At 38.8% G+C, this 56,797-nt stretch overlaps 1 protein-coding gene across 1 annotated transcript; it reads right to left on the reverse strand.

The window, feature by feature from the left end:
* Nucleotides 1-14,654: 14,654 nt before the first annotated feature.
* On the reverse strand, nt 14,655-48,384 carry TRUB1 (TruB pseudouridine (psi) synthase family member 1). The gene is made up of 8 exons (XM_004680416.2): nt 48,085-48,384; nt 46,153-46,251; nt 37,610-37,665; nt 29,564-29,645; nt 21,352-21,424; nt 19,982-20,121; nt 18,235-18,291; nt 14,655-17,187 (listed from the first exon to the last, which is right to left on the reverse strand). The coding sequence occupies exons 1-8, from the start codon at nt 48,365-48,367 to the stop codon at nt 16,928-16,930; spliced, it is 1,050 nt and encodes a 349-aa protein (XP_004680473.1). The 5' UTR covers nt 48,368-48,384; the 3' UTR covers nt 14,655-16,927.
* Between the last annotated feature and the right edge of the window lie 8,413 nt (nt 48,385-56,797).

A 56,797-nucleotide genomic window follows, 5' to 3' on the forward strand; every position in this document is an offset into this window, starting at 1 on the left:
TACCCCAGTTCTGTAGGCATAGGTGAATAAATCTTTAAAAAAAAAAAAAAAAAAGAAAGAAAAAGAAAGAATATCAGAATGAGTTTAATTCAGTCTTGATGGACTTTGCAAAGTATGGTCATTTTCCTCCATTATACTTATTTTTTTTAATATGACAGGCTCCAACAAGTGGGAAGACTGAGCTCACGATTTCATAAGCTAAGTCCCATATTACCGCTCCTTCAGGAAGTCAAGGTAAAATTGGTTAAAAACAAAATCATTCTTAAAATAAAATGCTTTGAAAAAAAAAACAGAATTGTCCTAGCATTTTGCATCTTTATTTAATTAGGAGCATGGTTGTTTCCAGCAGATAATCTTTGAAAATTTTTTCAGTATTTTCAGTATTTGTGTATTTAGCCCACAAAGAGACTTTTATTTATCTCCAAGTTATTTAATGTAAGACATGTGGTAGGGAATAAGCTTATTTCTCTCAGTGAGCAGCCAATTTTCTCAATATCAATTATCGCATGATCAATTTTCCCCTGGTGGTTCATGAGGTAACCTTTATTATATATTAAATTACTTCATGTATTTGAGTCTATTCCTCGACTTGATGTCTGCTTCATTGATCTGTTGGTTCATTCTTGCACCAGTTCTGATTTAGTTAGTGTTGCTTCATAATGCATTTTAATATTTTGCAGTTCCCATTACAGAAATCCAATTTAACATTTCCTGGGATTGGGATCCTTTGCTGTACAACACTGGGGAAGATTTAGAATGGAGAAGGGTCGGAGGTGCATTTGAAATCTTCTGCAGCCCCAAGTTTCTTTCAACAGGTACCGCCTTTTCTTTCTCACCCACAGCTATGAGTCTTGACAGTCTCTGCGTAGAGAGGGTGACAGCCCAGCATATGGACCCACACGACGTGACTGTCCTGCAGAGGACACAGCAGAGTTGTGGCTCCATGAAGGTGGTCAAACTGCAAGCAAATAAGCGGATGGGAAAGAGCACCTCCAGGGGCCAGAGGAGCTGACCTGGATTTCCCTCATGCTGGAAGCCCAGAGTCCAGTCCTCTCTGCACTGGGCAGCTTTAACTTCCCACAGTCAGGTGCCTCCCACTTCAGTGCAGACCCAGTTCATCATGCATGTCCTTCTCATTGCTCATAGTCAAGGATTATGTCTGATCCACCTCAACACATTTTGGAGCCAAGGTTGAGCGATCCTGCCCTTCACGTGCTTAGACACAAAGGGGCCTCTTTTCCCTTTTTTGCCAGGTACATGTCTGGTTGGTAATTGTCTGGCTGCAACCCACCTGGGCATTGTTTCAGTATGTTTTGTGAAATATTGGGAAGGATAAAGGCAGTTAACAATTTGTCTCTGGCATGTAGTCAAAAGATAAGACAGATTGGAAAAAAGAACCTGTTAGAAGCTCTTTATTACAAGAGCCAATTAGACCTACAAGTTAATAAAGAGCCTGAAGCTTGATGACAAGAAGTGAGGATTAGTCAATAAAAATTACACATATGCTTTAAACTCTAAGGCAGAGAAAGGAATAAGTTGAAAGAAAAGCAATACTAGCTAGACTGGGTGTATTTGTTGCAGGTAGAAGAAAGGAACCGAAAGTGTTTTAAAGATGCTCAGTTGTTGAAAATTTTACTTAAATTCACTCCTTCCAAAATGAATAATGAGATAGAAATGAAGGGTTCAGAAACAAGATACATATAATTGGAGAGAAAACATAATTAAATACTTCTCTAAAGAATTGCTGTCACACAGGAGGAAAAATAAATCTCCCCACATTGGCTTTTCAAGCCTTTCTAAAGCCTATGATTTCGGAGTTGTGCTGGAAGTAGTGTGATATGTGCAAGTGATGGCAAATTATTTTTCAAAAGAGAATAACCTTTTACCCTACCAGATTCATGTAGCAAGCCATACACAACAGCCAACCCATCAGCTACATCTGTACAAGAGTTCCTATCTGCGTAGTCTACTCACTCTAACACCCAGAAGGTCCACAGACACAGCTTCCAGACTCGTATCAGAATTGAAGAGTGAACACTCGGTGACACGTGCCAGCCTCTAGCCGTCCCATCTGAGAAACTGTGGTAATTGAGGTCACTGGCAATTTTCTCTACCCAGCTGATTGTCCGCTGAAGATGGGGCTCCCACGTGGAGACTCAGCCATCCTCTGATTTCCTGTTGAAGCAGGAAGCTTGGTGCTGAGCAAGCCAGGTCCAGAAGCAGCAAGACCACTCCTGACTTCTGCACAATTGTCCTTCCACAGAGAAGGGACGTGGATGTCCAAGGCGTGCAGCTCCTGGCTCTTTGGGTTCTGGGCGATTGCAAAGAAATATGACTGCTGGAGGAAGAAAGACAGTTGAGCTGGAGTCAGCAGTATTTATAGAGTAAGGCAAGAAGTGAAGCAGGAAATAGCTACTGGAGCAGGCGCCTGAGTATGTGAGCAAATACTGCCTCGGTATTGGCACCCTATAAATCACTGTTTTGAATGTCACATTGTAATTCGGACTTGTTTCATTCATTATGGGATTGCTGCCAACATTCCAGAACCCTGTTTCTGGCATATGGGTAAGATCAGATGACATAATGCCCCTCTGATGCTTAGGACTGAACTCGGGGGAGGGTATTGTGAGCACCCAAAGAAGAGAGAACAAATCATGGACATGGACTGTTTTGCAGACATTAAAATCAATAACTAGGGATACATGGAGCAGCGAGGATACATGTGAAAGTCCTAGTCAAGCGGAAAAAGGAAGAGAAGATATAGAACACAGCGCCATCATGTAGACTGGGGACCCAGGGTCACACAAGTTGGAAGCAGGCCTACAAATATCTCACACATTCAACTTATTAGAACAATTACCTAAGGGGACAGTGATAAGGAGCAGAGCAGTCAGGGAGAGAACAGAAATGGGGAATGAGAACTTGAAACAAGAGCAGGGACTAGAAGACACGACCGTGAAAATGTGCCACGAATCGAGCAGTATAATTAACTCAACTCCCCACATCTGAGTTTAAAAATAAAAAGCTAATGATAGTTATTATTAATCCTCCTAGACCTCTGCGTCCTTTCTACTGCAGAATGACAGAATATCCTTCCTAGGGCATGCTGCTTCCGCCTGCTCAGGCAAGGAAGCCTTTTCCTCCAGCTTTCTGGGTGATTTAACACATCAGGGAATAAGTATATAAAAAGACACTGTGCCTTCCTGGGTAGCCATTCCGGACTTCAGAGCTAAATTGCAAAGTTGGTTCTACACATGTGATTCCTCTGTAAAATTAGGGCAAGGTGGGAAACTGACACAGAAAAATAACCCATGATTTATTCTATCGTGATGTTCCCTTCCAAGCAGAGGGACAGCTGCCTCTTCCTCCTCTCCATTCCTTTAAGGCAAGATCAACATGGCTATTAATTACCACGTCCCTTCAAAAGCCCCCGCTGGCCCCAGGCTGCAGCGGCCGATGCCTCCTCCTCCTCACGGGCAGACAGGAGGGACAGGACCATCGTGATAGCACCAATTCTCGCACTTAGCTGGGTCAGTGCTGGCACAGCAGAAAAGAATTGACAGGAAAATGTTTGTATTTTAAAGGCAACAGAAAGGAGTCAGAAAACAGCAACCTGCCAAGCCCGAGATCTGATGGAGACCGGGAAGAATGGTACTTTTCTGCTGACAGCTGAAAATAAGCTTGGCCCAGCGGAACTGTTTTCCTTCCTTCCTCAAGGTTACCTGCAATTCTAATGATCATTTCTCTTGGGAAAGCCAGAAAATGGATTTGGATGCCCCCAAGTAGGTTTGTTGTTCTGTTATACATTTTAGGACTTAAAATATGTTCCTCCACCAAGTTTTCTGCACTCTTGCCAGACTGCTTATGCACTGGGATTATACTGAGGCAAACCATGGCCCTGGACCCGCCCCCACCCCCACCCCCAGGAAGGAGCTGTCCTGCCATCTCCCCCCAGGGCTGGCAGCCTGTACTTGGAGCGGGCATCAGAGCCCTGCCCCCTCCTCTCTCTCTTTCCCACCTTTTTCTCTCTCTCTCTCCCCTCCCTTCTCACTTTGCCTCTCTTCAGTGGTTCATTTTGTTCCACTTTCTCTGCTATGGACCAGGCTATAGAGAGTCCTAGCCTGTGGACTCTGGTCTGTGGACAGACATGTCAGCACTTGAGAGTGAGTATCCAGTCTGAAAACAAAGCAGCACTGGGTCTAGTGGCTTGGACTTTGGTTGCAATTTAATGACTTAGATTCTAAATAACACGAAGGGAAAAAACCACGGTGGGTGTGTTCCCACGCATATAAACATCTGACTCCATCACAGGTATTTCTAAGGACTTAATCAGTGTAAACAACTGCAAATTTTCTAGTCCCATAACCCTCCCTCCTTCCTCTCCCTCCCTGCCACCCTCTTTCCTTCTGTCCTTACAACCAATACAGGCAACCCCAATGTGAAATGGGTGACCTGATTCTGGGTCCTCACCTGTGTACTGAAAAGGGACTTATAATAAGACTCAAGGGCAGGTACACTCAAAAAGGTTAATAAAGGGTTTATTTACCAAAAGGGTAAGTGAAGAAAGGAGTCACTCAGGGAGAGAGAGAGCGAAACTGGTGAATGTGTCCAACCAGTTCCACTGAGCTGGAACCCCAACAGCACACTAGGGTGGCAAAAGACCAAGCTCCCCAAAGCCCCCATGTCCTCTTATACACCAAGCTGGCTACTTAACTCCACTGTCAGTTCCCAGCATCCTCCCTCAAGTGGTGTTGTTATGGGGTTTGCAGTCCTCGATGAGTTTAGTCTGGGATGGGGGTGGGACCCATAAAACCTATCTGTGGGATTCATTCAGGACATCCTTTCCCCTAACATGCCCTCCCTCCCTCCCACTTCCCTTCCCTCCCTCCCTCCCTCCTTCCCTCTCTTAATTGGCAAAAATTCAGAAGCATCCATGAGAGGATGCACGAAAGATTCAAGGGCCAGACCTTGATGCCCAACATCCGTCACAGGAGCAACAAGAAAACGAAGCATGAGCTGCCCAGTGGCTTCCGGAAGCTCTTGGTGCTTGTAGTCCTGATATGCAACAAGTCTCACTGAGATGGCTTACAGCACCTGCTCCCAGAGCAGCGCTTGCGGCCATCGGAGACACTGACCCTCATGCCAGACTGAGCAGCAAAGAGAAAGAACAGCCAGTTGGGGTATAGGTGCATTTTGTTAATAAATTCATAAAACTGCCTCTGGAAGTTCCCCCTTTAAAAAAAAAAAGGACTTGCAAGACCTGAAACCACAAAATATATAGACAAAAACAGGTGATAAGCTCCCACTAGTGTGAAAGAAAATCAAGTTTTGGGCTAAGGAAAACAGTAGTATTTGGCAGAGGCAGAAGTCAGCAAAACAAAGTTCAGCCATGAAGGAAGGCAGATGTGCCTTACTGAAGCAGATCAGCAAGAATCACCTGGAAGCCTGGAGTCTCCCCAATGCAGTGACCTGACTCCCTCCAAACTAGCATTTCCTATGGTAAGTTTTTGATGTCCTGAGTCCTAACTTTCTCACACACAAATTGTATGAACCAGAGGTAATGCTCTCCTGAATTTAAGGTACACATACCATTGTCTGGAAGTTAACAAATGGCCTCAAAATGATGAATTCTTTGTTTCTGCAATGGGTTTGCCTTTTACACTGCCTGTCTCACTGCTCTGCGAGACAAACCCCGTTGGGGGTTTGTGGGGTCGGCAAAGAAGCAGATGGCTGAGACTCCTTTCCCACCGGTCTGTTCCTTCCTGTTAAATTCTCAGTTTTTTACTTCTGAGAACAAATCTCCTTTTTCACTCATCGGGGTGACTATGATTTATTAATCATCATCAGCTTTAGAGATGTGCTTTGGAACTGGACTCCAATGGCAAGGACACAGGAGCAAAAATAAACGCATCAGACTGTATCAAACTAAGAAGCTTCTGCATAGTGAAAGAAACTCTTATCAAACCAAAAAGACATCTTACTGGATGGGAGAAGATATTTGCAATTCAGCAGGAGGTTAATAGCCAAAGTATATAAAGAAATGATGAAACTCAACAATAAAAAATAATCTAATCAAAAAATGGATCAGAGGATCTGAATGACACTTCTCCAAAGAAGATGTACAGGTGGTAAACACGCTTATGAAAAGATGTTCATCATTACCTTATTATCATAGAAATGCAAATTAAAACATGAGATACCATCTCACACCTGTGAGAATGATGTACCAAAATGACAGGAACTATGAGTGTTAAAGAGGATGTGAAGAGTTGGGGGTCCTTGTATACTTGGTGGGAATGTAAATTGGTGCAACCACTACAGAAAATAGCTATTAGAGATTCTTTTAAAAAATATAAACAGAGGCCCTCCCTGGTGGCACAACAGGTTAGGATGCAGCACTGCAAGCTGGCCGCAACCACTTCAGTGCAAGTTCAATCCCTGGCCTCGGAGGTGACCACATGGTGCAGCAGACCTCTCTTGATCCGCCCGCTGCTCCCCTCAGCAGTGTACTTTGTCAGTTGGCCTGTGCTGCTCCCCACTCTGTCTCTGGTGAATCCTCTCACCACACTTGCATCTCTGACTTATACCCCAGTTCTGTAGAAATAAATAAATATTTTAAAATCTATCTATCTATATAAATTCCATATGATCCAGTTATCCCTTCTCTGAGTATTTACCCAAAGAACATGAAAATATTAATTCAAGGGGGTTTCTGCACCCCCATGTTCAGTGCTGTATACCCAGTCCTAAATGTTGGGAACAAACTAAGTGTGCAATGACAGGGGATGGATAAAGAGGATGTGGTATATATACATCACAGAACACTCTTCAGTTATGAAACAAAGATGAAATCCTGCCACTTGGAACAATGTGGACAAGCCTGGCATCTATTGTGATAAATGAAATAAATCAGAAGGAAATAAATCATGTATGGAAGATAATAAAATAAACCTAGTGAACAAATAAAACACAAATTCTTTGAGTACATGAATAAAATAGTGGGTGTCCAAAAAGAAAGGAGTAAAGAGTAGGGGGTAAAAGGGGTCAAATTATGATAAAGGATAAGAACTAGACTTGTCCTTGTGAATATAATGTTACACACAGCTGTTGATAAATAACTGAGATCTATGTAAGTCTACAAACTGGTAAAAAGGTGTTTGTGACTTGGATAGGAGTTAAGTGATAGAATAGGTGAGCAGCAGATATACACCTGATTCTCCTTTCAGAAGCTGGGGATGGGGCATGTCCAGGAAGGTAGCCTCGGAGCCAGGGGCCAAAACTGAATGCACGTGGTGTGGGCAAGGAAAGACAGAGCGTCAAAGGTTATTAAGGACATAACCAGGGAATGTTCTGGGGCCCAAGTAGTATTTTGCTGCCTACCAGTGAATAGGTATGGGAGAAAGACTTCTCTTGAGAGTTTTCAGGGGAGCCTCATTACACAGGGAATGGAATGTTGTAGATCAGCCATCAGAGACCCATAGAGCTGAATACAACGTCCCAGTCCTCTAAATTTCCATGGTACTACACAAATATAAACCTCTTAAAATATTTAAAAGTTGGGGGCTATCCCTGGTGGCACAACAGGTTCAAGCACAGCACTTTGAAGTTCTCCAAAGCCACTACAGCATGAGTTCGATCCCTGGCCAGGGAGCTGACCCACACGGCGTGGCAGACAACCACTGACCCGCCCGCTGCTCCCCTCAGCAGTGTATTTCAGATGATCTGCCTGTTGTGTTCCCCAATCTGTCTATGGTGAATCCTCTTACTCACCACACCTCGGACCTATAGCCCACTTCTGTAAGCATAAATAAATAAATCTTTTAAGAATATATTTTAAAATGGTATCTCAAACATGGAAAATTATACAGTAATATTACAAAGATCTTTGCAGCTATCACCTAGCTTTCCTGTAAGTGCCTTTAAATGGCACCTGCCTGAAGAATGCATTATTGTTATTGTCATCATCATTTATTATTATGATTCATTCTGTGTTCTGTAGTGTAAGAAGTGTCTTACCGCAGGGTCTTGCACTCCTCTCTGTATCTCCGCTGCACCTTGCACCCTGCCTTACACACTTCGGTCCCCTAACGTTTGCTGGATTGAACTGTGTTCTTGAAAGACCTCAAAGAGACCTTCAGGAAAAGGGAAAGTATGGGAAGCAGCATATATTATTCACCAATTTGAGAAACTGCAGCTATTTTTAAGGTATGTTAATTCAAAAGGAGTTGCTGTAAGTGAAACTGGGGCAGTCGCTGCATCTGGTGGATATTACAATGAAAACTTAATTCATGTGGCTGACATCCTTGGCTAATATTTCTGATTTTGGTATCAAATCCACAGGCTACCCAAATCCCAGCTTTCCCTGCAGGTGATCCATATCTGTGTCTTTTTACAAATGCTAACTTAATTTGATGGATTAAGATAGATGGTTAGCTAATAACAAAAATGCACCATTGGCTGTAGCAGGTCTATGATTAGATAATATTCACCCCCTGTCAAGCCCCAGTGACTTTGTCTTCTGCCCTAATGTGCCTTCTCCCTGCCACAAGTGCAGGAGTGTTGTACTGCCTGATTTATTAGAATTTCTACAGTAGTGCTTCTTAACAGAGAATGACAGCAACAACTTACCAGAATTCCAAGCAGGGTTTGCTGGCTTCCTAGTTAGGCTGACAGTGGCATCTGGCTTGTCCCAGATGGTCCCAGTTTATACCTGTTGTATATCAATTAATGTCTCTTCATTACTCCCAATTCATTCTCAGAAACACCTGGGTTCACATGGTAAATCCTATGGTGACCCTACTAGTCTCCCTCACCTAAGCTTTTCACAGCACAGAATTGCCATTTGTGGGTGGGACTTCCCTCCTTTTGTTTGTTCAATGTCCTGTCAAATGGATCAAACAAGACTCTGCTTTGTTATAGGAAGCACAACTGAACGTCACAAATCTCCATTTTTGGCAGGCTTTCTGCACATAACACAAACCAAAATAAATCCACTCACCAGATGTTACCAAAACAAATTGTGCTGACATGATACAACCGCCTCTCCACAGGGAAAGAGTCAACCATCAAAGAACAATAGAAACTAAAATTTATGTGACACAGAAAAAATGTTCAACATGTAAAGTCCAGGACTGTGCTGCCTGAATTTAAGTCAAAACTGGCTTACATTTCAAAGAAAACACCAGAAATGCAGGATTGCTTTCTGTTATAGAGAGGATCTCATCCTGTCTCATTACTTCATCTGTACCAGCTCAAAGAAAAAAATCAATGTTAGAATAATGTATAGTTATAACTATATTTTCACTCCAGCAATTTTGGCTCAATTTTCAGCAGTAACATTTCATTAGACTCAAACATTTCCTAGATGGTTTAAAAACACAATGAAAATCTGGCACTTAGGGAGCTTATGTGAATAGTTTTTACTTCTTATTTTCATAGAAAAATGAGATTTAACATAAAACAAGAAAGCAACGTCCCCACAGGTTCTTCAAAAAAAATAAAAAGGAAACTCAACCTGCTGTACACATTAAATAATTCAAATCAATGATCCTTTTAAGCCCTTAGCAATGCAAGAACCAATGTGGGAAAGCAATCTAATACTTCATGCATTTAGGGGATTGCATTAGAAAGACTTTTAGCCTGCTTCTGCTTTTATAGATGCAAATGTATGCAGAGCAGACAGATTGAGATCTGTACAATTTAGCAATGATCAAAACTTGCAATTTTTGAAAATGGGACAGATGTCCAGACCACTTGTATTAAGATGCTTTTTACTGAAGAAGAAACCAAACAATCCAATTTTCCCCCCTCCTTAAAAAGGAAACAAAACATTATCACAAATTAGAATAAGTTATATATCATCTTATTTCTTTCTTAGATTCATTTTTTTAAAATTTATTCATTCATGCATACAAGAGCTGGTGTGCAGGTTAGAGATGAAAGGGGTGAGGCCTCACCAGAGACAGAAAGGGGAACAGAATAGACTGAAATACACTGCTGAGTGGAGCAGAGAGTGAGATAGAAGTCTGCTTTGCCATGTGGGTCACCTCCCTGGCTAGGGATCGAACCCATGCTGCAGTGGCTGCAGATAGCTTCTTAGTGCTATGTCTTAGCCCCTTGCACCAAACAGGGAGGGCCTCTCTTTCCTAGGTTCTTAAAGTTGAGAGGCAGGTTAGGGTCATAGAATAAATATATCCAGCATATACATCTCTGTATTACTCATCTTCCTGTTTCTAAAACACAGAAATGGGAGGGGTAGGGGGGGTGGGAGGGGGGTGGATGTTTCTCTACTCAAGGACCAACAGTGGGCTAATGGCTACTCTGGAAATCCTCTAGATCTCCTGCTGTGGCTACGCTCCCCTTCAATCACAGACAGGAGAGGAGAGAAGATCAAAGTCAACTAAATAAATACCATCTTTCTTTATGCATTCACTTCAACTTGTCAAGTACCCAGTACCTTCCCGTGCTTAGAAAAATTTGGCTCCCAACATTTTATCTGATGATGTGGAATGCCAGGAATGTGTCAGACACTGGGAAATAAAGATAAAAACACAGTATTTGCTCTCCAAGAGCCTCCTGGAGCAGACAAGTAAATGAATGGTGTGGGTAAGTAGAGGAAGGAACATGTATGAGATGCTATGACAAGTGAGATGAAGATAAACTAATTCTGGGCAGGCCATCAAAAACAAATATTCATTACTGCAACCTTTAAAGAGAATCTTGAAAAATCACTGGGGAGGAAGCCACCTTCCATGCAGAGGTTAAATGCATACAAAGGCACAGGCAGAGGAGAGGCATGAGGTTATATGCACTCAATCAAATCTTCACTGAAGATTTGATAATGACGTGAAGCACCAGGATTACTCAGAGATATGGTCCTTGTCCTAGTTCATTCTTTAGGTGCTAAGAGTTTTTAATATTGTATTTATTTTTGCATAGAAGAAGTAGGATATAGGCCAGAGGGGTGAGGGTGGGGGGTGCAAGAGGATTCAACAGAGAGAGAGTGGGGAGCAGAGCAGGCAGATCTACTGAAGTAAACTGCTGAGAGGAGCAATGGGTGTGCCATGTGGGTCCGCCACCGGGCCAGGGCCCGAACTCATGCTGCAATGGCTGCAGAGAGCTTCGTAGCAATGCGCTTTAACCCACTGTACCACTATGGAGCGTCCAGGTGCTAAGAATTGAAACAGAGGAATGACACAATTAACTGTGCTTCACAACATTCTCTGGAAGTCACTTAGGGAAGAGAGGGAAGGAAAGGAAGCCAATTAGGGCTATTGTAAGAGCCCAGGTAAGAGTTGATACGGTGTGATGTAAGTCACTGAACCCAGGCATGGAGAAAGGCATGTTTGTTTATGAGAAAGATTCCACCAATTTTTTCCACCATTCACCCTCAACATCATTTCCAGAAGGTTCCAAAGGTGATCACGCTCCACTGCACTGAGCTCTTATGAGCTTCATGCCAGAGGCTATTTGCTGGCCTACTCGTTCAATCTGGAGAAATTCAGACATGACAGATCTTCAGATACTAGGTCTGTATCCCCTTTCGATAACCATCAGTGAAATTCAAATAAAGTGTTTCTATTTCTCTAAGAAACTGAAGAGTAAACATAGGAATACGTTCCAAATGCTCCCTAAATTTCCTGTCATAAAAGTTCATTTGCAAAAAGGTGAGGTGAGATCTGCAGGTTGAAGTGGGGGTGAAGAAGGCTTTAACATGATTCTTTACAATTTCAGTTTTGTGATATTTGCAGGGCTTTGAAATCCTCCACTGTGACCATCTTCAGCTGAGAGTGGGGCTGGTCGCTCAGTGGCGGCCATTTTCCCAGAAGGCAAGAGAGCCAGAGAGGAGAGGCTGGTCATTACCCTGCTCTCTACTCTTTCACCTTAGAATTCCAACCTTCTGAAGCTACCAAAAGGCTCCTATGGTCCTAAGAATTTTCTTGGGTTGTTCTCTATGAGCCCTCCAGCCCAGCTACAAGACCAGAACAAGGACACAGACCTGTGCCTTGGTCAACCCGAACCTTCCTGGGTGGCCGGAAGATTCTTCTGTTCAGGGAGTCTAGGGGTTTCAGATATCCATGAGTTTTGTACAGGAAAATGATATCTAACTTATTTTTATGATGAAAGTATCAAACATAACAAAAGCAAAAAGCTAATGAACTCCTATGTACTTCCCTTCAGTTTCAATGTTTGAGCTGCCCTTTTACTTCATCTCTCCTGTTCTCCCTCCCTCCCTTGCTGTGATGTTTTTAAGCAATTCTCTTAGTTGTTCTACTATATTTCACAGTGACTCTACAAATGACATTTTCTTATTCTCACACCTGATCAAATTAATCATCTCTGACACCCAGACCCCAAGAAAATGTTGAAAGTAATAAAGCTTGCGATTCTGTTGTTTCTCTAAGGAAAGGTTCTGCCATCCATTGCCTTAATCGATTATCAGGAAAGTTTTTTGTTTTTTTTTTTATAATCGGCTTCACTTTTCTGCCTATATCTGCATATATACCCCATGTATCATGCTAAATAATGCATCTCCCTTTTGAATGTTTACACATTTCAGAAATGTGTTTACATTCAACTTTCCTTAGTCTTTGTTTAGCTGAGCTATACATTTTTAATCTCCCCTTATTAATCAATACCACCAGCTCCATCATCATTTTGGAGTTTTTCTTTGAACTTCATCCAGTTGGAGTCTCTACGCCCATAATGAGTAACCCAGAACCAGATGCAGGGCTCCCAGAGTAGTTTCAGACCAGCCCACTCCCCATTTCCTCTCTGAAAGCTCAGTCCCAAACCACAAGAGCCTTATTTTCTGTCATATTATAACAGAAACAAATGTCTTGTTTTCTGCTTTTATTCCCAGTTATTTTTTGGCATGACAGCGTGTGTTGCATTCCTCCTACTAAACATCTGTGCTTCAGATCACTTTCTCCAGATGTAACGTAAACAGCATTCTGGAGTCAGAGTACAGAGACTCAGCGCTGCCACTCTAGCTGTGTGACTCTTGGCAAGTCACCGCATGCTCAGCACCACTTCAAGTTCTTCATCTAAATAGCAGACACACAGATTCTTCCCATTTCACAGGAGCTTTTGGATGGTGAAAGGAAATGCTGTAAATGAAAGGGGTGTACTAACTTTAGCTGTGTGTGTGTACAAGTATGTATATATGTACATATATACTTTATACATTTGACCTGCTAAACATGTATATTTTCCAAACTTTTCTTTGGGTCTCCCTGCTGGTACAACGGGTTAAAACATAGCTCTATGATGCTATCTGCAGCCACTGCAGCACGAATTGAATACCGGGCCAGGGAGCTGACCCACATGGCATGGCACACCTCTCCTGATCCACCTGCTGCTCCCCTCAGCAGTGTTTCTCACTAGATCCAGTTACGCTGTCCACTCTGTTTCTGGTGAATTATCTCACCACTCCACATCTCTGGCCTGTACCACAGTTCTTGGGTACATAAGTAACTAAATCTTTTCAAAAATAAAAATTAAAACACTATTCTTTCCATCAGTGGCCTGTTGTATTATTTAATCATCTATGCTACCAGGAAATTCTTTATTTCACATCAATTTTTCCTACCAAAACAATATCTGATAGAGTATCCTTGAATTGTATGATCTGAATCTATAAACCATGAGCTTTTCAGACTTATCTTTTTACTGCAGATAAATCAGGTATAGGCATCTGCCTTGGTTTACTATTTACTAAGTTCTAAGAATCATGCTAAACATTTTACCTAATTGACCTAATTTAGGTTTCATAATTTTATGAAGTATGCACTATTAATATTGCCCTTTTACAATGGAGGAAACTGGGGCTCAGAAAAGTTAATTAACCTGCCTAAGGTTAATAGCTGATAAGTAGTGGTGGTTGGAAAACCGACAACTCCAGAGCTTGTGCTTTCACACACAGGCACAGGTAATAATTGGGAACTATAAATCTAATATACACCAGACACTCTGGAGAGGAGAGAAAAGACACGGTTCGTTCCAGGAGGTGCACTGTTTGGCCACAGAGAAGAACAAGCACAAGAACTTTACTACTGTACTCTACCCAGGACCTAAAGAGAAACGACTCACATAAAATTCACATTCAATTCCTTTAAGAAAAATTATTTGATGACTAATGCTAATCACTCTATTCCTGATTCTCTGGCCCTCAATGATTCAACAGAGCACTAACTGCCATCAATTTTACCTTAAATTGTCCATTCAATTACGCGTTTGTCAGGGTCTCCATTTTGGAGGAAGTACCCTGCCAGACTCAGTTCTAACTGAGCACCCACCAGGTTCTTCCTCTTGTTGCCACACATCAATGCCAGATTAATATTTTGGTTAAAATGAAGACAAAACAGTTGGTAACCAAATACCAGACTCTCAGGAGAAGACATTTTATGATTGATTCTTTAGCTTTTCAAAAACCTTGATCGGTTTCAGCAGCTATGAGAATTAATATTTCAGTTTCAATAAATTTGAACTACTCGTGCTTATAAATCTGTCAATTATAAAAGGGAAAGAATTATTATAATTAGTTGGTAAATTCAGTTGACAAAAATGAAAAATAAAACTAGACAACAGACCATGAAAATATTTCTACCAGTGTTTTACTGAATAAATAACGCATACAAATACATTAGGAAACCATTAAGACATTTATTTATATAAATGAAAAAAGTATACAGAAAAATCCACAAAAGACTATAAAGCAAACAGAGCCATGTTGAACTGTTACACCTACTAAATTAGCAACAACACATAAAACCCCACCAAAAGCTGTAAACTTTTACTGAACTGATATACTCCAATTTGACACATAAATTGTTACAACTCTTTGGGAAAGCATAAGGCAAACATATTAAGAACCATAAAGTGGTTCATATTATTTCACATAATAATTGCACTCTGAGGAATTTATCCTAACATATTTGAAAATAACTTAAACATTTAGCAACAGGGAAATGATTTTAAAAACTGAATGTGATTAAAATTAGCATTAGCAAAACTAAACAGAAAGGGAGTCAGATAATTAAAAATGGGGGAAAACAATTAAAAAGTATAATTGTCTTATGACTATAAGTATGTGACAAATAACAATAAAAGGTAAAATATCAACCCAGGATTAAAGTTCTGATATCACTGTGTCAGGATGATGAGGGTAGTATTCCCATTTAGCAGAATTCTCTTCAGTGTTGTCACGATGAAAGTTGGTTAGTATTTTAATAAGTTATTTGTCTTTCCAAATCATCTCATCTCTGCTCTTCCCCACCAGTAAATCACGTTAGTTTTAAGTTGAGGCAAATGGCCTGGTTGTTTTCGAAGACTTTAAATATTCCTCAATTTGTACCTCGAGTGGCAGTGAACGAAGAAATGGTATCACCGGCCTCCCAGCCCTGCCCCTGTGCTTGATGCAAGCCACAGGGAACTAGATATGAATAACTACCATTGCAGCCTGCTGTTACAACTTGGTGTGTTTGGTATTTTAGTTAACACGTCAAGATATCCAAGACCTTCCTTATAATTTTGTGTCATGACAAAAATTAGTTGTAATATTTTCATTTAAAATGTCCCCAATATACCAAAAGTGCTCTACTGAGGCATATAACTTTTTATACTGAATTTATATTAGGCGAACCACAAATAAAACCACTTAATTATTTCAAATATTTAAAAACATTTTTTAAATCAACCACCTCTTAAAGAAAGGTCATTCATAAAAATTTAAGAACTTTTATTTTATGAAATTTTTCATCATTCTTCCTTCTGAAACTATTTTATTTTTTTAAATAAAGGAAGTGGAATTTGAGCATTTCTATAAACTGGCTGCATAATATACTGTTTTTCCATAACAAAAATATGTCAGCACTCATTGCATATAAAGTCTACTATTTCGTAAGGTGACTGTATTTTTGATGATAGTAAAGAAGCAAAGGGTATATTCAGTAACCTATATGAGTGAAAGTATTTGAGAAAAACTGTTTTTAAATATTTAGAGCAGAAGAGATTAACTGGAACTGCAGGCCAGCATCTATAAATATCACTTGAAAGAGCAAACTAAAAGAAATGTCATGGGGATGATGCCCTATAAAAAAGGTATAAATATTAAAGACTAGAGAGTAAAAATTTTTAATTGAAGATACAGTCTTTAGTTTGATTTTTAAAAATTATACTGTTTAGTAACTTGGTATAGGGTAGGCCAACTGTACTGATGAAACTACTAGGAAAAAGATCTCACAGCTGCCAAAATATAAGTCACAGGAGTCCTAGCGATAGTACAGAGGTAAATTGAATTCAACATTAAGTCTTCTACTTTTATCACATTAAAAGCAGCAGCAATAACTTGGTTCATTTATAAATATTTATTATAAAAGTTTATTAGTTTCCAAACACAGCTATCACCAGATAAATGCAGCTTTAGCAAAGAAATGCTATTGATAATCATAAATCCTGCCAAATATAGGACAGCATTAAATCGTGGCCTTTTCAAACACAGTGAAAGGGTTTCACTCCCAGAGCGCCAGCAGGAAGCGAAATGAAGTCAGAGTATCACCGATGTACATTCACATGAGGCACCAAAGAAACATGTAGTTCACATTTCTTCTTTGATTGGGAAAATAGGTTCAACTTTTTCACAGGAAAAGACTTTGAAGAGAGCTAAAAACAGAAAGTTGATTTTCCTGAATCCACTCTAACAGCGTAATAACATCATAAGAAAGTATTTCACAGTACAGCAAAGAACCAACACCTGCAAGGCTATTCAATAGCGAGCAGACAATTGCATAATATAGAACTGTAAACAATGGGCACTTTTTCTTCATGCAAAAAAAAAAAAAGTTGCTTGTCTTTTGCATGTAGCTTGTCATTCTGCACTCAGGATTCAAATGTCAACTGAGGAACTGATGATGATCCCAAACCAATCTTAAACTGTCTTAATCACATCATCTTCTCCCTTGGTCTCATTTAGAGTGATATATTCACAGCTCAAAACTTGTTCGTTAGACTCTTCAGGTTTTGATTTTTTAAGAGCCAGCTCTGCTGGAAGAAGGGATGAGCAGTGCTCAAGAGACTGTGCGATGTCATCGATTGTCCATTTGTCTTCAGGAAGCGCATGCTCTTCAAGGGTGAATGGCCCTTGTTTGGTTCGGGTCAGTTCTAGGACATTGGCACATGAAGAGAGTTCTATGGCAACACAAGACAAGAAAAAAAGTCCTAATGCAATTGATTCAGTATGTAGCCCATGGTTTTTCTAATGACAGAAGAACTCAATTCAAACATGTCAAAAGAATCCCAGATGTAACACTGCAATAACGATCTAAGAACCATGAGCCTTGACAGTAAGAGATGACCAAGGAGCAAAATAGTATTTAGCAAATCCTATTTGCAAGCAATATTTAATAACTCACCTTGTAAACTGCTTCAAAGTCGACAAGTAATTGCGCCCATGGAGCAAGCCCATGTGCTGACTTTTACTTTCACTTTGCAGATGAGCTCGCATGACCCGCCCAGCAAAGGGCAGCAAATGGCAGAGAAGGGCCTGCAGCTGTCTGCCACTTATAACACAATGGCTTTCAGTTTTTAAAAAATCTAACTTGCGGGGCCCTCCCTGGTGGCGCAGCGGGTTAAAGCACTGCACTGAGAAACTAAAGCCACTTCCGCATGAGTTCGATCCCCGCCTGCCCCGGAGGTGACCACATGGCGTGGCAGACCTCTCCTGACCCACCCGCTGCTCCCCTCAGCAGTGTACTTCGTCGATCTGCCTGTTCTGCTTCCCACTCTGTCTCTGGTGAATCCTCTCACCCTCCGCATCTCTGGCCTGTACCCCAGTTCTGTATGAATAAATAAATAAATCTTTCAAAAAAAAAATCTAACTTGCATCAATGAGAATAACTTTTAAAAGGCTAAATCTGTTTTTCTTGTTCTTACTTGGAGTTAAAATATTTTGTAGTTGGAAAATGAAGGCCCTTACATTCGTTATTACCTTCTTCATCTTTCTGCTGCTTTCTCTTCTCGCCCATTATAAGCATTCCATTGCAGCTGTGATATTGATAATTGTATGCTATAAACCCACAACTCTTCTAAAGCTGAAGGCAACAAGACTACAATTCCTAAGGCCAGTACTCAGATTCAAAACAAAACAAAACAGCCAAAACACAGAAAATCCTGCTACTCATAAAAAAAGGAATATGACTCTCTAAATGATAACTCATAATTCAGCTTTACACTTACCTTTGCCAATGTCACTGACCAAGCTTCTGATATAAAAACCTCCTCCACATTCAACATCTGGAATGTTAACAGTGACATGGTAAATTGCTAACCTCCTATGAAATCCACTTTACATAGAAATGATGCCCCTAAACAAATGTAGAAATGCACTATGCAAACAATTGAGTGATAAAATATTTATGTGCTAAAAACATAAATTATTCATCCAGTAGCATATGCGTTTGTGAGATTGAAAAGTCAGAGTGTGGAGAAAGCAAACAGCAGAGACTCATGAACACATTTTAAATTAACTGGCAAGTCATACCATTTTAATACTTTATCCTTGTTCATTTAATAGCTTTCAAATAGTTAGAAATCTCAGCTTTGCTTCCTATCATGAGCTGTAGATTAAAAAAATACCTTCAGAATTATATGCCTTGTTCATTTAATAGGTTTTAAATGGTTAGACATTTCAGTTTTGTTATCATGAGCTACAGATTTTTTAAATATTTTCGATTTGTACACTTAAAAAATAGAAATCATAACTTAAAATCACACAATGACTCAAACCTGAATGCAAATCTAAACATCTCAACAGTATAATACAAGTTTATTGGTGAGGCTGGGCTCTGGATTATTTTTATTCATCCACCAGACATTCAGCTATTTCTAGTTTTATCATATACATAAAGCTATTTGGGGAATTAATCAAAATTCACCACCTGGAGATCTTAATTTTTTATCCCTTTTTGTAAGTTCAAGTTTGGGGACCACTGCTGAGATTTTAAAAAAAGAAGGGGAAAAAAAGCTAATGCTCTTGCACTATTTTTTTAGATAGTTCTTTTAGAGTATCACAATTAAAAAAAAAATTATACCTTGCATGAATTGAAAAATATTGAGTTTTTACTTGCATCACTAATATCTACTTTGCCAGTCAAGTTGGTGCATTACCATGGAATTGAGTGAAATATTTTAGTGGTTTTTATTTTCATTATTTGTCAAATATTTTAGAATCAAGAAACTCAGAGCAAAGTGTGGACTCTTTTAATTATATAAGAACCACACTCTAAATCTCCTTAAAACACATTAAATAATAATAACATTAATGGAAAAAAAGCAACAAAGTTTATGGAAAAGGTTTTAGAAAATTATTTCTAATGGGAATCCTATTTATTACACACTGTGAAATTAAGAATAGGATCAACTAACGGGAGTGTGAACTAGGTTTGATTCTTCACAGTTCTTGTAGGTTCATAGCTCTTTCTGCAACCAGATCTTAAAATTTTCAAACAAGAAAAACAAACTTTTTGATTTTTAAATTATTTCCAATATAAATTACAGACACATTCAAATCAATAACCTGAATTAAAATTTAATTTCATGTTAATTTCAAAACCGAATGTGAACTACCAGGTTACAACTATTTAATAGGAAGAACCACACATCCATAACATAAAATTTTAAAAAAAGGAGCATATTCTTACTCTTCGTAGATATTTAAAATGTGTTATTTCCACCATTATGGAAAGATAACACAATACAATAGATGAAGGCCAGTCTATTTACAAGGGTGTTTTTGAACTTCCATACAGTAATCATATTTTTATTAAGTGTGTTATTGAAAAGGTATTAGAAAATTCTAATCTGCCTTCATTTCAAAATTTTAAAAATTTCCAATATCCTACAGATAATTAAAATTTTACAAATACAGCCAAATACAAAATAAAGTACATGTAAATGTAAATTACTTTAAATATCTCCATCTTACCTAATGTGAAAAATGGTGGTTGGAATTTTTGAAGGGAGAGACTGTATACAGTAACTGGCCTGGCAGGTTTTGCTTCTACTACTTCACCTCTTTTCATCAAAGTTGAAAGTCTCTGTCCATCTTTCTTTAAAGCAGAATAGCTTGAAAGATAAGAAAGTGAGAGAAAGAAAGAGGAAGAATTGAGAGACAATTACCTCCAGATGGAATGAAGGATGACTAGCAGCCCTTTCAATTGAAAAACCTTGCAAACAAACTAGTTTTGTCCTCTAATCTGCTCCAAAATGGTGCCAGGGATAGTGTTCCTAAACATCTCAGGCTAATCTAGTTCATGCTGGTGCTCAATGAGCGTTATGTCAACTTCATTCTCCAGTCATCTTCCTGGACTGGGTCTTCTATGTCTTCACCAGACTTCCTCCCACGTTAAGGCCACAAGTCTCTGGTCAGTGACCCAGGCTATATAGCCTTAAAACAGCTTCCACGATAAGATGCATTTTCATGTAAAAATTACTACAATGTTTCTGAAAAGCAAATAAACAATCTATTTAACAGGTTTTAGCTTTGTGGGATCAAATTTTGTTTAGATTATAAAATCCTTGGAACAACTCCAGAGAAAATTCTAAAACAGTTCTTACGAATATAAATATCCTGAGTTTATTTTAACAATAATGATCCCAAACATGTTTATTCAGATCCTGCTAAATTTTTAAATCTTTAGTTAAAGGAAAATTATGAAGAAATATTTATCTAGTCATTTCAGTGGTTTTGAAAAGATCCAAGATTTTAAAATACAAAGTTAAGTACCTCCTAAAAGAATCATTAATGACTTAGCCTGCCACATCTGATGACCATTCAGTCATTTAAAATACAAGAGGTTTTTTTTGAAAGAGTGATTGTCCAAATAAATCATGATTGAGTAGTGGGGCGATACACATATACTGTTAATAAATGATACTTTCACTTGTTTCATTTGTTAGAGAATTGTGAAGCAAAAGTTTCCAGGCTCAAAAGGAATGGTTTCCAAGACCTGAGAGGCAGTGACAATCCCAATTCTGACCCTGTTATCAGACTAGACTTGTTCCTTCACAGCAACTCTAGAAGCGCCATCTTTGGGATCCAGAACTGCCCCGTATCCGTAATCTGATCAGCAGGAGTGATCAACAGGGAAAGCACAAATGTCAAGACAAGGGCAATGACCAGGGCCAGGCAGGCCACTTCCACTACTATTTAGCGTTAGCAGCTCAGCTTTCTTTCTGCATCAGGCTCACCTTTGAGTGAGGGTGTCATCTAATATACTAAGCCCCCTTCCTTATTGTTAAAATGACATTGAAAAATGAAGTTAAATGTCTACTCAAATATAATATTGAACTTACAGTGGAGGCACCTGCATTATATTTCCAGTAAATTTCTGTAGAATACCTTCGATATCTTCTTGTGTTATTTTATCTGCAAAAATGAATGAAAAGTAATACTAAAACAACCAGTTGTATGTATTTTTGTTTCAAAGCACCAATGGTCCTGAAAATTCACTTAAAATGTTTCCCAACACAGTTTAAACTCTAATGTACATTTTACAGGCCAAATTTTACCTTGTTGAGATGGGTAAAAATACGTTAGTATGGTTAAAGGGGGAGAAAAATCTTCCATCATTCAACATTAAGACTAAATTTCCTTTGCGTCAATTTTTTTTCTCCAATAGAAATGACTGAATCATCTTGCATGTGTTTAGCTGATTCTTTTACTATGGCTTTTAGAAGACCCAAGAAAGTATTTCACTAGAAATGGACCATTTCACAGAAATGGTCCTGGGATGAACAAAAATGAGGTGAGCAGAAAGCAATAGAAAAATACCCATGAGTTACTTTCTAAATTTCTCTTGGCATCAAATTTGGTAAGTAGCAATTGTGGTACTGAATATCTTCAAGTATTAAGCACCTTTGAAATTTCAACCGACAAACTTCAAAACTGTTCTCTGGTATCAAATAAATTTTATACACTCAAATGAAATTTGCCCCCAAGCTAAGCTGTAATTATCTGTCTCCTTCCCTCTATTCTCTGCTCTTGGAATTTCATTATTTTATTTTATTTATCTCTTTATCTATCTATCTATTTATCGATTTACTTATTTATGCATATAAGAACTGCGGGTATAGGCCAGAGGTGCTGGGGGTGAGAGGATTCACCAAAGTGGGGAGCAGAGCAGGAAGATCTACTGAAATCCACTGCTGAGGGGAGCAGTGGTTGAGAAAGGGAGGTCTGCTGGGCCATGTGGGTCACCTCCCTGGTCGGCCAAGAATTGAACTCGTGTTATAGTGGGTGGTGATAGCTTGACAGTGTTGAGATTTTAACCCCACCAGGGAGGCCCCAGAATTTCGTTCTTTCAAAGGAATATTCTTAGAAGTCTGCCTTTTGCCTCATAAGTGAGTGCAACAAGAGTATTCCACAGCAAGGATTTTATCCTGATAACAAAGTATTCCTAAATAATAATCGTAGAAAATTAAAAAAAAAAAAAAACAGGCCTCATGTGTTCATCTTCGATACTCTAACAAAATGATGTAATATAAATGTACAGTTCCATAATTTTAACAAGTGAGTATTTAGTAGTTGGGATTTGAATCCTAACAGATGACTCTTCAACTTACTTAGGTCACAGTCAATGAAAGAAGTAATGGTGTTTTTGTCATTTGGAGGGAAACTCATTGAAACATTTTATCCTGGTATACAGATATTACATTTTATTTTAATTTAACAATATTAAACAAAAACTAGTCAATGTGCTGAATTAGAATTACTACTCTAACACCAGAATAACAGTTTACAGACAGCATGAAATATTGTGCCTACCTTTCACTATCAACAAACACAGCAAGCTGGTTTTATTCTCCGTGTGCCCTTGATCCCCATAAGCTAAACATGAACAAAAGACCAGAATCTACTAGACTCAACTGGAGAAGAAACTAGACTCAAATGGAGAAGAAACTCTAGAACTCAGAGGGATTTCTCCAACAACTAGTAGCTCCAAAAGGCAGATGTCAGATGGCCATACTCTTTGCAAACATGTATTTTATGATACAGATGAGAATTATTCCACAAAGATTCTTATTCCACTACAGAATTACTAGGGGCACCTGAGTTATTCAAAACTTCTATTTCTTGACAGCTAAGGCTACCCCCATGCTGGCCAGTGCTGAAAGAAATGCTATTGTTGATAAAGCCGCAATAGTTCATAATCTAGCCACACACTACAAACATGAGACCCGGCAGCTCTCTACTGTGGCTAGGCCGGCTCCTGACTATCACTCCTGCAAATGTGAACCTCTGCGTCCTGCCGTAATGACTCTTACTGACGTTCCCCCATGCAAGATGACAAGATGTATTCTTTTTTATTCTACGTCTGCATGGTGTCTCTGACTAAACATCTTAGGCATCACAGTTTGGTTACTCTTCCTGCCATAAAATCATAGTTGCTAACCGTTACCCACCATAGATTAACTCACCAATGAAATGCTGAGCTCCCCAAAGGCAAGGATAACAATTTTTTTATATGACATGTACAAAATTAAGATGACACTGAGACATTCTTGCTGAATTTAATTTGCCAAAGAACAACAGAATTACAAGGTCAAAGGGCATTTAAAAGTCATATTGACCAATTCTTCATCTGATGTTTGAATCACAGACAGAAAGCCTATGCAGCAAATTACTTCAAAATAAAAGTATGTGATATTTTAGAATAAAAGTTAACATTTATTATATTCATTACATGTAGTATAGTGAAGCATGCTGGCGATTGCTGAAAACCTGGCATTCGTCCAATTCAAATAATAATATTATCTTTATAAGAATAAAGACCACCCCCAAGGGAGCTTTTAAAAATGGAGAATAAAGTCTCTAAAGAAAATGTGTCCAGTATCTAGCCTAAAGATGTATGTGTGAAAAAAGAAGGTGGACCTGCGTAATTATTCTCTGTTCAGTAAATTAATAAATCATCAATGTGACATTCATTATTCATTTGCAATTAATCCTTAACATCATTCTCATAAAATTAATATACCCACGATCATGTTACATGTTATATTTGCTTAAAATGTATTAACGCTTCCAGTGAAGTTACAACAGGATAGTTGATACTTACCTGAACTATGGAGTAAAGACAATATTCGATCACAATAGTAACTGTTACTGGACAAGTTCTGCCACCGTGAACAGTTATTAATTTGGGGAAAAGACAACAAACAACTACTGTGAATTCTGGACAATAGATAGCCAGGGCTACAGTCCCTGAAAAAAAGGGATGAAACAGGTATCCCTGGCTTCTGGCTCCAGGTGCCAGAAACCAGTATGGGGATGCAGGAGGGGAATCTCAAACAGGGCACTGGGATCTCACTGACCAGAAATCACAACTTGGGCAAAGAGCAGCAAGTAGAATTTTGGAGAATTACACAGAGAACGATGTCTCTTGGGGTCTACTTTAGACTTTAGCTAAATTCCAACACACATATCAACAGGCACACACAGACACATAGTGAATCACCACAATTAACCAAAGACCTGCAACTGGAAGAGCTCTGAAAAGAGTAAAAGATGTTTCTTACTGAATGAAGAAAGTACTAAATAAGCATCTAGAATTAATAATGAGTGTTAGCAATATTAAAAGAATAAGATCAATTAAAAAAAACCTCCACTATTATATATCAGCAATAAACTATTAGAAATTGAAAATTTTTAAATCCAATTTATAATAGAACCAAAAATATGAATTACTTAGGGATTTCATATACAAAATTGAAAACTACAAAACAATGGCTCTATTTTTACAAATTTCCTCTAAGTTTGCTATTATTAAAAATAAAATGAAACATCATAAAGGATTATGAACAATTCTGACCACTAAGTCTGAAAATGTAGATTAAATGGACAAATTTCTAGGCAAAATATGATCTAACATGACATAAGAATTAAAACTAATAATAGCTAGCAAAGAAATCCAACCCATGATTAAAAATCTTCCTAACAAAGAGAACTCCAGATTATCAACCAGTAAATTCTAACAACCATTTTTTTTTTAAATTTATTTATTTTCGCATACAGAACTGGGGTACAGGTCAGACGTGCAGGGGCGGTGAGCAGATTCACCAGAGACAGAGTGGGGAGCAGAACAGGCAGATTGATGAAGTACACTGCTGAGGGGAGCAGCGGGCGGGTCAGGAAAGGTCTGCCACGCTATGTGGTCACCTCCGGGGCAGGCGGGGATCGAACTCATACTGAAGTGGCTTTAGCTTCTCAGTGCTGTGCTTTAACCTGCTGCGCCACCAGGGAGGGCCCCAACCATTTTTTTAAAAAAAGAAAAAAATAATGCCAATTGATACAAATTCTTCCAGAGAATAGGAAAAAAGATGTTTTTCCCCAATACATTTTATGATGCCCACCTTAACCTGGATATCAAAACCAGTGAAGGACATGAAGAGAAGAAAAATACAGGGTAATCTCACCCATAAGAAAAGGTGAAAAGCCTTAACTAAGTATTAGCAAACTAAATCTAGCAGTTTGTATAAAGGATAATGCATCATGATCAAGCTGGACTTATTCCAAAAGTGTAAAGTTAGTTTAATATTTGAACAAGGAGAAAAATCAATATATAAAGAAAAAATGATAATGTTAGGTGTCTGGTTCATGTTTTTTTTTTTTTAAACACTAATAAATTAGGAATAGAAAGCAACTTCCTTGTTCCTATAAAAAAGTTATAGCAAAAAATCTATCAGAAATAAAGTAGGAAGATTTGTTCTCTCAGATTATCAAGACTTATTCTAAAACTAAGATAGTTTAGTGTTAGCAAAAGTATCAAAAAAGAGACTCTAAACAAACCCATGGCCATGGTACTGGGTTTGTACCACGGAAGCAACATAGTGGAGGGAAGTGCTGGGCCAACTGGATATCTACATAGAAAAATGTAACGAGTTAGATGTGTAAAGGGAATAACAAAACAACAAAGCTTCTAGAATACAGAAAAAAATGTTCTTAAGCTTTCGGAGTGGGAAAGGTTTTCTTAAAGTGGACACCAAAAGGACTAACCACAAGGAAAAGACTTGATAAAGTGGACTAAATTAAAATTAAGAACTTCTGTTTTCCAAAAGACGTAACTATGAGAAGAAAAAGGCAAGTCTCAGAGAAGACAGTATCTGGAACACACATTACCAAAAGAAGATTATAGAAGGAGTTCACACATATCAGTTTTGAAAAGTGGGAAATTCAACAGGGAAAGAGAAACAAAAGCAGAAAATGGACATGAAACCTGAACAGTCTACAGAGAAAATGGCCAGGAAACAAAGTGATAAACATATGCTGACTCTCAGCAGTAACAAAGCCACATCAAAATACCACACACATTTAACACAATGACCATAACTAAATATACTGTTAATCCTATCTGTTGCCAAGGGTATGGAACAAATGGAATTTTTATACACTGCTAGTGGAAGTAAAGTCGGACAACCACTTGACAACATCTAGCACCAAAAAATATATATTTACCCTCTGACCCAGGAATTTTACTGAAGTACATTTCCAAGAGAAGTAAGTATATGTGTCTACCAAAAGACAGATACAATATACGCGGTGGGCTTTAATCATGAGGTCTCCGACAGGGGTCAACCTCAATGTCTAACAACAGGAGAGCGTGCATGTCTATACTACAAATGTACACAATCGTATGTATACTATAACACATGAAAGCACACACATATGCATTGTGGGATGTGGAAATGAGAGATGAGGTAGTGACTGGGTGAGAGCTCAGGGTGGGTTTCTATGTCTTGACTATAGTGGCAGCTGCATGATATTCATTTTGTGATAGTTCATGGGGCTATAAATATAAGTTTTGTCCACTTTTCCTTATTTATGTAATATTTTACAATAAAAAAAGTTTAAATACAAAGTTTCCCAAGCAGCCACAAGACGACTGATACCCAGGCTACACACCAGCTCTACTATAGTAGTGCTCTGTTCATTTAAACCTAAATTTGAGAACCAATTCAACCCTTTCACTTCCTCCAGGAAGTGTGGGCAAGCAAACCAGTCCAGGAAGAGTCACTTCCACCTGATGCTAGCAAGGTCAAGACCTTGGTAAGACCATTTTGGGACCAAGGGGTGGTGGTGTTTGGAACACAGGATAGGCATGCTTCCACATTCCCTTCCTTCCACAGTTCCTGCTTCCCAATAAAATACAGTCACAGAAGGGATAGGGAAAAGGGATTCCCACAGCAGTTCAGCCTTCCAGAAGCTTGGTGTACAACTAAAGCAGCCTAGGAAGCCAAAACAATCCCTGTGCTCTGAGTTTAGTGGGAACAGGTAAGTATGATGAAGCCGTCTCCTCAGAGAACAGCAACTACCTGACTCAATACCTAAATTGTGAGAAAGGGAAGAGCAGCAGAAGGTACGAAGATGCTTTGCCTCTCCTGTGACTTGCTGGTAATCTTCGTAAATGCATCTATTACTTTCCTTATTGATACTCACTTTATTCACTTGTTTAGTTTATTCCTAAAGGCTTTATTCTATATACTGCACTGTTTTAGACACCAAGAACCAAAGAGACACGATTTCAGCCCTAGAGCTTAGGGATTAACAAGCAAATAAATATTTATAAACAGTAAAAATGTTCCTTGGTAAAACAGAAGATGTTAGGAGAGAGAATAAAGAGAAGGGCTCTTAATATGGTTTGGAAGTTGAGTCTACTAAGCCAGATTTTTTTTTAATTCCTTTGAGCTAACTTTGCTATTGGAAACAATGACTAAAAATAGCCTACTTAGGACAAAATGACTTCACAACATTCATTGCCATTTACTGTGCACTCCCAGTTACTTTATCCAAATGTCAGTGTTCTCCACAGGTCAACTAAGATCTGCGTTTCTGACAGTGATAATGACCAGGTGGGGTGGCGGCACAGGCAGAGCACTGAACAGGTGGGGCTCAGGAGTGTCCTGCTGGGGCAGGGGGACGGGGCTCCAGGAAGCGCCCACTGCACTGCATGACTTTTGGGGTCTGTCTGCAATTACATAAGGCTAGAACCTAATTCCATGTTCTGTTTAAGCTCAGATATAATGAGTTTTCCAGCAGTGAGTCATCAACACAACATACCCACATCGATCTGCATTTGCACTTGTGGCTTTTAGTGATTTAGATGTACATGTAAACAGCTATCGCACTAAAACTTTTAGTGTAAAAATCTCTGCATTTACATGTTGATGTGTCTATTTTAAAATGAATTATTTTTATTTCTTCTTTTATAGTCTGCTTACTATACTGACTTTTTACAATGTGTAGATAGGTTGGAGTATTTCTTTATTTCAGGATAGTAAAGAAGACATTACCTGGCACAGGTTTCAGCGATAGGACTCAGATAGTAAGAACATTAGAGCTAGTTCTCCATTAGAAAGAAGTTCCTTAAGGACACAGGTTAGGTCTTATACTTATTTTCCTTTTGGTAAATGTGTACAGATTATGTGTACAGGTGTAAACTGTAATATACTCTGGAAATCTGCAATCTCCTGGTTCCTTCCCTACCTCTCTGTAATCTAAAAGCTTTCTGACTGAATATTATGGTTAGGTTCCCATAAGTGCTATTATTTCCTAATAATAATAATCCCAAGGATAATTTAACAGCTTTTACAAAAAACTCAACAAATCAGTGATTTTTTATTTCCATTGTGTGGCTTGCTTAACCAAGCAAGACAGTAGGCTACATATAAATGTTAATTGGACAAGTGAAGCTATTATAAAACAAGAAAGGTGGTTCTTACTGCTGGGGCAATATACCATATATGTGAAGATGACAAAAAGACAGGGAAGCCGGAGGAAGGACTGCCTACAGGTACATTAAAAAGGGAACACTGAAGGCAGGCCAAGCCCCACCTCGAGGAAGTCGACCAATAATTCACAATTGGTGCCACAATAATGTAGGTGAGCTGACTATACAAAACTGCAAACACTGAATTATAAATAGCATAAGCACTGTAAGAGTTGCTAGGAAACCACTTCATTTATCTCTCCTTCCTTAAAGTAGTGAAAGAAGGAATGGTAGAAAAACTAAGGTGGGCCCCAGTGAGTTCTGCTCTGCTGCCAGAAAAACAGCTTGTTTCTATCATTATCTCTTTACATACTCTGAAAGCAAAGGAATATGATTAATTTTAGAGTACTAAACTTGGCACATTCATTTTCACTGATAAGAAATAAATATAAAACAAAAAATAAAAACAATGGCAAGACTAACACTGTCTCTGCTTCTCATGTACTAGGAAACATGTCCTAGATCCTAACTATAAATGTTTTTTGGTAAGGGACACATTCGGAAGATTACTGAACATTTAAAAACTGACCCTAGAATGAGGCGATTATAATAAATATGAACAAACTCGCACCAAGTAAACATCAATGTGATAAGCAATTTCCAATCTTCTTAACCCAAGGAAATGCACTGAAAACCAAAATCATTGGTAACAGCAGGTAAAAGGTATATTCTAAAATTCTGAATTTATAAAAATTTTCTTTACATGCTAACAAGAAGAGAACTACAGTAAGTGAATGTCATACCATAGGGTTTCTCCTCCGTTACTTTCCCCGTAGAGTCCAGGGTGTCAGTCGCTTTCCCCAGTTCACCAATGGCGATGTACCTCTGATGGAAGAGAAGCAAGGGGGAGAAACAGGCCACAAAGTAAAAATAAAGCTCACACAGGATTTTACTAAGCTACCAACTTTATAAAACATAAAGGCAAAATATAATAAACTGCAATTGATTTATTAGCTTTGATACATGGGAAACACTGTGCAAACTGAGAAACATTCAAACTCCCCACACCAGCCTCCGTGACAAAGAAGAGCCTGATTTTTTTTTTTTTTTGATAATTATAACACACACTGTTATCCCAACCACACCCCTGAAGCCAGTCTTACACTAGGCTTTGATACTGAACAAAAGTTTTCCATTGTACCCATGAGTAGAAAAGTACAATAAACTGCTATAGGGTTTCCAAAAGATCCAACAATTTTGCCAATCAAGTAAGTTAATTTTAAAATAAATAAATTTATTATTTCTCATATGAAATGCTGAGACTAATCCTAAAACTTGATTATGCACCTGAACAAGTTGGTAAAAATGAGCACAACTAGTATAGCAGAGGCAATATACTTAACTATCATGTGTGCTTTCTTTTTTTTCAAAGATTTATTTATTTATTTATACAGAACTGGGGTACAGGCCAGAGATGCAGAGGGTGAGAGAACCCACCAAGGACAAAGTGGGGAGCAGAACAGGCAGATCGACGAAGTACACTGCTGAGGGGAGCAGCGGGCAGGTCAGGAGAGGTCTGCTGCGCCATATGATCACAACTGAGGCAGGCGGGGATTGAACTCATGTGGAAGTGGCTTTAGCTTCTCAGTGCAGTGCTTTAACCCGCTGCGCCACCAGGGAGGGCCCCATGTGCTTTCTTAATAAAGAGAAATTGCTTTCTGAAAGGAGAGGTCTCTTCTAAGAACTGATCATTCTTCACAAAGTTAAATCATTCCCAATTAACAGATGATTGTTTTACTTCTCATCTGAGGCCACACTTGCATCTATTTTCTTTATACTTCTCTCTCTTGATCAAATTCAATTTTTATTTGGAACATCACTGGAAATGGTGAGGAATATAATTTCCACTGAAAATAATTTGTGGTTATGTGAGTAATTTTTCTTTAAAGAGGAAGCTCAAAGTACTTTGCAGTAAAGGGACCAAAGATTAAAGTAAGAATATTAAAAACTCAAATTCCCATAAACAGGCAGACATTTTAGATCAGAGTAAGTACCCTGTGATGAAGTCACCTTTTATGATATAGCTCAAAACCCTTTTTCTTCAAATACAGGAGGGAATATTCCAATCATTTTAATTACATTTTTAAAAATTTCATTGGAATGGACAAAAATTAATTTAAGGAAAGAGTCTCATCAGCTGTGATGCCTCACCACTATTTCTATATTTTGGAATAATCAACCTTGATTAAGCATCCACAGGGAAAAATATAGCAGGCAAGAGACAGGAGCACAGACTCAAAGGTCTGAATCCTGAGTCCACCGCCACTGGTGAAGCAGGTGAAGTTAGTCTTTCCCAAGGAAGGCTCATTTCCTATTTTGATGGGGATAATTGTAGTAACTCAGGAGGAGAACAGAGGTTAGAATAACAGTATGTGACCTAGGTGAGCAATGGACAATAATACTGTTATATTATTAAAAGAAAAAAGATGTAGGGTGAGTCACATTGACTCATCTGGTTACAGTGAATTCCCATAAGAATAGTAAAGCAGGAAAATGTTCTCTCTACCTTTGCCTTAACAATCTGTCTAGTTTCATAAGAAAAACACACGTGGTCATGTGTACAGTGCCCTGAATGGATTTGTTCTATTATGTAATGGAACAAGTCTAAACCAGGAACCTAGCCAGCTCACTCTGGCCTCAAGACTCTGGTGTTCCATGCCTTGGCACCTGCTACCCACCCTGAGCTTTGAGCAAGCACCTTCTCTTCTCTAGGGGACCAACCCGGTTCATCTCTCAAAGCTGCCCTGTTACCCTGTCCCAATTCTCAATCACCTGCCTGCAAGGTTCTGGCTGAGTAGGTGCTCAATACAAATTTCCAACAAATAAACACTGGAGGCCCATATCAAAATGACATCAATACTCATTCACTTGCATGTTTGTTCATTAATTCATGTTTCCTAAAGACTGAATATACAAAGCTTTCTCCTAGGTGCTTGTGAGACATGAAGATATAAAGACTCCCCTGCCACTAGAAGATTCAGAGTAACAGGCTAACATCTACAGGGGCAATAACAGACAACAACGTCTGCTCCCAGCGGTTTGTCTTAGTGGCGGCTCAAGCCATACTGGTCGGCACATGACTGCCTAGAAGTAGATCCCATTCAAGCACATTTTGCATACTGACCCTTATCATCCCCAAACTGCAAACTCTGTTAGCTTGGATTTTTGCCTATCTGTGTTTCTTACTAGTTGGAAGCACAGTAGTGGCTTAATAAAAGGTGGTGGCTGAATTATATACATGCTAGAGAAGCTCCTGTGTGCGCAATCCTTCACATTTTACCACGGTTTTGGGCATCCAGATGGCATCTGCCAAGTTTCAATCTTTCCCAATCCTGCAGTTATGCAGTATCTGTCTACATACTAGATTCCTTTTAAGGAAACATTGCCTAAGCCAGCAGTTCTCAAACACTGTGTTTGCAGAACCCCTATAAACATTTGAAAGTTATTGAGAATACCTGGCATAGTTGTTTCTCATATGGGTTGTAGGTGTAAGTGCTTATTATTTTGGAAATTAAAATCAAAAAATGTTTAAAACATTAATATGCGTGCATTTGTTCCATTAGCCTTCAGTCACATCACTGCCTTCTTTGACCTTTGAAAAACTGCATTGTGCAATTGTGAAGGTGCAAGTAAAAATGGCAAAGCTATGAAAATAGTTTTGACTGCACAGATGCCCTAAACAAATCTTGTAAGTCCATGGACTATACTTCGTGATCAGCTGATCAAAATCACAGTTGTTTTCTTCCTTTCCTTTGTCTTGGCATCTAGTAATAATTATCTTTTAATTCTATTCAGTGATCCACAAACTACTGAGAAAAACCCATCCAGACCATGAAGCTTCCAGCTAAAACAGAACCTCAGATACAGGATAGAGGAAAAAAGACATAGGAATGTACATATTACAACCCATGATTTTGTCATGTGAGGTCTAAAGTAACTGTCAATTGAAATTCTGTACAAAGCAGGGTTTTATTCTCCAAATTATGTACCTGGGAATTGGGGATTCTATTAAGGTACAACAAAGTTCCAAACAATGAAACAAATGGAGGACCTATAGAATTTTATAAGATATTTCCTTTGAATTGTGAGCTTTGGGGGATGCATGGTTTCTCATGTTACAGACACCTCATTTCTCCTCTCCACTTCACTCTTTTTCAAGCTGAAGCCACAGATATCAACCAGATAACTCAAAAAGCAAAACGGCTTCTGTGCTCTTCAGGAGAAAGGACAGTGTTTTTATTATAGAAAGTGAACATGATCATTTCCATCTCAAGTAGTTTATGATTCAAATAACAATGGGATTTATTTAAAAAGACAGCGGACATTTTGAGGGGAGGAGGGGAACCTTACCAAACCTAAAGCATGTGGCTTTGAATGTCCTCATTAAAAAGGAATAGCTTTTTATAGTTCACAAGGATAAACACTTCAAATTTTTCAACATAGTGCTTTTGAAATGTATGAATATTGATAAGCGTATAAAAGAAAAGGTACATGCTGGACTAGCCTCTGGAGAAAATGGAGTGAAAATGCTCAAATCTTAGAAAGCTAAGTTTCACAGAATTGTTATTTAAGTCATACTTTAGAGTTAACAATGACTGGTTAATATATAAATAATACCATATACTTGGGGGAAATATGTCTTGAAAGTATCTAAAGTGAATGGGTCTGCAAATCCTAGTGGTAATACTCACTCAATTGCTGGAAGAATACAAAGTGCTTTCTGAGGAAATGCTGGTTTGCACAGGTCCTACTAGGATTTGTCTCCACATAGAAATGGGGATTAACCCTACAAATGGAAAATTCTGGTTTGACTTCATTGTAGAACATAAACCTTCCACCTACTCATCCAGGTCTAAGTATGAATGGATGTGAAACTAACCGTAACTGGCATGATGCAGAGGGCTAGTTGAACTAGTACTCCAAAACCTCATCAAAGACTGTCACTTCAAAGCATAGCTACTCAACAGTGTGTGCTGAGTGACTGGTCAAAGAGGGTAACTTAGGGATGGTAGTGCAGGGGACTATGTAGCCACTGCCTCCTTCTAGATAACCCACATTCCAAACACAGACCAAACAAGGATAAGAATCATTTTACCTAAGTTATATTTTAATGTAGTGTCACTTCTACACTTGTAAAATTTAATATCCCTCACTGTAAGAAATTTCTTTTTGACTTTACGCATAGAGAAACTGTCTCTGCCTGAAAGAAATAACACCCTTCCTCCTCCTGATGAATGCTGTGTTTTGCCTAGGTCATCAGAAATCACAAACAGAAATGAGAAAAATGAAATTAACTGTATTTAAGACACCCAACAGGACTTAATGGAAAAAAAAAATATGTCATGTATTTACATATTTAGATAGGTCCAACAGGTCTGAAATCTTAGAGAAATTTGGGAATCGATGAAATACTCAGGAACAGTAATGATAGCATTTATTGAACAACGTCTATATATAAGGTATTGTACATAAAGTCTAGATTTTTTAAATATATATTATACTTCTAATACCCCCAAAACACATAGTGAAATAAGATGATGCAAGAGAAAATGGATCACTGGTAAAGCAACACTTCCTATGAACACAAGAGAGTTGCTGGGGTATTGAGGTAGGGATGCTTAAAGCTACTCGATCTGAAAGACAAGGAACACAAGAAAAGGGGAGGCCCGTCTGGATACTCTCTGGCCTTCACAGAATGAAAATGAGATAATCTGAGCACTAAAGATTTTACTTTTAAGAAATCATTACTTTACCCATTAACTAAAAGTGGTTGTATGAATGGCATCATGTTAAAAGAGTTCTTAGGATGTTTCTTGCTTGAGCAGGAAAGGGTGTTAAGCCACATCAATGAACAATGTCTCTAAGTAGGACTGCGAGGGGAAGAAGAGTGGACTGAGACGGGAGACTGAATGAACACTGCACGTCTGCAATCTAAAACTGAGCCTTTCCGCTCTTGTGGCAATTCCACCCCGTATCTCTACAAGTCTAGTTTCCCTAGCAGTGCTGTGACACAAATAAAATTATCATCTATGAAAGAGAAAAGAGTAAATATTAGATTGGTACCCAGTAAGAAGGCTGCAGATAATAATTTTTATTTTAAAGAAGTGAGGGAAAATGTTAAGAGAACATTGTACACAGCATTAAAGTTGTCTGAAGAAATTTTTGGTATTTATATACTTATATATTTATATGTACATGTAAACTGATAGAACACAGAATTCTTACTATGGGTCTTAGTCTCTAAGATCTAAAAATAAGAAGTCTCTAAGATTATTTCCAGTGCTAAAAACAAAACTTACTTTTAAAAACCTATTTTTGATTAAAAAAATAGTAGTAAATGCTTAGTAGTCAAACTTAATGATTTAATTTTTTTTCAGCAAATACATACTTTAAAATTAAAAGTGTATGGCCTTCCCTGGTGGCGCAGCGGGTTAAAGCACAGCCCTAAGAAGCTTAAGCCACTTCCGCATGAATTCGATCCCCGCCTGCCCGGGAAGAGATCCACATGGCGTGGCAGACCTCTCCTGCCCGCCTGCTGCTCCCCTCAGCAGTATACTTCGTCGATCTGCCTCTTTTGCTCCCCACTCTGTATCTGGTGAATCCTCTCACCCTCTGCATCTCTGGCCTGTACCCCAGTTCTGTATGAATAAATAAATCTTTAAAAAAAATTAAAAGTGTAAAATATACAAATAACTAACCAGACAACCATGCCAAATTTTGAAATGCGAGGCACTCAAGAACTAGGCTTCTCTGATAAAATGCACCTGGGATTTTCTATTGAAGTTACAGTTATCTGAGGATCAGTGATTTCACTATATGACATTCAACTTTCCTTGCTGAATACCAAAACAGTTTGTGACAAATAAAGAGTCAATGGTGTATTGACATTTCCAGTCATCACACCTCTGCAAATGTGCCTGGAATTTACACGTCAAATGTTTCAATAACATAGTGTGTTGTGCATATTTGTGATTTTGATGGGGAGAGGTAGATAACGAATATTGCCAATGATTCAACATATTTTATCTTGGGGAAGAAAAGCCAAAGGCCCCAATGTAAATATATATTTTTGGTTATGACCAGAAAAATGTCCTTATAAAGGTCTGGGAAAATATCAAGTCATGTGCAAGATGAACATAAAAATCACCCATAATCCTGTGCCAAAGGAACCACTGTTTATGTCTCAAAATTAAGAAACAAATATTAAGCAAGAGCAAAAAATCTGTATGAGAAACAGATTATTAACTTCATGTGTTGGTATAAATACTTTGTACAAATTTACTATAAAACAAACTCTTCCAATCTAATACAATCTTTTATGTCCTGGGACTTTCAAAAGTAATTTGAAGACTGCAGAGCAAGACACATTGAGAATTTTCAATTTAGCAAAGACATTAATGTCACTGCCAACTAAAAGACACCGGTTTGTAATGCCAGTTGATAACTAGAATGGGCTGTCAAAGGCAATATGCTCTCTGGGACTTTTTATTTTAAGAAAAGCTTATTTAGACTACTGCCACTCAAAATGTAGCGTAAGGGCCACTCTCCATGAAAAGATAATTGTCAAAAATGAGGAAGTTTAGAAACTTATTTAGCAATTTGATGTTACCATATCACTGGAATTATATTTTAGTCATCAATCTGCAATCACCTGGAAAAATTGTTAAATGCTCTCTGGCTATATATATATATATATTTTTTAAGATTTATTTATTTATGCATACGGAACTGGGGTACAGGCCAGAGGCGCAGGGGCAGTGAGAGGATTCACCAAAGTCAGAGTGGGGAACAGAATAGGCTGACTGACAAAGTACGCTGTTGAGGGGAGCAGCAGGTGGGTCACGAGAGGCCTGCCGCGCCATGTGGGTCACCTCTGGGGTGGGGCTGGGACTTATGCTGAAGTGGCTTGAGCTTCTTAGTGCTGTGCTTTAACCCACTGCACTACCAGGGAGGGCCCTGACTATATTTTCTTAAGAAAAAAATGTAGACAAATCCCTTTACTAACTATTTATATCCCACTTCAAGCAAGGGTTTTAAAACAAAGAAAATGTTTAGATCAGAAACTTGCTGAAATTCTCTTCCACTTAGTACCATGTTCACTGGCTTGAGCCCCAGTTATGATGACCCATACCTAGTGACTAATTAGAATAGAGACTTTATTATCTCTTAGAGTTGGAAGGGATCCTGGAAGGGTCAAATCATTTTTCCTAAAACTAAGAGGCCCAAGAGGCGAGCCAGTTTGACACCTGACAGACGGCTGTTCAGTGCTCCTTTCACGTGAGAGCTACTCAGCGGCAGTTTGAAGCCGTCCCTTGGCTCTCAGCCTCTGCATAACCCTCCTCTCACTTTAGCGAGTGCTTCTGGATCTCATCAAGGCTACTCCAGCAGATCAGTGATGTGACTTAAGGAAGCCTCGCTCTCTTTTCTTTAGTAAACACTTTGCAACCATTGCACAAAGCATGTCTTTTGCTGAAAAGTGCCTAGTTTACAAAATGACATTTCTGTAGGAATTCTAAGGTTAAAAAAAAAAACTCTATGATAAAATGTATGATTTGTAACTTCTCTTTTAAGCTAAGAAATATGATTACCTTGAAAAACCTTAAAAAACTACGGGCACTGCAGTTTTAAATCTCAGATATTATGATTATAAGCATTGTAATTTATATACAGGATTAATACCATGCGTGAACTTTACATAGTTTATTTTTCAACTGATAAAATCTAATACGTAGGTCATTAAGTAAAGCATACCAGAAAAAAGAAATGAAAACTGTTAACAATTTTCTTACCTTGGACCCTGACAACATACTGGTCAACATTTTTGTGCCCCGTCCAATTCCAACCACTACAAATCAAAGAAAGAAATATTATGACATTCTAGTCAAAAATCCAGGTTTTAAAATATCAACATATGTTGGTCACAATTTCCTGGCAAATGTAATACGAAGTTGGAAAAAGCATCTATTTAGCTTAATTGAAGTCTCTTACTCCAATCAGTTGGATTTGTCACGCAACTAAGAAATTCTGAAGAAAGGAGACTTTTTCTTTCTTTCTCAAAGAGAAGTGTTAGAAAAATCTCTAAGGATGCATTGGAATTTTACATGGGCATCACTAAAAAATACATGAACCAATTACCCATGATATGATGAAATATTTGACAGTTTATTATTAAACAAAGCGGAAGCCATCAACATAGCTAATGAACCATTTAAAGATTAGTATGCAGCAGTACACAATCAAGAAAACAGAAACATAACAAATCAACCTAACACAAAGAAAACAGGACAGGATAAAATGAAAGCCTGGAGAAAGTGTGCTAATATACACCATGTATGGGTGTATGTATGTGTGTGCATGTAGCGCTATTTGGAAGAACACTAGCAGCTTAATAGAAAGATGCTGATAGAATTATATACATGCTGGCTCTTCAATATCAAACATTTTGTATCACACTTCACCAGATCAGAATGAGAGAGTGCAATCATTTCTTCACTTACTAGCAGGCAAATTTTTGTAATAATTAAAGTATTTCTCATCAATAAACACAATTTTGTGTAAAAACACAGCATAACGCAACTAAGAATTATAGACAAGGATAAATGATGGGCAAGCTGAAAGAGGTATAACAGACATCTACAACAAATCTCATTCACAGGGTTTATCATGTATAACATTCCATTCTCAATGTCTCTACTCATTAGCTAATTTAATCCTTGTATCAACCCTAAAAGGGAACACAATTACCTTTAATGCATAGATGAAAAAAACTAAGGCAAAGAAAAACTATGAATTCTACCCACAACTCAAAATGAAGTATATGGTAGAGTTAAAATTCAAACCAGACTATCTTCGCGACAGACCCCCCTTCCTTTTTCTTCATCTCCTGCCACCTATTTGCCCAGGTTTTCTTCCCAATGCCACCTTCCGGTTCATCTAAACCAATGCAAACTTGACTCTCTCCATCCTGCCCTTTTTATTCAATTCATATCATTGCATAACCATTTCTGAAAACCTGTGCTGCACACCACACAGCCAACCAAGAATCTTCAAGAGGATCCCAGTGCCTATAGTATCATCTTCCTAGTGAAGGATTTTATGTCCGTTCTTTGAAACCCAGCTCAAATCCTGGCACCTTCATAATGTCTATCCCAAGCCCTCCCTTAGCTTCTATGACACTCTTTCATTTTGATCATTCACCTTTTAACAATCATTAGTTCAAGGACTAAAAGAAAAAGAAAATCTCTGCCTTCACTATTCTCTGAATTCTTTAAATGGCAGCTTTTTCTGCAGAGGCAAAAACTTTGTATAACAACAACGACGAACATTTAGTGCAATGTTTCTCCAATCAAATGAATCCCCAATCAGTGTTTTTTGAAAGCAGCTTCTATACACACAGTCCCAAGAAGAATACTTTTAATGGGACAGCATATTTCCTGATTTTGAATGAGTTTATAATCTCATGGAGAAAACTGTATACATACAGACAAGGGAAATCACAAGTGCTCAAAAAAGGTAGTCTAAATTAATGAGTGAATGAGTCAGTAACAATATGATAGCAATGTATTATTGTCAAAATGAACACAGAGAAGAACTGTAAGCAATCACAGGAGGGAACCCACTAAATGGCTAAAGAAGTCAGAGAAAGCATTAGTCTAACATTTCAGTTTGTGTTAGTCCTAAAGAATGTACAGGATTTGAACAAAGAACAAAGAAAGAAGCATGTTATAGATAAATACATTCTCAGATGTAATTCGAACACTGTGGTTTATCAACCAGAGTATATGGTGTCTTAAAAGAAGACTGACAGACTTGGTTTTATTATGATTGACATGTTAAGCTGATGATTTCTCCCATATAGGCTGCTAGTCACATGAATCAGAATAACAGATTTTAAACAAAAAATTGTCTTTCTGTTTCCTGGCTGAACCCTTTCATTTTATACCCAAGAACACTAAAGCCCAACGTCTTTTCAGAAAGCATAATTTTAGTTAGACTAGTATAGAAAAATCACCTGGACTTGAGATCCAGTAAACCAGCAGCTTTTCATTCCAAGGATAGTTTATGGGGCAGAATTTTTATACTTTTCACATTCAATCACCCAAAACTTTAGTCAGTACTTACTGTATAGATTTAAAAAATTAACTGAATCAACAAAACTAAGAATAGAATGAAGTTTTACATTAGCAATACAAAAAAGCACATGGAGGAGAGAAGACTTCAGCCAAGAATCTGGAAAGGCCAGTAGGATTTCTACAATTAAACACAGAGATAGCAGTTTATAATGAAAGAAAAGTATGAGTGCAGTATGAAAAAGTGTGGAGAATTAGGATGAATAAATAACAGGCATTTTCAAGTACTATCTCAAAATTACTATTCTCTATTTCCCAAATGCTCTGTCCTGAAATGTTTTCTCTGTTAGAAAAAACCCACATCTCCAAACCAATCCAAATGTCCTAGTATTTTACTCTCTAATCATAAAGATAGAATTTACTTACGATGAGAACCACTTTAAGACAGGCAGAAGTATTACATATGTAATTTCAAAGCTCTTTGCAGTTGGAAACTTCTACTGCCATTTATTTAATTCTAGACCACCCTTACAGTCACCTTAAATGACCATCTCTTTCCATTTCTAAGAATCAAAGTAATCCAAAACAAGTAAAATTTTATTCATAAAGATTTTTTTCAAATATAAGTAACACTCATTTATATGTAGACTCTAAGAGTCTAACATGCTTTTTAAAAAAAAACAAAAGGACAGTTATCAGGAGATAGGAGTGGGGGATAAGCTTAAGAGTACAAACCTGAATTGAGCAGTAAATAAGCCACAGAGATCATGATAATATGCAATATAATGAATATAGGTAATAATAGTATATAGTATTTAATGTGATAAATATTGCTACAATGGCAGTCATCTTATAATATGGAACTGTATCAAAGTAATATGCTTTGTGTAGACCTTAAGTCTACACAATGTTATGTATCAAATGTATCTAAAACATTTTTTAAAAGATGTCCAGTTTTCCATGGAAGCAGCCCAAATGACCCAAAGTAGATGACTGGATAAAAAAGATGTGGTACATATATACAATGGAATATTACTCAGCAACCAAAAAAGAGAAACACATGTCTTTTGCAGCAACTTGGATGGAGCTGGAAAAGATCATGCTTAATGAGATAAGCCAGAAAGAGAAAGAAAAATACCAGATGGTTTCACTCACAGCAGGAATATAATGGACCAGGCAAGAAAATAACAAAAATAATGAACAACCATATACCAGAGACATTTTGTGGGGGTGGAGTGGGGAATGGGATCAAAAATGGGGGGGGGGGGGAGGGAAATGCACAGGATTATGGTGATGGCACACGGGTGACTTGGTGATGGGAAACCCGCGGGGATTACAATCGAGATGGAAAAAAAAATGTACAAAATGATGTAAAAATAAACTTTTGTTAAAAAAAAAAAAAAGATGTTCAGTTTTCTGACAAAGTCAATCACCTCAAACCGGCAAATGTCTAAAATTATATTTAGAACTCATATTCTCTGATAAATTCAATCACCTCAAATAGGCAAATGTCTAAATAAATTATATTTTATACAACACTCACATTACCATTAAAAATTACTTCCCGGCCCTCCCTAGTGGCACAGCGGGTTAAAAGCGCAGTGCTAGAAAGCTAAAGCCACTTTCGCATGAGTTCGATTCCAACCTGCCCCGGAGGTGACCACATGGCTCGGCAGATTTCTCCTGGCCCGCCTGCTGCTCCCCTCAGCAGTGTACTTCACTGATCTGCCTGTTCTGTTCCCCACTCTGTCTCTGGTGAAGCTTCTCACCACCCCTGAGCCTCTGGCCTGTACCCCAGTTCTGTATGCACAAATAAGTAAATATTTTAAAAAAAATTACTTCCCTTTTGCTGCATTCTGCAAGTTTTGGTATGTTGCATTTCCATTTTCACTTCTCTCAAGATTTCTTTTTTTTTTTTTAATTTCTTCTTTCAACAATTGGTTGTTCAGAAATATGCTCAATTTAATTTCCACATATTTGTGAATTTTCAGTTTATGTTCAGTTTAAATTTTCAGTTTAATTTATGTTCACTTAAAATATGTTCAGTTTAATTTCCACATATTTGTGAATTTTCCAGCTTTCTCCTATCATTGATTTCAAGTTTCATACTATCGTGGTTGGAGAAGACACTTGCTATGATTTCAACACTAATATACAGTTATATTTGTACACACAGTAAAAAAGCACAGCTTAAAATTTTTACATAAACACTAAATTTAGGAATATAACAAAAATGTTAGCAATAATTATTGCTTGAAGGTATAAAGGAGAAATTTTTATTTGGAACTTTTTATTTGGTTTTTATGTATTTCTAAAGTTCTCCACTATGACTTTATAGTCTCCAAAGTTAAAAACAAGTTTTTAGTGATATATAAAAACTTAGTTTCCAGTTTAAGTAACTTATATTAGAACATTGTAATTACCAACTGGGTGATTTAAAACAACCTAAGCCTATTATCTTATACTAATGGAGGTCAGAAGCCTGAGATGGGTTTTAACAGGCTAAAATTCCAGGTGTTAATATGGCTGCATTCTTTTCTGGATGTACTTGGGAGAATATCTCTGTAGACAAAGGGGAGTTTCCTTGCCTTCCTGTTTCTAGAAGCTGCTCACATTACCTTTTACTCCACAGATGAGTGAAATTAACTAGTTTTTTTCTTTCTCCTTTCTATTTTGCTGAGTATAAGCCCGCCAGTTCCTGAAAATGTTCATGGCCTCCCTTCTTATTAAGCCAACAATTCCATCACTCTCACCTCTGCTTCCAGTGCCACCTCTTCTCTGACTCTCTTCTGCCACTAATCCACTTTTAAAGACCTTTGTGATAACCTGGGTCCACGTGGATGTTCCAGGGTAATCTACTAAGTGCAGCTAATTGGCAACATTAATTCCTCATGCAACCTGCATTCCCCTTGTGATGATGATGCCTGGCACATTCACAGGTAAACATCTTTCAGGGGACATTATTCTGACTAGCATGGGATTTGTGAGAATTTTGCAAGCCTTCTATAGAGAATTATACAGGTTTTAAATACTATATAGGCTAACAGAATTATAAACCTGAACTTTTTATCATGTCAAGACTCTGCTAAAATTCTCAAATTAGTACCCATGATAGATTCTGCATTGTTAAAATTTAAAAAAAAAAAGCTTATTAAGTAATTCACAGGCACAAACCATAGATATTTCAATAACCCTCTAGAGAATTACCATAGATGTTACCTCCTTTTAAGAGAAAAACTGAAATTCAAAGAAGTATGGGTATTTACCCGGGGTGTGTATAGTAAGTAAGTAAAGCAGGCAGTATATAAGCTCAACTCACATGTGGTCAGAGCGTGGTTTTTTTTTTTTTTTTTTTTTTCCAACCAAACAATAAATATCTGCTACTCTTTAACAGTCTCCAGACTGTTAACTTAGAAACTTAGACTCCAGCTACCTCTTACTCTGTGACTAATTGCCTACTTAAAAAAAAAAAAAAAACCAAAACATCTTTATTCCTCATTGTAAGTTTTATTTCTCATCAGTATAAAAAAATTAGTAAGTTTGGGCTCTCCCTGGTGGCGCAGCGGGTTAAAGCACAACACTAAGAAGCTAAAGCCACTACCGCTTAAGTTCGAATCCCGCCGGCCGTGGAGGAGATCCACATGGCCAGGCAGACCTCTCCTGGCCCGCCCACTGCTCCCCTCAGCAGTGTACTTCGTCACTCTGCCTGTTCTATTACCCGCTCTGTCTCTGGTGAATCCTCTCACCCTCCACATCTCTGGCCTGTACCCCAGTTCCATATGAATAAATAAATAAATCTTAAAAAAAAAAAAGAAAAATTAGTAAGTTTGACATACAAACATATCATAAAACTACCTGCATGGACAATATAAATTAAAACCTCTAAAGGAAAATTATTCCCAAGGTAATTTCCTCTCTTCATACAAATCTCAGCTAAATGCCTTCCCCTTTATAATAAATACTAACATGGAAGCTTGAAAAGATCCCTTCAGTTTGGGTAAAAAATAAATATCACTACTTGCTACAAAACAATGAGTAACAGCCATAACAGATTAACACAGATGGTATATTCAAAAATAAGCAGCACATCTTATCCTCTCTTACAGTTATAGTACTCTGCCTTGAAAAAACAGACAGAATGGCTCAACTCAAGGAGTGCTGAACTGGTAAAATAGTGAAGTCACTTCAGGATCCAATAGTGAGGAGCACTAATTAATAATTCCTGTGATCAGGAGGAAGAGGAGGAGGAAACAAAGGCAGGATCGCCAGGTATTTGCCATCCCAAATTAGGGCAGATGCTCTGGGAACTTGGCAGTTCCAACCCTGACTTTGCCACTCACTATCATAGAGCATGTCTTACTTTATCTGTTAGGTCTTTATGGCTTCTGTAAAATGGGATTAAAGAATAGCTGTCTTACAGGCTTACAATAAGGATTAAAACATAATTTATGAATGAGCCAAGGACCTTACATAACCTCAAAAAATAGTTATCATTCATTACCGTAAGAAACACTAACTTGAGCAGAATTTGCCAATTCAATCCCCTAGTGTAAGAACATTACCTTGTCCTTTTTTGTTGTTCTAATTGAACCTCAACTGCTATAATTTAACATAAGTGCATTCTTTCTAATTTCCTTGAAAAGTATAATTTATGTCACCAATTTTATCCTTTTCTCTAAATAAGCACCCATTTCCTTTAGAGAGCCTGGATCAGATTTGTTGTGTCTAATTTTAGCGCTAATAAAATGGATTGGATACTGTAGCACAGCAATTTACAAACTATGAGCACAAGCCATTAGTGTGTCATGAAATCAATTTAGTAGATTATGATCAACATTTTAAAAAACTGAAACAGAATGAAACACCAGACATGTAAAAGGTTAAGTATTGTTCCACAGAAGTTTTTTCTAATACGTGGGGAAAGGGGGTTTTTGGATGCAATCACAACATATGTAATTCTGTGACCATGGACGCAGTTACAGAAAAAACCTGCAAGGCATACCCTGGTTTCTACGAGGTACACACTTTTAACAGTTTATAAGGATAAACTGCAGAACCTCTACCAGATGCAGAAAAAAAGGGGGGAGGAGGTGAAGTGATTTTTCTCCCCTCAATCAATTCTATCAATTTTTCTCAACAAGCAATAAAACACTGAACTACTATGATGCCAAAAGAAAGTGACTTCCTCTCAGGAACTGTAAGGTTCACCTTCTCAAGAGAGCTGTTCTCAGAGATTAGATTTTACATTAGTAGGAAAAAAGAGTCATTTATCTTATTGGGAGTCCCCAAGTCCACCCCACGTTGGAAGACTCATACATGGTTAAGATTTACTACTGTGGCATCGTAATGCTGCACAGCTGGGTCATCAGGGAAAAGGCAGTAGAGAAAGCCATCTTCAGGCTTATGTTCTTCCCTGCCCATCACAAGGCGGGGGGTTGGGGAGGAGTGTACACTGAAATAAGCAGTAATATATGCCATATTCCTGCTTGGGAAAGCCAATTAGAAGCTCAGTACCCAGGGTTTTTATTGGGGGAGATGAGGATGGTCACCCCCGCCGCTTCTACCTGTATGGTAGAATAAAATTCCAGCTCCTTTATGAAGGCAATGCTCAGCATAAACAGTCAAAGCATAGTATGTCACTCTGGGGAAGGGTGGAGATATCACCCAAATCCTCCTTCCCAAACACCAGTCAAGGGTCTGGACTCGCAAAGAGACCCTTCTGAACACAGCAACTTCTGGCCTGCTATATTAACCCTTTTCTGCAAATACAAATCCATTCCCAATGTACCACCCAAAAGTAGCTGTTTTATTTCATTTTTTAAAGATTATTTATGCATACAGAGCTGGGGTACAGGCCAGAGGTGTAGGGGCAGTGAGAGGATTCACCAGAGACAGAGTTGGGAGCAGAACAGGCCAACTGACGAAGTACACTGTTGAGGGGAGCAGCAGACGGGTCACGAGAGGTCTGCTGCGCCATGTGGGTCACCTCCAGGGCTGGGATTCAACTCATGCTGAAGTGGCTTTACTTTTCAGTGCTGTGTTTTAATCCACTGCACCACCAGGGAGGGCCCTAAAAATGGCTGTTTTAACAGCTTTGTATATCTTGTATTCTTTAAGGGCTTCTTTAAAAGATGGCACTATCAATGCAATAGGTCTGAAAAATTGCATAGACTGAAAATGCCACATGATCAATCTTATCAGTGCTCAATAAATTTTCTTTCTGATATTGACAGTCACATTAAATTTTTATTCATATCTCTTACCCAAAACTCCCCGAGCTGCACTGTCTAATGTTCCTCCATGCCCAATTTTCAAAGTCTGCTTTTTCCTCTTGGTCCATTCTGGAGAAGGCATTCCAGCTTCTAGTATAAATGGGATGGAAAAATGACAATTACCAAGACAAATGGAGTTAGATCTCATAAATATCAGGGGAGGAAGATGGAATACTTGGTATAAACTATAGGAACATTATGATAATACTAAAAAAGAGCAGATTTTAAAATGTGTGGACACTTGTTAAATCACAGAGAAATAGTATTCCAAAGTTAGTCAGTTGATTCTATCTTGAAGAACCTTCTCAAGAACTGGAAGGGGTTATACTAAGTCGAAATAACTCAGAAGGAGAAAGACAAACAGTGAATAATTTCATTCAGATGTGGTGCATAAAGAAACAAAAGAACCAACAAAACTGAAGCAAAACAAACCCTAGAAATCTAGTTGAAGCTATCAGTGGCAGGTTGGGAAGAGCCGAAAGAAAAGAGGGGAGTGCAATAAACTGTGGTGGAGGATTCCGGGTGTTTTGGTGGTAGGTGCGTTGAGGTAATATATAATGAAGAAGTGTGAATGTAGACCCCTAAATCATATACAATGCTGTATGTCAAGGTCATTTCAATAATAAACACTATTTTAAAAAGAACATTCCCAGGCAATTTCTTCAGTTAGTCAGAATGGCATCTGGGAAGCCCTGGTCTAGCTCACATTAGTTTAATACAGCACAATGCAAGCAAGACAGAAATAGAACATAATGAGAATGTCTACATCTGAGTGGCTTCCAGAGAATGGTCCAGCAGTGGCCTTGAAATCAGTTTTAAACTTCAATTCTTGGAAGTGGATTAACCGTAAAGCCAAGATATGGCTTAGATGATCCCAGAAACCCTTCTGAAAAATGGTCACCATTACTTCGTGGGTCAGCTAATAAAACAGGCCAAACAAAAGCTGCAATTTGTACACCACCACAAAGTTTTGCCCTTGATGTAATTTCTTTCTTCAACATCCCCTATGTAACACATCTTTACAAGTAACAAGTTTAAGTGTAACAACTAAGTAGGCAGACACTGCAATTAAACATCGGAGAGTTCCTATTAGGAACAAACATTTGTATTGTGTACACGTTAATAAGTTGCTATCCAATAATTTGTCTTTACATTTAAAAAAAAAGGGGGTGTCAAGTTTACGAGGGGACAATAAACATGTAAGAAAACCCCTATGCTGATTTAATGGAAAGTCAAGAGTCAAACGCTGGGGGGATCTTAAACATCTAACCTGTGTTAGCACCCAAAGGATGCAGAAACGACTATACCAGCAACTCAGTTAAGAGAGTTCTCTCTTCGTTTAATAAGCGATTTCCCAAAAATACCCAGACCCTCAGAAACACAATGTCTGCGAGGGCAGGGAATAGGAATCTTCTCCAGTACGAAGGACATTTTCCTGTTTACACCCACCAGGTGAGTATCGCTGTGTATTGTCTTTCTTAAAAAAAAAAAAAAAAAAAAAATTCAGTTTATCTGCATTTCCAACGGATTCTTAAGAATGCAACTTGGGGGGTACAGAGCTAGTGCTTCCTTTGGGTGGGGGGTTCATCTACGTGAAACCTGAGGGATGAGAGTACAGAAAATCCGTCTGTATGCCAAGAGCCGGGTTTATGTGTTGTGTGTGTGTGTGTGTGTGTAGGGTTCGGTTTGTTTGCTTTTGCTTTACCCTTGAGAACAACTGCCAAGTAGGCTACCGGCGTTCACCTCCGGGCAAGTCCAGGTCGCGATGCCTTAGATGTCGGTCCAGAGCTAATTCAGTGACTCCTTCTCCCTTTTCCCTCCTCTCATCTCTTGAGCCACCAGCGCGCAAGAAGCCCAGCGTGCTCTCTGCGGTTCCACAATCGCGGCTACCGCCTCAGCCTGTCCCCACCCGGGCTGCCGTACCTGCCAGCAGCTTCTCCTTCAGCCGATTCAGCAGCTCGGCTGAGGTGGGCCCTTTGGGCTTGTGCACGGCGAACACGCCGCTCAGAGACAGCAGCTTAGTCGCCAAAGCGGCCTTGGAGACCCTGGCTTCGGACCCCGTCCTGGCCGCCGCCGCCACCGCCGCGGCTGCAGCCGTCGCCGATGAGTGGGCGGCCGTGGCTGCAGCTGTTCCTGCAGTGTCAGGGACCGGGACTGGGTCTGTTTTCAAAGATGACGACACCTCCGCAGCCTCAGCAGCTGCCATGCTTTCGTAGCCCGGACCCGTTTTGTATCGTTGAGTCGCACGCTGATGACGCAACAGAGAGGGCGCCCGATGAAACCCCGGCCCCACCCCGCGGCCCCCGCTGAGCTGCCTTTCTGAGCGGCTGGGACGTCGCAGGGGTTTGTGGGAATTGTAGTCCGTAGGCTTCGGGTGTAGGCTGAGCTGTAACTTTGTCTGCTAAAGACTCAGGTGTTGTCTTTTTCTCCTTTTTACCCTCTCTTTCCTTAGGTGAGGGTAATTCTGTGCTGCAGATGTAATTTGCACTATAGGTTCTAAACTGCAGAATCCAAACACCAAGTCTATGTATGCTGTTGGCAGGAAATCTCTCCCCCTATCCCACAGTCACCTCCATTTTGGAACTAAAAGGACTCAACATCCAAGAATAGAAAACCTAAAACACGGGCCTTTGCTGCGGCATGAGTTGAACCAGGACTCCGTTAGTTCAGTGCTTCATTCAGCTTATGAGGATTAAAATATCCCCAACCTTAAGTATGACACTACAGTGTGGGTGAAGTCACTGGCTTCTCCCCAAAGATACTATCTCCAACCTCTTATTACTTCTTGGACTGTCCCTACAGCCCATTCTCATTGAGTTCTCAGATTACATTCTCCTCTGAGAATGTCAAAAGACTGCTCTTCCTTTCTTGTCCTCGATTCCTTCCCACCTTGGGATAGGATCAGAGTAGGAATTGCTTGGTGAAGAGGACACACTTTGTACCGTGTACTATCAGAGCAGCACCCAAGATCCACTGTCCCCAAAGTTAGCCCTTTGCAGTTGTCATTGAGGGAGAGGCCAGCATAGATAGGAGCAAATGATTAGCACTTACTAGGCCAAGTGGCAAAAAACCTCCACAATCCTCATACTCCTCTAGTCCCCACTCTAGCTCTTCATTGATCCTTGAAGTACTTAATGAACTTGCCACCCCTATACACAGGGGGCCAGCTGCCTTCAGCAGCACCACAGGCCCATGTGAATATATAGGAAGGAGAAGCACATTGACCACTCAACTTGAAGATGTTGCCTATACACTGATGATGCATCTTGGCTCTGCCACATCACAGTGGAACACTGCTTCTTTCCGTCTAAGAGTTGCAGCAAGGAGACTGCTGCAAAGCAGGGCACTTTTCTTGGGCAGCAGAGCCCAAGGCTGACAAGAGAAAGAGAGACCAACCAGCTGTCATGGAAGTTGCAGCTAGAATACAGAAGAGCAATTCAAGTTGCCAGGATCTTGAATTGCCTTGGGATGCCTGCCGCTCTTAGGCCTGGTTTCACCTCTCCCACAGTTTCTGTAATTCTTAATAAGTCGAAGATTTCCAATACTCTTTTGCACACTGTATTCCCTAGTGACACATTCCTTAGCTATCCAAAGCCATTATCATCATTCATAAAATTAAACTTTCAGCTTGAGACCTCTTTCAAAGTTGTTCACTGCCAACAAAATTCAGAAACATACTCTGATGCTAACACAAGCAATGTGAAGGAAGTCTTCATTTTATATCCAACCCAGGTACATGACAGTGTACTGTGAGTACTGTGAGTCAGACGAAGTTCATCGTCATTGTCTCTTACAGTCACACATTTGTCCTTCCTATCCTCTTGCACCTTAATATCTGGTATCTTCATGATGCCTCTTAGCTTCTCAGAATCACCAATTATGGGTCCCCAATTGTACTTGCTCTATTGGTCAACAAATATGTGAGAGACAATTGCTTTAAATACAATAATTATTTATTACTATAGTTTTTCCCTTCCCCATTCCAACCAAATGACCAGATCCTCATTAAATCTTCAGGGCTCACAATGACACATATGTTGTTATTGCCACTCACCTGTACACTTACAATGGTTTAAGTGGGAACTTTTATGGGGTATAGGTAAAAATCATCTTTGTCAGGGAATGTTTTGCATGGAAGAAAGCTGAAACTCCTAAAAGGAAGTCACTTACTTTTGTGGCCTGTTATAAAAAGCTGAAACTAACTAAAAACACTCTGCATGGCATGAGTCTGGAGGCCAGAAGAGAACTGTTTTGAGAATTCGGGGAGAGAAACTGAAAGGTTGGAAAGCTCTAAGGTTAGTGATTATTCAAGCGTCTTTAAGATTCTCCCTTTTGCATGAAGCCAGTATGACTTCACAAGGGATCTGCCCTCCTGGTGTGGAAACAGAGTCAGGAATTTTAGAAGGTTTAATGCAGGCTGGAACAATGATGACTTGAAAATTAGAGTCTTTTTTTCCAGTTGTCTAGACATTAGCGAACTGTCCAAATTCGGTTGATTCCGTGGTGGAGGGAGGGCAGAACTAAGGCTGAAAAATAATGCTTCCATTGGAATTTTCCACAGTTCAGTGCAGAATCAGTTAGTTGAATTTTAAGAAAACAAAGAAAGGAACATTTCTTGTATATTTTATTTCCAGGATGCTGGAGAACACAAACTCAGCTCTTCTCTGCAGATAAAAAAATCTGTTTTCTTGAGATCAGATGTGTCAAGGTCTAGTTTCCTGGGATATCCACTATCTCCCACATGGACACACCTTGAATTTACAGGTTATCTTACTTAATTTATGAGTTAAGATTCCTTGGCTGGGAGTGAAAGAAATTGATTCATACCAAAGCAAGGGGGGGAAAGATTTACCAGAAGTATACCATAATATTATACTATCTTGGGAGTCTTTCTCTCCCTTCTCTCTACCTGTTCCCCTCCTCCCCTTCCCACCCCCCCCATTTCCCTCTTTCTTTCTCTCTCCCCAAATCATTTATTTTAATGTTACTTTCTTGTGTCCTCTTCATCCTTCTCTTTTGCTTCTAGGAGGTTCCTTTTCCTGCTTCTCATTCCGCATTCTTGGTATAATCCATCCTGTTTTGGTCCAATTTCAGAACTATTCTAGTTGAAGTCCCTCCAGACCACCTACAGAACAAAGTGTTCCCCTCATTTTATCCCTCAACCCCACCCCTTTCCTTGCTTGCTTTCTTGCTTAATTTTTCTCCACGCTGTTCATCTGAAGTACTAAATATTTACTTATTTTGTTTAATGTCTCATTCCTTCCATCAGAATGTAAGATCTATGAGGAATTTTTGCATGTTTTATTCATTGCCATATCTCCAAAGCCTACAATAGTGTGAGATATAACAGACAATAAATAGTTGCTGATTAAATGAACCAATAAACAAGGCAGTTCCAGCAGGAGCCATGTAGAGGGAAGTTAGTGCCAGTTCCCAGAAATGTTACATACTGAACACATAAAATAACAGCTGTATATTCCAGTTGTTTAACTCATGTGACCCCAAATGCAATTTCTCCATTGTTACTTGTATGGATAAGATTACCTTAAGGCTCCACAAGTAGGACTCCAACTTTCTTTCTTTCTTTCTTTCTTTTAAAGACGTATTTATTTAGGGCTCTCCCTGGTGGCGCAGCGGGTTAAAGCACAGCACTAAGAAGCTTAAGCCACATCGGTCCGCATGAGTTCAATCCCCCCCCCCCACCTGCTCCGGAGGTGACCACATGGCGTGGCAGACCTCTCCTGACCCGCCCGCTGCTCCCCTCAGCAGTGTTCTTCCTTGATCTGCCTGTTCAGCTCCCCTCTCTGTCTCTGGTGAATCCTCTCACCCTCCGCATCTCTGGCCTATACCCCAGTTCTGTATAAGTAAATAAATAAATCTTAAAAAAAAAAAAAGACTTACTTATTTATGCATACAGAACTGGGGTAAAGGTCGAGGCGCAGGAGCACTGAGATGATTCATCAGAGACAGAGTGGCGAACAGAACCGGCACATCAGCGAAGTACACTGCTGAGGGGAGCAGCAGGCGGGTCAGGAGAGGTCTGCCGCGCCATGTGGGTCACCTCGGGGTAGGGATTGAACTCATGCAGGAGTGGCTTTAGCTTCTTAATGCTGTGCTTTAACCTGCAGGACTATGAGCGAGGGCCCAAGACTCCAACTTTCTAAGTCATCTTCCAGGCTGTCTTCAGCTAATCTTATACTTCCAAGAGTCATTAATAAAACTCAAGACTAAGTTTCTATTCTGATCTTGTCGCTCGGTCCCGTGTCACAACTTCTTATAGATGGTAGAATCATAGAAAATAATGCTTAACAAGAACTTACAGGCCATGTAATTTTAATCTTTCATTTGAAAATGGGGGTACAAAATGTGCTCCTGATCACCAAAGAAGAGAAAGTTGGCTATGTTTAAGTTGCATTACATGAAACTTGAGAGAACAGGAAAACTCTCAAAAAAAGGTAAAAACTTTTATGTCATTGAGGATTATCCTAAAAGAGAAGGGAATGAATGGTCATGACAGAAACTAATGATCGTGTTAAAGAAACCAGGAGCTCTGCCTTGAACTGAGGTATCTGAAGAAAAAATGTTGTGATTTCTTTAAAGGTAAATATCTAAGAAAGTTTTATTTAGATGTAAATACTCTCTTTTTCTATATTGTATCTATTTTACATCAATCCTCATTTTTGTACAAAGGGTGCTTTCTCCTTTCAGGTGTAGTCCCTGAGAAATTCCCACACTAATTCACCCAGGCACCATCACCATAATCCTTTGTGTTCTTCTGACACCTGTTTTGATCCTTCATTCTCCTCCTCCCCTCCAGAATATCTCTGATTTATAGTTGCCCGTTGATTTTGATTTTTAATTTATTATAATTACTTTTTTTTTTTTGCCCTGATCGCTTATTTCATTCGGATGTAAATATTCTTAAGGTTTTAAATTTGACCATACAGTTCCTTTATGATTAGGAAAAGGGTATGGCAATTTAATTTTTAAATGTAGCAGGGAGTGTGTGTGTGTTTGTGTGTGTGTTTTTAAGGAAGTGTAGATAGTCAAAGGTGAACACTAAAAAAAAAATATCATTAGTATGTAGTAATAAGTCCAGAGAAACTGAGGTCCATATGATCTGGTTACTAGCTCTTTATATTTTCCTGGAATTTCTATAACACATCTCAAAGTCATACTTGTGGGAAAACTATAGTCTGGTGCCAGAATTTCATTACAAGGTAGGTGTTATTATTAGCATTATTCCTGTTTCGCAAAACAAAAGTGAATGAGGTTAGGTAATCACACCAACAGAATATAGCTATAGAGTCAGTGGGTATGTCAGGAGTCCTCCAAACTAATCTCATGATTCCCCAGAAGAATTCACAGAATAAAAACAATAGCTGTAATGCGCACAGTTACAGTTTACTGTAGCAAGGACAGAGATTAAAATCAGCCAAAGAAGACACATAGGGTGAAGAGAACCAGGAGAACCAGGCACCAACTTCCAGTCATCTCTGAGTGACTGGAGTCACAGAGTAATACTTCCTTCTCCAGCAGTGAGATGCAACAGCATCTGTAAAGTGTTACCAATCAGGGACACTCACTGGAATGTTGCTGTCCAGGGTTTTTATTGTCAATCAGTCATGGAAGTCATACAGCGTGACCATGACTGACCAGAGCCAATCTAGTTCCTGTCTTGAAGAGATCCAACTGACACTATGTGGTCCAGGGCCTCAGCACCCAAAACCCAAGTGTTTACTTTAAGTTCTTGCATGGGGTAGTCCGTAAGGCATCAACTATGTTATCTCATTAATACAGTGTGGCTGAAACCTCAGGAACACTGAAACAATATTAGGGGGCAGGATATATGCCAAGGTCTCAGAAGTTGTCTCCCAAGAGCTATTCAAGGATGAGTTTTATCTTTGGAATTTGCAGGGTCAGTACAGTAACTCATCTAACCTACTTGTAACTCATCTGCCAGCCCTGAGAAGTATAGTCGTGTGTCTTGGCCAATGGCAGAAGACACACAGGTCAGTGGTCCCTGTATACAGTCTACATAGGCAGTAGACTTTGCATCCAGGGTTGTGTGAGTCAACTCCATGATGTCTGCACAACAACGAAGTCAACAATGCCTTTCTCAGAATGCATCTCCTATCCCTGTTGTTAAGCAACACTTTACTGTATTATTGCTGGGTAAAGACAGAAACATGGAAACTTCAGATTAAGCTAAAGATCCAGTAACTATTAATAGCAGCAGATTTATTGGAATCCCTGGTTTTCCTAACTCCAAGTCACCACTAGCCAATATGGATTGGCTGGAGAGCTTAGCTGCATTTAAATTTTTACAGAAATGAACATTAAGTATTAGAATATGGAAGCTATACACTAATTTCCAAGGGCTGGCCATAAAAACTATGGTTTAGAATCATCCTTAAAATAAAAAGTCTGTGTTGTGCCTTACATGAATGCAACACAAATTTTATTTGAATATAAATTGGCCACTAGACCAGCTAATGTAATCTTGGAAGCAATAACAAAATTATCATGTCTAGAATGAGGGAGGTGTTATGACAACAAGCCTAGCTCTAGGCAATACTTCCTATTCCAGTTCTTTCCCTGTCACAATGATTTTGTTCTCTCTTTCTTCAGTTCTCTAAGAAGGCAGTCTGATGAATTATGCCCAGGAAGGGGTGATGTAAACCAAATGAAACTACTGCCTGTGCAGATCAAAACATTTGAATCTCAGCAATTTTAATCTAATTTTAACATCTGATAATAGTTTAAGGTTCCACTTCTCTAGGGGTATTTACATTTTAATAGAGGAGCCCAAAATGCAATCGTCCAGATTAGGCACAGGAGATATTTGTGAACATGAAAACATTCTGATGTTAGCCAAATCACTCCATACCCAATCTCCGTTTTCTTGACAGTTTGTTCCATTAAGCGATACCAGTACCTCTTTCTGGCACTGTCAAATCATGTCCATTCAAATAAATTAAAGTTCCTCTCTCATCTGACTCATTTCGCAGTCCAAGTGAGTTCACCTGCCAAAGCATGGCTGGCTCACATGATCTCTCTATCAAAAACATGAAACCACATTTCACAGGAATAAGCAAATGAAGCAGTATGCCTGCCATCCTCCCTAATGTAGGACTTCAGGTTAAATAAAGGTGAAAAATTTAAAGAGCAAAATGGTGGACAGGAGAGAGGACACAATGCAGAAAGAGTTGGGTGAGAGAGATGTTTCATAATGTATGAGAATACTTGATATAATTTGCTTTTGGGGTCCAAAAAGAGATCCCTTATCATTACCCCTGAGCTCTCAGAATGTCAAAGGGTGCGACAGACACCCTGTAATGTCCACATGTTCTCAAGGAGCACACAGGGCATTTTATAAATTCCTAAATGAAGCCACTATATAAAATGATAAATACTGAAGTTTTATCAAGTGGCACTTATCCTATATTCATAGTTGACTGTAAACTAAATATGTTGGCGGGCTCGATGAATGGATAAATAGACAGCAAATACAACAATACGGACTATTCTGACAGTAGTCAATTTTGTCAAAGTTGTTTTTATGTTCTTTAATATCCATTTGGTCACTCATTTATAGAACAAATGCTTATTATTCGCTTTCTCTGTAATGGGCTCATAAAATAACTTTCACATAGACCACTGCTACCAAGAAAGCTACTTATAAACAGCTTGAAGAAGCCTAGCTCTAGGCAATACTTCCTATTCCAGTTCTTTCCTGTCACAATGATTTTCAACATCAGTTTTTAAGCAGACTTGGAGAATTTGGAATGTTTAAAACCATTCTACATTCACATTCAAAGATAATGTACAAATTGTCTTCATTGATTAATCTATGCTATCATAAGCTGGGGAATGTGGTTCTGGGACTTCAGTTTTCTTTAAGCGTTTAATAATGTTCTCCACTTGAGGAAGAGTTTAAGGCTGGACTCAGAGACAGAGATGATGGATGTTTCCCATTACCAGGTTGAATGAAAAGCCTCTTATTTAGCATGGACTGTGCCTGGAGGGTACAGAGGAAGGAGGCTTCCCCCCACCCCCACCCCCCCATCCATTTGTTATCTCAAAACTCCTGAAGGCTTCAACCTCCCCTATTACTACCTAATTGAATTTAGAAAATCATGATCTTTCTTTTAAATATTTTACAGGTTTTTAAATATAAGATTGATTTTTTTTTTTTTTTTTGCTTTGGAGAAGATTTAGATACATTCCTCCTAATCTGTGATTCAGTATCTATTTCACAATTTTTAAAAAAACCTGAATGTTTTGGCCAAGTTAGAAAATAAAAATATGTTCTCATTATTGGAGCCAAGGCTTAGCTGCATAAGTTTCTTGATTATGCAGATATGTTTTGGCTCTGCGAAAGTCTTGATTCTTGTGATTATGTATGACAAAGTATTTCAGAAAAAAAACAAAGCTTGAGTATGAAATCCTAAAATCACTTTTTACCACTTACTATTGAATTACATATATTATACATGTACTGTATAATTATTACTCTATGGACTTTTTTTTTAAGATTTATTTATTTGTGCATACAGAACTGGGGTACAGTCCAGAGGCTCAGGGGTGGTGAGAGGCTTCACCAGAGACAGAGTGGGGAGCAGAACAGGCAGAT

The sequence above is a fragment of the Condylura cristata genome, unplaced genomic scaffold (assembly GCF_000260355.1).
Source record: "Condylura cristata isolate star-nosed mole 26May11 unplaced genomic scaffold, ConCri1.0 scaffold00011, whole genome shotgun sequence".
Taxonomy (NCBI): Eukaryota; Metazoa; Chordata; class Mammalia; order Eulipotyphla; family Talpidae; genus Condylura; species Condylura cristata.

What these genes read in the sequence shown, in the direction of transcription:
- TRUB1 (XM_004680416.2), bottom strand. Translation starts at nt 48,367, where the DNA reads ATGGCAGCTGCTGAGGCTGCGGAGGTGTCGTCATCTTTGAAAACAGAC. An exon ending in GTATGTTGTCAGGGTCCAAG is followed by an intron (nt 29,646 to 37,609) that starts GTAAGAAAATTG and finishes CTCTTCCATCAG; the next exon opens with AGGTACATCGCCATTGGTGA. An exon ending in GGTCAGTGACATTGGCAAAG is followed by an intron (nt 17,188 to 18,234) that starts GTAAGTGTAAAG and finishes GTGTTGCCATAG; the next exon opens with AACTCTCTTCATGTGCCAAT.